At 52.1% G+C, this 72089-nt stretch overlaps 1 protein-coding gene and 1 pseudogene across 1 annotated transcript; both read left to right on the top strand.

Annotated features, from left to right (window-relative positions):
• The first annotated feature begins 19245 nt into the window (after window positions 1-19245).
• Window positions 19246-20850, top strand: LOC149359535 (uncharacterized; annotated as a pseudogene).
• Window positions 20851-22692: 1842 nt separating this feature from the next.
• On the top strand, window positions 22693-23640 carry LOC149359536 (uncharacterized). The gene has a single exon (XM_089567698.1). It carries the CDS (start codon window positions 22789-22791, stop codon window positions 23638-23640), a length of 852 nt encoding a protein of 283 aa, XP_089423824.1. The 5' UTR covers window positions 22693-22788.
• The last annotated feature ends 48449 nt before the right edge of the window (window positions 23641-72089 follow it).

Genomic DNA, 72089 nt, shown 5'->3' on the forward strand with positions numbered 1-72089 from the left:
CTTCCACATGCGTACTCAGGAACACCGAAATAAAGCACTCAAATAATTTTGTATGTCTGTTTTAGCGAGCGCTATTGTTACATAACACAAGGTTTTTACGTTTCACCCTCACTGAAATGCGACCGCTGATATGTTTTGCCGGGCTAGTAGCGTGTTCCACCAGGCATCGGGTCCAGGAGCACTGCCGCTGTGCCAACGGAGGAAGGAACGTGGGCCGGAGACGGGGAGTAGAAGAAGCAAAGGAAAAACTGGATTCACATATTTACAAAGTTGTAAATATTTACAAGCAAACAAGGTAAAACCTGAGAAGTTTAAGGAAAAGCTGAAGGAATCGCTCCTCGATGAACGTGTCGAGCGCTTTAAATAGACCCTCCCGAGATCTTCCCGCCTTTTTCGACCAATCGTAGGACTTCGTCCAGGTGCTCCTTAAGGGCGTTCACCGCTCCATCGTCTTCCTCGGCTGAGCCACTTGGATAAAGTTTCTTGGAAGTGTCCCTTCCGGCCAGGGGAATCCCATATCTTGTTTCAAGGAAATGCCCCAAAGGCGAACACCTGCAGCGGCGTCACCCCGCTTCATCGTCTTCCTCGGCTGAGTCACTTGGATACCGGGAAGTGTCCTTTCCATCCAGGTGGATCCCATATCTTGTTTCAAGGAAGCGCCCAAAGGCGAACACCTGCAGCGGCGTCACCCGCACAGTTGACAAAAGAGCGAGGCGCGGTTGAATGGCAGACGCTCGTCTCCGCACGTGGCAGCAGGCGTTTGAGTCATGTCACCCTGGCAGATGCACACACAAGGTCGCAGGGTCAATACTGCTGTGTTGGGTGCTGTTTAAGGGGAAGTCGGGAAAAACACGTCGTGGCAGTTAGGCAAAAGTGGAGGTACGTGGAATCCAGGAGTCGTATACGTCCCTCGTGTTCGGTTCCACCTTTCTTTTCAGGAGGTCGCATGGGAGCGCGTGCACGGAGAAGGACCACATTAGCAGAACCACGCATGGCCTAAGTGGATACAGATGTGACGGGAACACACAAAAAGAGTTAGGGGGGGGGGGGGGGGGGGGGGGGGAGTCACAACAGCACGTCCGCCGCCCGAAGAGGTCTCGCAGCGGTTGCAGCTAACGCTGCTCCGCGCAGAGACCTGGAGTTGTGTCCGTTCTGCTTTTGTTCACAGCTGGGCCCAATGGTTCTTCTTGCTTTGTTGACTGCTGTAACGGTCTCAGCCAGCAAGGTACAAAGCCCAACGAACAGAAAGCGCCAAACCGACTTTAAGACCTGCCAAGCTGTTTTCGGTCAACAAAGACTCTTTCGAATAAATGAGCTGTCGCGTGAAATTTACGTCTTCCTCCGAAAGTTTCCAAATTTGACCAAACTAGAATACAGAGAGCTTGTTTAGCCAGAAGGGAAAAATTTCCGAAGATTTTGATGGGTGCCGTAGCACGGTTTATGTCACAGAAAGCCACCTCCCGTGTGAGCATAAAGAGAAGATGGAGCTGCGGAACACACATCCCGAAAGACAAAAAAAAAATGATTCACGCTAAACAAAAAAAGGAAATGCAAATTGGCCCCGTGGATTAACGTCTGGGGAGTCAGGGAAGGGCATTACACGGGAAAGCTTCGGCTGAGGCCATCAGCGTTGTCATTACCTCGCAATTTTCTGCAACGCATGTAAACTGAGTCCCGCAATGCCAAGCTCCAAAATTTCGCTCCGAGTTAAATGAACAAAAGGCAAAAAAAAAAATCATTAAACTCAATATGAGATGATGCCTCGTATCCGCCCACCAAGAGCGCTGCGACTCAAGGAATGTACTGATTCCTATTCTTCAGCCGCCCCTTGCGCGGCCGCGGTCCGAAAGCTGCTCTAGCAGGTGCAAAATGGCACAAGGCTAGGAACTTCAGCTTGGGACCCTCAACTGTTCCTCGTCCAAGTCTCGCGGTTCTGAAGTTTGGCTGACGCTTAGAAAGCAGAATGCGAGAAGGGAACAAACGAGTGCGAATGCCTTGCCAGCGTATCCCCCTCTCTAGGATTTGGTTCGCGCGTTGCGTCCTCTTAGCTTGTGTTCATTTAATGCGGCGCGTGCGAACTCTTGAGCGCTGAGGTGCCAAATTGTGGCTGTTACGCGGTTGTTCGGTTTTCTGTGCAGCAGTCAACATGAGGCGCACTTTCCTCTCCATTAACATTTCCCGTTTTGTTACCTCTGTACGCTGCCGCTCAGTGGAAACCCTCGCTGTTGATTTGGCTTGCGCGTCACTAGCTATCAGGGAGCCATCACGGGATAAGTCGCCGGCATTCGCCTCATCGTCAGTTTTTAATACAGCCTGCTCTAGCTCACCACCGTGAGAATTTATCAGGCTTACAGGGTCATGTTTCCCCTCTTCAACTACGTGCTCTGTTGGCGCTGCGAATTCTCGAGCCTTCGAACTGGTGAGGACCTGTGCAGCATTATCTTCAAAACTAACGCCTTTTTCTTTGAGCAGCACATCCAAGCGATTTGAGAAAATGGAGGGATGCTGCTTAGGCAGGTTTTGTAGTGTTTGGTCTTTCTCTTGCTCAGCGGCGAACGTTTCTCTGTCCACACGAAGGAGTTCGAGAAAGCCATCCGAGTGGGGCAACACAACATTGGTATTCAATTCCTCTCCTAGCCCCAGCTCATCACTTGCGCCTGATTCGGAAGACTCACTATATAGCCTGCACTACTATCGGTACTATTTACCCCTGTGCTAGAAGTGCGTAAGTCCTGGGCTGGCTCGTCATTGTGGACATGCTCTTGTATTAAAGGTTCATTCCTGCCCTCTTCCTCCAGGCGCTTTGCTTGCGCTGCGATTTCTCGAGCCTTTGCACGAGTGAGAGCCTGGACAGCGTGATCCCCAAAACTAAGGCCCTTTTCCCTGAGCAGCATATCCGAGCGATTAGAAAAACTGAAGGGATGCTGCTTAGGCAGGTTTTGATAGACGGCTGCCTCGGTTGCTGTTGATTTGTCTTGCGCGCCACTATCAATCGCGGATCCGTCGCGGTTTAAGTCGCCGGCTTTCGTCTCATCGTCAGTTTGTAACAAAGCCTGCTCCAGCTCATCACCGTGAGAAACTACAGGCTTCGGGCTTAGAGGTTCAGGTTTGCCCTCTTCAACAACGTGCTCTGCTGGCGCTGCGAATTCACGAGCATTCGAAATGGTGAGGACCAGCGCAGCGTTATTTCCAAAACTAAGGCCCTTGTCTTTGGGCAGCATATCCGAGCGATTTGAGAAAATCGAGGGATGCTGCTTAAGCAGGTTTTGAGAGAAGGCTGCCTCGGTCAGAAGCACCCCGAGCGGGTTCTCGATCGCGACGCGGGCAATGGCCAAAACCACGCAATTTTCATTCACGATTTTAATTTCTTTTCGCGCCGAAACCTCCTGATTTAATAACGAATTCCTCTCGGCGCGCGTCGCCCCTAAAATTTGCAACTCCAAACGCTTTAGAGCAAGTTGTCTTTCATCGGCTTCCTTCAGACAAAGGCGTTCTTTTTCTATCCTGTCAGCCTCCTCCTTAGCGGCTTCCTTGCTGTAAAGGCGTTCTTTTTCTATCCTGTCAGCCTCCTCCTTAACGGCTTCCTTGCGGTAAAGGCGTTCTTTTTCTATCCTGTCAGCCTCCTCCTTAGCGGCTTCCTTGCGGTAAAGGCGTTCTTTTTCAACCCTGTCCGCCTCCTCCTTGCGCTCTTTTTCAACCCTGCCGGCCTCCTCCTTAGCCCTCCTGATCCCCTCTTGAATGACTTCCCAGGTCTCCGAAATTGCGTCATCCTCAGCTCCACATTCCTTCATAGCCTCAATCAGCTGCGGCTTTCGGTGACATTTCCTGACCTCAATACCCAGTTTTTCACACAGCAAAATCAACTCTGGTTTCTTTATAATTTCCAGAGTTATCAGCCTGGCAGATTCTTAAAGAAAGTCAAGCGCTCACCACTGCTGAAGCCAGGTCCAGGCGTGGACGATCCCGCCGCTGCCAACCAGTTTATATGTTTTGCCGGGCTAGTAGCGTGTTCCACCAGGCATCGGGTCCAGGAGCACTGCCGCTGTGCCAACGGAGGAAGGAACGTGGGCCGGAGACGGGGAGTAGAAGAAGCAAAGGAAAAACCGTATTCACATATTTACAAAGTTATTTACAAGCAAACAAGGTAAAAGCTGAGAAGTCTCAGGGAAACGCTGGAGGAATCGCTCCTCGATGAACGTGTCGAGCGCTTTAAATAGACCCTCCTGAGATCTTCCCGCCTTTTTCGACCAATCATAGGACTTCGTCCGGGTGCTCGTTAAGGGCTTTCCCCGCTCCATCGTCTTCCTCGGCTGAGCCACTTGGAAGTTTCCTGGAAGTGTCCCTTCCGGCCAGGGGGCTCCCATATCTTGTTTCAAGGAAATGCCCCAAAGGCGAACACCTGCAGCGGCGTCACCCCGCTTCATCATCTTCCTCGGCTGAGTCACTTGGATACCGGGAAGTGTCCTTTCCGGCCAGGTGAATCCCATATCTTGTTTCAAGGAAGCGCCCAAAGGCGAACACCTGCAGCGGCGTCACCCGTGCAGTTGAGAAAAGAGCGAGGCGCGGTTGAATGGCAGACGCTCGTCTCCGCACGTGGCAGCAGGCGTTTGAGTCATGTCACCCTGGCAGATGCACACACAAGGTCGCAGGGTCAATACTGCTGTGTTGGGTGCTGTTTAAGGGGAAGTCGGGAAAAACACGTCGTGGCAGTTAGGCAGAAGTGGAGGTACGTGGAATCCAGGAGTCGTATACGTCCCTCGTGTTCGGTTCCACCTTTCTTTTCAGGAGGTCGCATGGGAGCGCGTGCAGGAGAAGGACCACATTAGCAGAACCACGCACTGCCTCTTTAATCTCATGTGACTGCCTCTTTAAACTCATGCCTCTTTAATCTCATGCTTTAATCCCATGCGACTGCTGCCTTCTTTTGTGATCTTATGCTGGTTCGACGTCTAGCAGTATTGTCCCCTCCGGCTAGATACTGCGGTCATGGCCAGTCTCCTGTGACGCACCGGAGTGTGCGTTTCCTTTCTCTTGCTCGCATTGGTTTCGCGCATAGAGTGTTTCTTCTTGCGACTGTCCCGTTTGGGAACACGAGATCAAGGGCCCTGCGTTACGAAGAGCGGTCTTGCCTCTTCTTTCGGACCGGTGTCGACAACAAGCCTGCCTGGCGCCAGAGGACGCCTTCTTCTCAATAACCGCCTTCCCGACTGTCACGCTGATGTCGCTTCGTTATTTTCTCCAACTTGCTCCTAGAAGTTGCCAACCACAAAAACCACTACAGAAACCAACAGTGGCCCAACCAAAACTACCCTCAATCATGAGAAGCTGCAATTAAGAAAACACAAGAGGAGCCTATTTGGATTGATATTGATTCGTGAATGGTACTCTATGCAATAAGGTGCCTATGTGTGATTTTTTTACATGAATGGGAAATTATAGAAAGCCAGGCGCATGCTTTCCAGAAGCTTTGGAGAAAATCAAGTCTCATAAATGTGTCCTGAACCAAAAGTGTATGCGTAGTATTAATCTGTTCGCGCATTAGTACTTCAGCTCGCAGTTAGAGGCACTCTTCTATATTTAATGGTGACTATTAAACCTCTGCCACCGAATTCGCCCCTTTGTGCACATCTATTCAGATTATATATGGGGCATACGTCTGCAAAACGAAATAGTCAGATGGAAATTCTGCAAAGGTGTAGGCTGGCCGGGACATGGATGTTGCCGAACATATAAAGAGAACATAGCGTTTTTTTTAACCACAAAACTCTGATTTTTAAGCCCGTATAATCTCTATGCCTTCAAAACTACCCTGAGATAGTTCGGAATGTGCTAATCAAATGCATTCCACCTGCAAAAAAATTCGCTGCGAGCACCGAAGCGACGTTTGGGACCTGTACGCAAGATACATCATTTATCTTTCTATACCAGGTGGTTGAGCGAATTCTAAGTAATTTTCAAAAGTAGGTTTTTTGGGGCAAAACTAATGCTTTTGCGGCACGGTATCACCAGTGTTGGTGGACACCGCAAAGCAGGTGAATTGGTTTTAATAGTAATCTGGTTAATTGTTTTCTGATAACTAACATTTGAACCATCACAGCTAGGCAACTAGTTGCAATTAGAGAGTTGAGTATCTTGTTTTAGAGAAAGTTTTCATAATTTCGAAAACGCGGCTATCCTCGCCGCTGTGGCTCTAGAAAATTTGGCTGTATCGTGCTAAAATACATACGCTTTCGAAAAACATGTAAGCAAAGCAACCTTTCCAATGCACATAACTAATCAAAAAACCAAATTTTGTCGAGCTGCAGCGCAAAAGGTAGTAGTAGTAGTGAAAGACCCTTGTTCGGCCATAATATACAGGCCGAGCATGTCGACCGCCTGGGCGACCAGGAGTCGCTGTTCTTTCTCCCCTTCAGCGCCAAGCCAGTCGAGCCAAGTGGTGATGAATAAAGAAGGTGGGGGGTAGGAACCCGACTGCTGGGCAGCCGGGCAATAGAAGAGGCAATGGGCCAGGTCCGCATAGATAAAGGGGCAGTTGGGGCAGGAAGGGTCCGATCGATAGCGATAGAGGAAGAGGCGAGACGGGGTGATGACTGCATTCATTTTAATGTGCCGAAGAAGGCGAGCCTCCGGCACCGGGAGTGATGGATGAGGGGAGGGTAAAGCCGTTTGTCGAGGCGGAGCTCGAGGTAGACCTCTTTTGCGGTGCGGCGAAGGGTGAGTCTCCCACCGTCCTCCGAGGGCTTGGACCAGGGTATCAACTGTACCCGGAAAAGTGTGTCGTGGGCGAGCTGATGGGCCAGCTCATTGCCGTCAATCCCTGGATGCCCAGGGACCCAGCGGAGGAAAACGATGGAAGGCTGAAATGCGAAGACCGCTCGTTCTACCTCCTGTTGAAGAGAAGGGGTTAGGGTGCGTTTCTGTATGTGGTGTATAGCGGCTTGTGAGTCCGAATAGACTGTGTATGCTTGAAGAGAGGGAAGGAGGGCAAATGACTGGAGGGCATGTGCAATGGCGAGGACCTCGAGGGAGAATGCATTTGGAGGACGTAGAATCGGCCCGCTGGTGTGGGTTTCAGGAGCGTGGCATAGCCGCAGGAACCTCGAGGAGCCACGAAGGAGGCATCCGTGTAAGCTACACCCCGGGTTTCAAAGAGAGGGGAACGGTGCTGCGCGGCCGCATGACGACGGCCGGCGTGCAGGACAGGGGACATGTTGGACGGGAGGGGGAGGATACGAAGATGGGGAGCCGGGGTGGGAATAGAAGAGGTAAACGGGGCGATTGGAATGGGCGAGATACCCGCTTCAGTCAGTAACCACTGACCCTGACGGGTAAAGGAAAGCCGGGTAAGTTGCGTGTCATGATAGAGAGAGAGAGCAGAGAACGGAGAGGATGAAAGAGGCCTGTGGCAAAGATCTTGGCGGTAGAGGTAGTGATAGGGAGGTTTAGAGCTGCCTTGTAGAGGCCCACAAGGGCAGTCTCGAGAGCGTTAAGTTGAGTCTGATTGAAGGAAACGTAGGGTGCAAAGTACAAGACCTTGTTTAGGGCCAGCGCATGGGCAACTCGGCACGCATGAGCCTCGTGGAGACCTGAGCGCCGAGTGACCACGCGCTGCAGGAGGTGAGTTAAGGAGTGGCAGGTGGTGACAGGGTGGTGGAGGGCTTGAACGTTCTTGGCTGCATGCAAAGAACAGCCAAGAACATTGCACTGCTTGACGACAGGAATGGGAGAGCCAGAAAGGTGGATAAAGACGAAGTTGTTGTGTGAGCGCTAGTATGAGGAATTTTTGAGAAGGAAGATCTCGGATTTTTCAGGAGCAGGAGAGAGGCCAGCGGTGGTGAGAAAGGAGTCGATGTGATCTAGGCCACGTTGCAGGGGGTCCTGTACGTGACCGGGAGAGCCAAATGAACACCAGAGAGCGATGTCATCGGCGTAAAATATATGATGCAGGTCGGGAATTTCAGCTAGCTGGGAGGCGAGAGGGGCCATAGCAAGATTGAAAAGGCTAGGATAAAGAACGGCACCTTGAGGAGTGCCACGGGTGAGGTTGTGGGGGTCGGATAGATAGGTGTCTACTCGAAAGCGAGCCACACGTTTAGAGAGGAATGAGCGGATATAAGAGTACATGCGGGAACCACAGTCTAGGGAGGCGAGTTGGAAAAGGATGTGGTCGTGGCAAACACCGTCGAAGGCCTTGCGAACATCGACTGTCACAAGTGCGTGAATTTGAGTGGGGGTAGGTGACAGAAAGGTGTGCTGGAGAATCAGAAACATGTCCTGTGCACAGACGCGGCGTCGGAAGCCGATGAGAGAATGCGGGAAGAACTTCCTCGCCTCGAGAAAATTAGAGAGGCGAGTGAGGGCCATCGCTCAAAGGTCTTACCAACACACGATGCCAGGGAGATTGGATGGAGGTTAGAGAGAGAGGGAGGTTTTCCCGGCTTTGGAATCAAAGAAATGAGGAAGGAGGTCCAGGAGCTCGGCAGGCAGCCGCTGTTCCATGCCTCATTGTAGGTTTGAAGGAGGAATTCTTTGGCGCAGTCAGGAAGGTTGCGAAGTGTGGTGTATGTAAAGGCATCCTTACCGGGAGCCGACTGTTTAGCATTAGCAGCCAGAGCCGATTCGAGCTCTGGGAGAGTGAAGGAGTGGTCCAAATCGGGATTAGGTCCGCCCGAGTACTCCGGGTAGGAGGGTGCCAGAGGGGGCGGAAGATAGAGGCGAGCTGATCAAAAACATCAACAAGTCCTTCAACTCGGTACCTGAGTCGCAAATTGCGGCTCAGGCTGAGGACTCAGCAGACATGGACCTTACGGCGTCCCCGGTCAACGACCATCTCATTCCAACGCCTGAAATCAGCTGGACCACCATTGGCGCCAGCCGTAAGCCTGCCTCCGCCACCCAACCCCGCACCGAGCTCATCACAGTTGCCATCCAGCTTCCCCCTGGCACCCTCACCCCCAAGCTACCACTCTACGACGTACTTGCCGCAGTCGTCTCCGCTGCACAACTTTCCTACAAGAGCAGTGCAGAGATCACCCTTCAGGCCAAGCCAGCCCAAAGCCTTGTGTTTTTAAAAACTCAATCTCCTCTCACCGCCCACCTCCCACTTTCTATCACGCATCTTCAGCTTCACGGTAAGCCTATCACCATCAAAACATATTCACCTAATCCTCCCATCTCATGCCTCGGCGTCATCCATAACGTCAGTGGCCACTTCACCCCTGTTGACCCCATGCATGATACCTAATCATTCAAAACCGATATTCTTGCTGCTCGCGTGATGGGCACTATTCAATCAGTGCTCATAACTTTCTCTGGAACCATAATCCCCCACTTTATGTATTTTAAGCGCGATTTGCCTTCCGGTGCCGTCCCCATAAGCCTAAGCCTCTCACCTCCACCCGTTGTCTCACTCTTGGACACCGCGCCCACCAGTGCCCCCAGCACAGTCCAAAATTGAGAACGGCTATCACAGACTCTCGCCGAGCCTGTGAACATTATTTTTCAGGCGAAATATCACCTATTGCCTCCCAAATTCTAAGACGCGCTCCCGCCGATCCAACTGGCACAAAAGTGATCTCGGCTCCTGGCCACCAGGGTCTACCAGGCAATGAGGCCGCTGATGCGGCCGCTCGAGCGCTTACACCCAGGGTAGAGTGTACTAGAATTTTTGAGTGGCGCGACCGGCTGCCGTGGAGTGGGCCTTTTCGTGTAGAAAAGTAGCGGCGGCGCTGTAGTCGACCACTCTTGAAAGCGTCGCCCGGCCACCCCGGCCTCGCAGGCGGCTGCTCGCCGGTGCGTTTGCAGAAACAGCGAGTTTTCACAAAAGGAACGTAAAAAATGGATGTTTCATCACAACTGAACTACATTACCGTCTCGGTTACAACTAACCTGCGCTGGGCGAGCACCTGGTAGGCTCGGAGAGATTTTGTTATGATGCGCAAAATGGTTGTAACATGACTGGCTGTGGTGAAGCACGAGAAAAGGTTATTCTAGAAAACCATATTATTAACCTGCTGCTTGTACGCAGGATCAAACGTCACTATATGAGCGATCAGTGCCCTTCATTCATTTTATTGCCTGTTTATGATCAAGTTTTCTGTACAAAACGCATTCTAATGAGCTTAATGGAGCGTGTGAGCAGTATGACGGTGACTGCTTAATAATTTTTGCAGATGCAATTCTGCCGAAGGCAATTGGTGCATATTGTCAGTTGCTGCGTTTATATGGATCCTACAGGGGCGCATAGAATTTCTAGCGCATTGCATTCATGTAAACAGCGTTAATGCGCTAGGAAGGCGCATCGCATTAATGCGCCAGATGAGCGTTGAGTTACGGGAGCGAGTCGACTCATGCATGTGGCGCTGCGTTCTCGCGATAGTTAATGCGCTACATGTAAATAGGGTATTTTATCACAATCTTTATTCGAACTGTAAGATGCAGACCTAAATGCAGGCGAAAAGAACGACCAATTTTCTCAGCATCCAGTGCACCGTTCTTGATGCGGTTTGTTGCATTTTGGAAGAAAACTTTCAAATTATCAAACTGTACGAAGCAGAGTTTATATTAACGTCGTCAGTCTTCTTCGTACAAATCTCGAGAAACCAAAAAAAGGCAAGCATCAAATTTAACTCAGTAGTATAGACAAAAATGTCACAAATTCTTATACTGCAATAATCGACTGGGACATCCACAGTGCACCAAATTGATGTATGATACACTACTCACAAATATACCCGTAATTTCAGAGAGAGAATTTTGCAAAATCTTCGTAAACATCGTAAATATTTGTTCCAAGCTCTACACTTATATTTCTCATTTGTCCACTTGAGAGGCTCCAGCAGACGCAGTTTACAAGCAGATTCACAGGTTTATAAGCTTTGTTCCATTTTTTCTTTAACGGGCTCAATTTCGTGGGTTTCTGTAGAGAGTACAGGGCCTGAAATTGAAATTCTGCAGCACACATTTGCTTTAATTTAACATACTCTCTCTAATGAAACAATTTTCATTCTAATTAGTCCAGCAGTTGCCTCAATAGAGCACCTATGTGCTTCATGTCTTCATGTCCGCACGAACACTTCACAATCCACGCTGCCTTCGCCTGTCTACTTGAAAAACACTGATCTCTCGATGGCGAGTACGCCTGTGCGAAAGTTCAACTTGCACTCAACGTATGACACAACATTGAAGTCGGGGAATTCATGTAGTGCCCACGATCTCGATGGCGCGGCGAGCTTGCGAAGGTCGTCAAGGGAGGCGGCTGGCTCAGAAGCAAAGTCGACGACTGCGTGATCCGCTTCTTCGGCTTCGTTATTCTCAGTAGCGGCTGTTGCACGTTCGTCTGATGACGCCACTTTACCTCGGTCAATGCGAAGTCGTTTTCTTTCGCCGTCGTTATCAGACGCGAACTGACGCCGTTTTGTCAGGAGGAATAATTTTATTGAACCAGAGCCGAGAAATCGAGCATTAACCTTTTGGGGCTTTCCATGAGACGCACAACTTTTTGGACATTGCTAGTTGTGGGGACGTTTTTTAGATGTGTTTGGGAAAAGATAGCACCTCCTGAGGAGATTCCAAATGTCCCGATGGGTCATTTTTGGGAGATTTTGAGGAGGTTTTGTGTTTGTTGGGTAGTTAGGTATGAAGGCACATTCGGCAAAATAGTCGGCACAGCGTCAGGCCGAAGAGTTGGCTCGCCTCTTGGCACTCGAACTTCTGTTCCGTTAATTATGTGCACATAATCTCTCACGATTAAATAAGGCTCAAAGTGAAGCTCGCACACAGCGCAATCGGCGTCGAGGGGCTTACCAAGCCTACACAGATTTCTCTCCCAGACAATTCGTCGCTCTTCATCTCTTGGGGCTTTAAAAAGCGATACCTTGCGGCTTTGGACCGTGCGAGCGTGCCCAGTCTTGCACCCGGGCGCATAACAGTGATTTAAACGCTGTTTTCTTTCCATTTGAGTCACAAATCTGCGATAGAGCTCCCATGCCCGCACGCACGGTTTGAGCGCGGAGTGATCGGACGCGTGGTGCATCGGCTCCGTCGATTTCTCGGCTGGAACCGCGGCAACCTGATGTAACGCCTATCAAACCTGTGCGACTGCAACCGCGAAGTCAGGAGGATCCTGGAAAACCCGATCACACCCAGGTACGCCGAATTTTCGGCCATTTCGAGCAACCCTCCGCATCACCACGTAGCGGTCGAGCCAGGCCTAACGGCTCCGGCTACTCCGCCGCTGGCTGCGGAGACGCCTGCCGGCCAACCTCTCAACATGGCTCTGCCTGAACAACGCGGATACGACCCCACGACTCTGTCGTGGTCATCTGTCCCTGTAAGCCAGCCAGAGGACGGCCCATCCACCATTTCGGCGCAGCAAGCTGCCCTTTTCCAAGTCGTTGAGAGCCGGCGCCGCCGCCGGCAGAACGCACGAGGAGCGGCAATGCCCAAGACTCCTCTCAACAATTCAACAACGGGAGACGCTCGCGCTCCGTCTTCTACACCTCCACAGAAGACTTCTTCACCAGTCTCGAAGTGGACTCCCAAGCCAACGGTCAGGATGAACCCTGACGACTACGTGGTCGTGCTGCGGCCACGCAGTACGGTCTCCCTCAAGACGGCCTTCCAGCAAGGTGAGCTCGGCGCTGCCATTTCGCAACTCATCGGTAGGCAGCACATGAACACCATCACCATTTCACCAAATTGGGAACAGAACATCATCGTCTGTGGCACGCAGAACCAAGAGGTGGTTAAAAAGCTGCTCACGGACCTTCAACTCAACACCAGCAGAGGATCGCTCGCATTTCACGGCCACCTCAAGCTCACCGGTGATGTGTGTCGCGGTGTGAAATCTGTTCACAACTTAGAAACCAGTGAGTCACTAAAACATAATGTGCAGTGGCGCGGTGGTGAACTAGTTCATGTGCGCAAGCTGGGACAATCAAACGTAGTTGTGCTGACTTTCTCGAGGGTCGCACCGTTCCGCGTTACGTTCACTATAACGCAGAACTGACTCCCGTCAAGGAGTACAAAAAAACAGTGCCAGCGTGCTACCGTTGCGGCACACTGGGGCACCGGGTGGACAACTGCCCCACCCCGGTCAAGGAAAGATGCGGCATTTGTGGCCAAAACGTGGGGCTTGGTACTGAGGGGATGGCCCCCCACGTATGCAATCCTATGTGCTTAATCTGCGGGGGCCCGCACCTCACCAGCTCCCGCGAATGCACCGCCAAATTCATTAAGTTGCCGCAGCCAGGGCCCAGGACGCCATCCAAGGGAGCCAATGCCGGCGCTACACGGAGAGGGCGGCAGCAAAACAACCAGAAGACGCCACGGCGTGGCGTGATGCCTCCCCCTGCCAAGACAGCAGCGGTAACGCCACCACCCGGAGCAGCGGAGTTCCCAGCTCTCAGCGCTTCATCTGGCGGCGCCGCCTGCAACCAACCCAAGGTAGGCAGCTGGGCGAGGGTCGCCTCCTCTCCGTCCCCTCCTCCCCCACCAGCACCGCCGAGACGCAGGAACTCAAGCGCGAGCTCGCCCTCTTGCGAGCTCAAAACGAAAAACTAGCCAGCGAGCTTAACTCGCTCAAATACCAATTCCATACTCCGCCCGCGTCGAGCGACGAGGCAGAAAACATAACAGAGAGGGAGATCCCTCCTCCTGTGGAGAGCCGCGCCGCGGCCATGGAGACCCGGGTGACCGCAATTGAAACACAATTGGCTGACCTCCCCAAAATTATCCATGATATACCATCGCGCGTCAGGTGGAGAGTGTCATCGCACAGGTGACACAAGCCGTAACGCACATTATCCAAAAATGGATAAAAGACAATCCGCGCGTCCTCAAACGCGTAGGACCCATCAGGGACGCTAACCGCTCCTCAAAATTCAATAGAGTTATTCCCGAAGACTTTCACTTTTCGGAAGACTCCTGCACGTCTGCGCCGGGCACTAGCGGACTGGGGAGTCTTAACAACGTGACCCCACCCTCCGCCTCCGACCATGGCCCCCAACCCTAAGTCGCGAGCAAGAACAACTCAGCCGCTTACACTAACGCAGTGGAACTGCCGGGGTCTCAAGAACCACAAGAAGCGGACTCATCTCCGCCTCTTTCTTGAGAACCTTGAGTTCCTCGTCGCCGTGGTTGCCCTTCAGGAACCCGGCGCCGGTACCAAACTCACAAACTACACTACATTTCAACACAACCCGCAGACATGTATACTTGTTCACAAGCGATACACTGCGCAGGAGGTCACACTTCCCACAACACCGTCTTTCCCATACACGATGGTTTCAGTGCTGCCCCTAAAGCGGTATGACCCACCTGTACACATTCTAAATATTTACTGCCCACCGAAACTTAAGAACGTCACGTTCAATGAAATTTTCACTCAAGCTATGCAGGTGGAGGGTACGGATCCCCTCCTAATCGTCGGCGATTTCAACGCCCCGAGCAGGCTATGGGGATACCCCCGGGAGGACAGGCGTGGGAGGAAGCTTGCGGAACTTCCTTCCACACTTGGACTCACCCTGCACACTGACCCCGCATACCCAACACGTGTCGGCAATTCCATTCAACGAGATACTTGCCCGGTCCTCACATTTACACGCAACATACGCCATGCCGACTGGCTGAATACAGAGGACACTCTAGGTAGTGATCACTGTATAATCAACACAACCATTTACATGCGTCCCCTGAAACGCCCACTAAAACAAGCTCGTATCCCTGACTGGACGACTTTCCGCACCTCTCTACCTATCGTAGACCCCCTCCAGTCGGGATACGACGCCTGGTCCAGATCGCTCACGTCTACACTCACACAACACGATAAGCAGATACAGCTCACAGACACCTCACAGGACAACCACCTTCTCCACCTTTGGGAGGCCCGTCGCAGCCTCACAAAGCGATGGAAGAAACAGAAACATAACAGACGCCTAAAGAACCGCATCCTCGAACTCACACAACAGGCAGCGGAATATGCTACTCAGCTAGCCGACACTAACTGGGTGGACCGGTGCAACGCGGCTGCTCGCCAGATGTCTGGCCGCAACACGTGGCGCCTGTTCCGCGCTCTCATCGATCCAACACAAACATGCACGGAAACCCAACGCCAATTACATAGGGCCTTGCACAACTTTACAGGAACGACAAAACAGCTAGCGCACACGCTCAGGGATCGATACCTGTGCACTACTAAGGACCCCCGGCAGGCGGCGTTCTCGTATGCAGGCGAAGAGAACACGGAGCTGGACAAGCCTTTCCAACTCCACGACCTCCGGGCAGCCTTAAGCAAAATGAAGCGGGGCACTGCACCCGGGCGCGACAAGGTTACGGTCAAGCTCTTGGCCAACCTTCCCGACGCAGCCTACGCCGCGCTCCTCAAATACATCAATAGCATTTGGGACGGGAGACTTCTCTCCCTCTCGATTGGAAATCGGCTCTCGTGACCTTTATTCCGAAGGCCGGAAAACCTATTGATGTGGAGAACATTCGCCCCATCTCCCTCACATCTTGTGTCGGCAAGCTGATGGAGACGATGGTGCGCGACAGACTCTCCGATTTTCTCGAAACACAGCACACTTTCGCACACACCATGTTCGGTTTTCGCCCTCACAAGTTAGCACACGATATACTTCTGCAACTTCACCACGACATCTTAGATCCTGTCGAATGTCCCCACAACGACAAGGTGGTCCTGGCCTTGGATCTTAAAGGCGCATTCGACAACGTTAAACACGAAGTAATCCTGGACCACCTCAGTAACACGAACTGTGGCCACAAAACATTCAACTACATAAAAGAATTTCTTACAGACCGTCAAGCCTACATACGCATACAAGATGCGGAACACGGGCCATACACCATCGGCTCGAGGGAAACACCTCAAGGCGCGGTCCTGCTCTCCCCTCCTCTTCAATTTGGCAATGCTTCATCTTCCCTCCAAATTGTCTTCTCTGCCCGGGATACATCACGCTCTTTATGCGGATGACATTACAATCTGGGCCACGCAAGGTAATCTGGGCCACATGGAGTCCTGCCTGCAAGCAGCGGCGACCCTAGTCGACGACTACGCGGCCTACTGCGGACACCAGTGCGCCCCAGCTAAATCAGAATTTGTGCACTTACGTCCCTCCCCTCGGGACACAACACCGCTTCGCATCAGTCTCCCCTCGGGACCGATCCGGGAGGCCAAGGAGATCCGCGTCCTTGGCCTCTTCATACACCACCAACGCAGAGTCGACACCACCCTAGCCAAACTTCGCACGGTGGGAGACCAGGTGGGCCGAATGGTCCGCCGGGTCTCCAACAAGCGGGGCGGATTACGAAGCAAGGATGCACTGCGGCTTGCCCATGCTTTCGTAACGAGTAGAATCCTCTACTCAACTCCCTACTTGCACCTGCGCAAACACAATGATGACCAACTGGAGGTCATCCTGCGGAAAGTCATCAAGCGGGCTCTCGATCTCCCGGTCACCACATCCAACCAGAGACTTCTGGCCTTGGGCGTGGTGAACACATTCCGGGAGCTTCGAGAAGCCCACTTAGTCAACCAATACACGCGTCTTGCACAGACCACGTCCGGTCGCCGCCTCTTGGACCGGCTACACATCAAACACGACTGCCACATTGAGGAAAGGGAGAGAGTGCCAGAACCCTGGAGACGCGCCCTCCGGGTCCGACCCCTTCCCAGCAACATGTCCAGAGAAGACCATAGCGGTCGTCGCCAGGCGCGCGCGGAAGCGTTGGCGCGATACTATGGTAACCAAGAACTTGTGTATTACGTAGACGTTGCCGGCCCACACCACGGGGGTGGTACACGGCCGCAGTCGTACACAACACAAACACAGTTAACGGGCTCACTTTCAAAGCCTACAGCGCAACACACGCGGAGGAGATTGCCATTGCTCTGGCTCTCACGAATCCCAAGTCAAAACACATCATCACCGACTCGCGAGGGGCCTGTCGGAACTACGAGTTGGGCTGGGCTCCCCCGCTTGGCTGGCGCATACTGGAATATAGCTGTCGATCTGAAGATCCAACTCCACGCAACCTGATTTGGGCCCCCGGTCACCAGGGACTCCAGGGAAACGAACAGGCCGATCAGGCCGCCCGCGCACTCTCTCCCCGGGCTATCTCCCTGTCCTTGGAAGGGTACTCCCAATCAGACAATCTGGCCATTACATTCAAACAAATCACCGATTACTACAAGGAGGAGCACCGGCGCTACCCGGCCCCTTGTAAGGGTCTGGATCGCGCTGACGAGCGCCTCCTCATCAAAATTCTCACTAACACTGTACTGTGCCCGGCGGTGCTTAAACATTTCAATACATTCTTTGATGGCGCGTGCCAGTTCTGTGGGAAGGTGTCTGACACCTTCCACATTGTTTGGGCGTGTCAATCTAACCCATCTATCCCCCCCAACCCCGACCCCACCAGAGAGGACTGGGAGGCGGCCCTGCTCGGCTGTCAAGATCTAAAGAGCCAAAAGGCCTTGGTTCAACGGACGCGGGCGGCGTTGCTTGCCAATGGGGCCCCTGAATAGGGGCTCCACCTAGTACTGTGTGGGGAAAGGGCCAATAGGGTCCTACCCCAATCACCTTTCTGTAAAATATTCAATTGCCCATAAATGTTTTTCACCACCACCGCACGCACACACATGCCTACAGGTCGGAACACGCCAGCTTGCTTCAAGAGTGTACGACGCCAGCGCCACCGCTACTTTCTTCAAGAAAGGGGACGCTCGTATGCAAGGCGCGCCGGCTTCGGTCGCGCCACTCAAAAATTCTAGTACACTCTACCCAGGGCTCCTCATCCTAGCTCTCCTGGCTCAGAAGCTCATAAACCGCTTCGGCGGTTCCGCGAAATCCTAATTCGTTATTGCGAAAGCCACCGTCTCTACCCGGCACCTGGGAAGGGGCTGAGTAAGGCGGAGGAGCGAACTATGCGGCGCCTGCAGATTGGAGCTCTTCTGTGTCCTGCCATAGCAAAACACTTCGATCCGAACACAGATGGGCGCTGCCCGCACTGTGGAGAGATGTGCGATATCTTTAACATGGTGTGGGCATGTACTCACAATCCTCACCTTTCCCCTTCCCCCACCCCAACCCGAGAGGCATGGGAGACTGCCCTCCTCAACTGCTCTACAATGAAGTCCCAAAGGGCTCTAGTAAAGCGGGCGCGAGACGGGGCCTCGTCGTGTGGTGCCCCGGACTAAGGATACCGACCATGCAGCAGGGTTTTTTGACCCTCAAACTCTCTTTGAATATTAACCCTTTGAAGGTTTTTGCCGTATATGTATTGCGGCGGTTTTCTGTCCCGCAAGGTCTTTGCCGTACGGGTACGGTTTCGATCTTCCGTTCGAAATTTTGCGCCAAAAGAACAATGCGTGCTCACTGAGGTGTGCTGCCACCTCTTAGCACTTACAAGAAGTGTTTGAATTTTGTGCTGCCTTCTTGCGGAGATAAGCAGAACTTATGCCTAGTTTTAGCGCGGCGGCACAGACTGCGGCAACGCCCCTTTTGTAGTGTGGGTTTCGCCGCGTGATCGCAACGGAGTCGCGCAAAATTTGAGTTTTCTTTTTGTCAGCACTATCTTTCAGGGGCTGCCGAAGTTGATTTCTATCTTTATTGGCGCTGCTCTTAGCTTGCTTATCACCGTTGCTCGCGAGGTATTCTCGCCCTCTGTGGCAACGCGCCTACGCGGTTTCGATTCCGCCGCGGGATCGCAACGGAGTCGCGCGAAACGTGTTTTCTCTTTGTGGGCACTGTTTTGCAGAGGCGGCGAAAGTTGATTTCTATCTTTATTGGCGCTGCTCTTAGCTTGCTTATCACCGTTGCTCTTCTATTCTATTGAACATTTTCCAGTTGTGAGTGATGCTGTCACCAAAGTACTGTTCGTAATTTTTTTTTACTATTTATTCTCGATTATATACATTTTGTAGATTCAAGATCCGCAATAAAGTAATTTGACCACCTGGGAAAGTTTTCTTCAAAATAATTCGATCCTCAAAGGGTTAAAGTTTTTCACCACCACCACCCAGCACTGCGTTCAGGCCAAGTGCCGTCGCTTTGCTGCTCCTCTACCCGCCGACCCTTCCGCTCATGTATGTTCCCAGCCCTGGTGCGTTCATTGCCAGGTAAACACCCACCCCTCCCTCGACCCCACTTGCCCCTTCCTCCTCGCTAAACAACGCGAGTGTGCCAAAGCTGCACACTGTCGTGCCGGCGCCCACATTTCGCTGGCGGGCCTGTCTAAACAAGCGCTGCGCGCCCGCCGACGCTCAAAGCAGGCCCAGACTTTCTCGGACAAGTCGCGACATGCAGCGTGACTCATCCCGACACCGCGGCGCCGACACGGACCCTTCCTCCTCTCCTCCTCTCCGTCGGTGCGAACTCCTCCGCCGCTCGCTGGCTCTCGACCATTGGTCTAATTTGAACGGTGGCCAGTGATTGGAGGATTTGAACGGCTGGCTGCCGTAACCGTTTCCAGTGGCTTTAAAAGCGGAGCCGCGCTGAACCCGAGCAGCAGACGGGCAGCAGAAGAGCCATCACGCCGGAGCTACGCTCGTCGCCGGGGCCGCCCTTCTTCTGTGTGCCTGCCCGTGGTGCTCTTGACCCTTGTATCATGTAAAAGCCCTTGTACATACTGTACATAAAAGTTATTTGACTCACCGTCGCCTCGACCGTTTCCTGGCTCGGACACCCAGTCCCAACAGTGGTGACAACGGTGGGATGCCCCAGTCCCAACAGTGGATGGCAGCTGCGGGATCGACCGGCGTCAGCTACCTCGGCGCGGTGAGTGCCTGATGTTTTCCCCTCAATTCGCCAGACTGCTCTAGCACACGTGATTGTAGTCTAGAGTAGGGCTGTGTGTGTGTTGCACTGTAGAGAGCTTTGCTGTTTCGAGCCAAGTCGGAGCGCTTTGAAACGAAAGCTGGTGCAGAGGGAGTTAACGAGGCGTGTTTGGAAAGAATTACTTGCGCGTGTCATACTAGTAGCGCTATAGTAGTGACCGGCAAGGGAATTCTAAGAAAAGGGCAAACTACAAGAGGCTATTGTGCACGATGGAGAACTTCAAAGTGAAGGAACTCATCGAAATTTGTGAAGAGTTGGGCATTGATTTGGGCCCCGCAAAACGAAAGCATGCGATTCTTGAGATCATGCGAAAGGAGAACGTAACGGCTGAGGAAGCCAATGAGGCCTGGGAAGAGATCACAGAACGCCGTGAGCGCGAGGAGGCCGAAAGACGCCGTGAGCGCGAGGAGGAAGAAAAACGCCGTGAGCGCGAGGAGGAAGAAAAACGCCGTGAGCGCGAGGAGGCAGAAAAACAGAAGCAGCTTGAGCGCGAACGGGCAGAACGTGAGCGCGAGGAGGCCGAAAAACGCCGTGAGCGCGAGGAGGCCGAAAAACGCCGTGAGCGCGAGGAGGCCGAAAAACGCCGTGAGCGCGAGGAGGCAGAAAAACAGAAGCAGCGTGAGCGCGAAGACGCAGAGCGAGAGCGACAAGAACGCCTCCGAGAGGCAGAGCGACAAGAACGCCTCCAAGAGGCAGAGCGACAGGAACGCCGAGAGATTAGAAAATTAAGAGAGTTGGAGTTGCTGCGAAGCTCGCCGGCGCCTAGTGTAGCTTCAATGACAGTACAGGCTAACGGCCAAAGAATCCGAGACCAACTGCCGCCGTTCGTAATAGGCGAGGACATGGCAAAGTATCTCGTGAAATTTGAGCATGTCTGTGAAAGGAATGTCATTGAGCGAGAACTGTGGGCACAGAATTTGCTAGCTCTGCTTCCCGGGGAAGCATCTGACGTGATAACGTGTTTGTCGAAGGAGGCGTTCGAGAGTTACGATGAGGTCAAAGAGGCCCTGTTGAGGAAATATAAGCTGTCACCTGAGGCATTCCGGCAAAGGTTCCGGTACGCAAAAAAAGGCAGTGAGTCGCACATCGACTTCGCGTTTAAGCTGAAAGCCGACCTAGTGGAATGGCTCAAGGGCGAGGAAGTTTATGACGATCGTGATAAGGTGGTAGAGTGCATTGCGCTGGAGCAATTCTACCGCTGCATCCAGGACGATGTAAGGCTCTGGCTGCAGGATAGGCTTACTGAGGTTAAGCTCAACAAGGCAGCAGAGCTGGCTGAGGAATACTACACTCGCCGAAACTTGCACAGCAGAGCATTACGCATCGAAAAGGCGGAAACAAAGGATGCTTCTCTAAGGAAGCCTGATGGAAGGAAACCGTTCGCGCGTCGCGATTTTCGAAAAGATGCGTCCTCTTTAAAGGAGGCTGTAGGCGAAGAACAAAAGGAGTTAAGGAAATCTGACGATGCTCCTAAGCAGCGCGCTGATGCCGCACGTGCGTTTGAGTCACGGAGGCCTTTGACATGCTACCACTGCAAAAAGGAAGGGCATATCGCGGCAAACTGTAGACAAAATGTTGCTTTCGCAACGATTCGGGAGACAGACAAGAATATGCGGTTGTTGGAACCATATATGCAGGAGATAAGTGTGAACGGTAAGAGATGCAAAGCCCTTCGTGACTCGGCGGCAACTATGGACGTTGTCCACCCGTCCTTAGTTTCTCCGAATGATTTTACAGGAGAATGCGCGTGGATAAGGCAAGTAGCCGAGGAGCAATGTGCTTGCTTACCGATCGCTACAGTGATCATTGAGGGTCCTTTTGGTCAGCTTAACACCGAGGCGGCCGTGTCTGCCGCCCTCCCTGAGCATTTTCCTTACCTCTTTTCGAACAGCTCAGAGCAGCTTCTGAGGGATAAAGGCAAATCGTTCTTTGCCGGCATGGCATGCATGGCCCTTACGCGATCTCAAGCGCGGAAGCTTTCGCAGAAACTTGTCCTTGCACCGGAGAGGGAAACACCGCTTAGGGAAGCGGATGAGCATTGTAGCCTAGATACGGTGTCGGTGGAACCTCAGATCGAGGACTCTCCGGGAAGCGGAGAACTCGCTGCTAACGAAACTGAAAACAGTTTCAACGATAGTGGCAACGAGAAGCTAACGGCGACGCTACTGAGCGAGGCGAATTCCACATTGAGCCCAGTTTCCGACACTTGGCACGAGCTAACTCAGGTTGACAGAGCGACGCTCGTTCGGGAACAGCAGGAAGATAGCTCGATAATAGCTTTGCTGGATAAAACTAAAGGAGGAACAAAGAAAAAGAATGTTTCATTTCATCAGAAATCCGGCTTGTGGTACCGAAATTACGCTGACGCCCGTGGTCGCAAGTACGAACAGCTTTGATCCCACAAAAGTATCGCCGTCAGCTATTGAACCTGGCGCACGAAAACGCGTGGGCAGGGCACCTCGGCGTGAAAAAGACCAAAGCTAGGCTCGCCCAAGAGTATTACTGGCCCCATTGCTGGAAGGACATTGAAGGCTTTGTGCGCTCTTGCGACACTTGCCAGAGAGTAGGCAAGTCTACCGACAAGTGGAAGGCGCCCATGAAACTGGTGCCAATCATAACCGAACCCTTCCGCCGGTTGGTAATTGACATTGTAGGGCCACTGCCCGAGTCCAAGAACGGTTGTCGGTATATTCTGACTGCTCTGTGTGTCGCGACAAAGTTTCCTGAAGCGATACCTCTCAAGGAGCTCAATTCTCCTCAGGTCGTAGACGCCCTTCTCTCAATTTTCGCTCGTGTCGGATTTCCCTCGGAAATTCAGTGTGTCAATGGCAGTGTCTTTACCAGCTGCCTAACCTCTACCTTTTTCGAAAGGTGCGGTATCAAGGTCGTACACAGCTCGATCCATCACCCGCAGTCGAACCCAGTAGAGCGTATGCACTCGGTGCTCAAAAGAATATTGCGAGCTCTTTGCTTTGAGCGCAAACGCGATTGGGAAGCCTGCGTGCCTGCAGCTATGTTCGCTTTACGATCCGCTCCCCACGAGAGCACAGGCTTCAGCCCTGCGGAGCTTGTGTACGGCCGAAGCTTAAGAACACCGCTGCGAATGCTGCGAGAGTCGTGGGAAGGCGAGGAGGAAGACCCAAACGTGGTCACGTACGTCCTTAACCTGCTTCAAAGGATCGGAAAAACGAAAGATCTTGTCGAGAGCCACATGAAGGCAGCGCAACAATTGTCAAAAGAGTACTACGACAAGTCAGCAAAGAAGCGTACATTCGAAGTGGGCAGCCAAGTAATGATACTGCGACCGTCTAAGAAAAATAAGCTTGAGGTCCAGTGGGAGGGACCAGCAAACGTGGTATCGAAAATTTCTGATACCAACTACGAAGTTAAACTAGGTAGAAGGCCCAACAAAATCTATCATAGTAACCTGATGAAACCGTACATTCAGCGTCACGCTGTCGTGAATGTGATTTTGAATGGTTCGGACGAGGAAGGTGCAGAAATCCTGACCTCTGCGGACATGAAGGAATGCGGTTCGGCTGCATTGTTAGAACAGGTTAACTTAGAACCACGTCTAAGCCAAGCCCAGAAGGAAGACTTGAGAACGATTGTTTCTGAGTTCGAAAAAGTGTTTTCGGATCGTCCCGGAAAGACGACGCTAATTGAGCACGATATCGAGCTAACGTGTGAAGAACCGATCCGTAGTAAGCCGTATCGCTGTTCTCCCGTGCAGAAAGAAATCATGGCAGGTGAGATCAAGCGAATGTGCGATGTTGTGCCATAGAGGTGGTCCCGTTGCGCTCGCCACCCGTTTCGTGACTGAGCGTTGCCAACTCTCTTAGCGGTAGCGAAGACTCCGAGTCAGGCGTCGGTGAGACTAAGAAAATGCTTTATACATTATGTACAGGGCATAATATAGTTCAACATCGGCACGGGGGCCGAGAGCTATACAACGCGACTGTTCTCGCACAGCGACGATCAGCGAGACACCAGCACGTCACACCATCCGACTCCACTCGTGAGCAGCACTCGACTCACGGTGGGTCGGACTCTCGGTCACTCGGTCACACACCTCCAAGCTGCAGCGTTGGGGCTTTTATAGCCTGAGGAACGGTGGCCCCTCAGAACTGGCCAATCCAAAGGCAGCACTCGACGGCAGTCCGAAAGGACCAATCAGCGATCGCGCGGGCCAACCGCTTCAAATTTTGCCGCGCGCGGTGGCGTCCGGGAGAGAAGGAATCTGGCGCCTCGCTGTCTGGCCTCTTGCGACAGGTCCAGGCGTGTTGCTTGCAGATGCTTCTCCTAGGACTCCGCTGCCGTACGGCGCAGCATCGTGGCTTGTCAGGGAGCGTTAGGGCGCGTGCCTTGCGGCGCAGCACCAGGGCTTGTCAAAAGGGACGCTCGCAGGAGAAAGTTAGCGGCCGGCAGAATTGGAATCCGGGCGGGTTTCCCGGCATGACAGCATCCCCGCCATCAGATAAGGCGCCGGGAAGACGAGCTGCTTCCACGCGGCTCGGATGCCAGGCGCGCATCTTCGTCAGGCTCTTCCAAGTTCACGTCCAGTCCAGGTAACTTCACGAGCACCAGGTCCCACTCGCAGGCCAGGAGCTCTGTTGACCTCGTTGTCGCCAAGGCACCTCGACCAGCTTCGCTGAGGTCGTTCCGATCCCCTTGCTTCTCGCTACTGGTCATGGTTGGTCGTTCTGCAGACTACAAAACCGACCGGCAAAAGGCAACACCCAACACAAGCAAGTGCCCTCTGTCTCCCATCAAACACCAGACGAAGCCATAATCCAAATTAACCTAACTAAATTGATGTCCCCGTTTATTCCCGCTGCAACAAAAGGCATGTGTACGATCTGGTACACAAGGTTCAAACAACCATTTTGCAAAGTATCAACACATCAAAATAGCAGGAGCACTTAATAATCAACAATAATAATGAAAATAAGATTGGTCCCCTTGAAATCATTTGGACCGAAATCACACTACTGAGGAAGCAAATGAGGTCATTCATTTTTGCCCCTTTCTTCCTTCGAACATGATAGTTTGCCGCAAAGCGAGAGAATGTAAGTAACGAGGAGGTCACTGAAAGAAGCGAGGCCTAGAATGCACGACTTAGAGCATCGGCGTTCGCGTTCAACCTTCCCTTCTTATAGCGGTCAACCAGATTGTGCTGCTGGAGGGTCATGCTCCACCTCAGCAAACGGCCGCTTTTAGACGACATGTTACTTAACCAGGTTAGAGGGCAATGGTCCGTTTCCACAACAAACTTAGAACCGGAGACATAACAAGCCAGCTTCTGAACTGCCCACACAAGGCAGGCGCACTCTTTTTCAGAGGTGCTGTATGCCTCTTCCCTACAACTTAGTTTTCGACTCAAATACAAAATTGGTCGTTCATGACCACTAGCCTCTTCTTGGCATAGCACCGCTCCCATTCCGCGATCACTCGCGTCACATTGAATGATGAAACCTTTCGAAAAGTCTGGCGCCGTTAGAACCGGCTTATGGCTCAATACTTGTTTCAACATTTGGAACGCATTTTCTTTCTTCGAGTCCCACGTCACCTTAACGGGCTCCGATTTTCGAAGCGCGTCTGTTAGCGGGCTGGCAAGGTCAGAGTAGTCTCTCACATAGTGTTGGTAATATCCAGCTAAACCTAAAAAAGCCCTTATATCCGTCTTAGTGGTTGGCCGGGGATAGTTTACAATAGCGGCTACCTTGATGTCGGAAGGTCTACGCCGGCCGCGCCCCACCACATGGCCCAAATAAGTCACCTCACCGCAACCTAGGTGACATTTAGCTGGTTTCACAGTGAGGCCTGCCTCTTTCAACCTGCACAATACAACTCGCAAGTGCTCGAGATGTTCTTCCCAAGTGTCCGAAAAGATGGCAACATCGTCGAGGTATGGCAATGCAAACTCGCCCAAACCATGAAGCACTCTGTCCATCAGGCTAGAGAAACAATACGGCGCGTTTTTAAGTCCGAAGCTCAGCATGAGTGGGCGGAAGGTTCCGAACGGGGAAACGAACGCGGCGCAACGGCTAGCCCGTTCCGTAAGGGGTACTTGCCAATAGCCTCGCACGAGGTCTAGCGTAGATATATAATTTGACTTCGACACCGTCTCCACTCTTTCTTCTAGGTTCGGTATCAGATATGTCTGATCTCGGGTGATCGCGTTCAGACGCCGATAATCGACGCATGGCCTCGGATCCTTTCCCGGAACCTGGACAAATATCAGGGGCGATGTGTAGTCGCTCTCACTTGGCACTATAACCCCCAAGTCACGCATGCGCTGAATCTCCTCAGCCATGATTTTTTTCTGCACGGGTGAACAACGATACGGTTTACTGCGGATCGGTTGCTCAGATGTTAGCTCCATGTCGTGCTCTAAGACCGTGGTCTTTCCGGGACGGTTCGAAAAAACCTCCTTAAACTCGGAAACTATTCCCTTTAAATCCTCCTTTTGGGTGGTACTTAGACGCGCGTCCAAAGTCAGCTGTTCCAACATTAGCTCTAAACCACAATCTTTCATGTCAGCTGTCGTCAGGATTTCCGCCCCTTCCTCATCGGCAGCATTTATCGTCATGCTTACAATCGCGTGACGCTGAATGTAGGGCTTCATCAAGTTGCTGTGATAAATTTTGTTGGGCCGTCTCCCTAATTTCACTTCGTAGTTGGTATCGGAAAGCTTCGATACAACCTTCGCGGGTCCTTCCCAGTGAACCTCGAGCTTGTTTTTCTTCGACGGACGCAGCAACATCACTTGACTACCCACTTCGAAGGTGCGTTTTTTTGCTGACTTGTCGTAATATCCCTTTGACAAGATTTGCGCCGCCTTCATGTGCCTCTCTACAATATCTTTTGTTTTCCCGAGCCTCTGAAGAAGGTCGAGGACGTAGGAGACTACATTTGGGTCGTCATCACTGCCTTCCCAAGACTCTCGCAGCATGCGCAGCGGAGTTCTAAGGCTTCGGCCATACACGAGCTCCGCGGGGCTAAAGCCTGTGCTCTCATGGGGAGCAGACCTCAAGGCGAACATAGCTGCGGGAATGCAGGCCTCCCAGTCACAGTGACGCTCAAAGCACAGGGCTCTCAATATGCGCTTCAGCACCGAATGCATTCGCTCTACTGGATTAGATTGCGGGTGATGGATAGAACTGTGCACCACTTTAATGCCGCATCTTTCCAAAAGGGTAGAAGTTAGGCAGCTGGTGAAGACGCTGCCATTGTCGCACTGGATCTCAGAAGGGAACCCGACGCGTGCGAACATTGAGAGCAGAGCGTCCACGACCTGGGAAGAATTTAGCTCCTTAAGTGGTACCGCCTCCGGGAACTTGGTCGCGACGCACAGGGCCGTCAGAACATACCTACACCCGTTCGTTGATTCTGGCAGAGGACCTACAATATCAATTACCAGTCGCCGAAAAGGTTCTGTTATGACTGGCACTAACTTCATCGGCGCCTTCCACTTGTCAGTGGATTTGCCCACTCTCTGGCAGGTCTCGCAAGATCGCACGAATTGTTCGACATCCTTCCAACAATACGGCCAATAAAACTCCTGAGCCAATCTAGCCTTGGTCTTTTTTAAGCCAAGATGCCCTGCCCACGCATTTTCGTGCGCGAGTTCCAATAACTGACAGCGATATTTTCGAGGGATCAAAATCTGCTCATATTTGCGTCCCTGCTTATCGGTGTAGCAGCGATACAATAAGCCAGATCTCTCGTAAAATGAAACCCTCTTTTTCTCCACTCCCAGTTTGACGCTCTTCATCAGATCGGCTATTGAGCAATCTTGCTGCTGCTCGCGAATGAGCGTTTCCTTTTCAACTGCGGCCAGCTCCTGCCAGCTGGCGGAAACCGGAGCGAGTATGGAGCCCGCGTCGCCTAACTGCGGCGTCGTGTCTAGATCGCGGCTAGCGGTGCACGTATCACTCTCAGTCTCGTCCAAACCGCGCTCTCCCAAGCCAGTCTCCGAGCTCTGCATCTCCCGTGTCTGCCCGCCACTCAAGTTACCTTGATCGCTCCGCGTGCCGCACCGCTGTTCGTTCACCGACTCAAAGTCCAGTTCCCTCGACAGTTGGCGCGCTTTGGATCGCGTGAGGGCCATGTACGCCACGTCGGCAAAAAATGATTTGTCCTGATCCTTCAGCATCTGCTCCGAGCTATTTGAGAACAGGTAGGGAAAGTGCTCCAGAAGGGCGGCAGACACAGCGGCTTCTGTGTTAAGTTTTCCAAACTCTCCTTCAATGATGACCGCTGCGATCGGTAAGCAGACACTCTCATCCTCGGCCACTTGCCGTATCCAAGCGCATTCTCCTGTAAAGTCACTAGAGGAGACGAAAGACGGGTGGACGACGTCCATAGTTGCTGCCGAGTCCCGAAGTGCTCTGCACTTCTTGCCGTTTACTTTAATTTCCTGCATGTATGGCTCCAACAGTCGCATGTTTTTGTTTGTTTCCCGTATCGCTGCAAAAGCAACTTTCTCTTGGCAGTTCGCCGCGATGTGCCCTTGCTTTTTGCAGTTGTAGCAGATTAACGGCTTCCGTTTTTCAAAAGAACGCGTCGCATCGTTTCGCTGCTTGGGACCATCGCTAGCATTCTGAGATGCATTCTGCCCTTCCTTCGCAGTTTCTTTGGTAAGGGACTCGTCTTTCCGAAACTCGCGACGCTTGATTTGCTTCCGTTCGTCGGGCTTCCTTGAAAACCCGTCTCTCTTATCTGCTTTTTCTACACCCACTGCCCTGCTGTGCAAGCTGCGGCGGAGGTAATACTCTCCAGCTAATTCTGCTGCCTTGTCTAGCTTAACCTCCTTTAGCCTATCTTGCAGCCAGAGCTTGACATCCTCATCAATGCAACGGTAGAACTGTTCTAACGCGATGCATTCGACGACTTTATCGCGGTCGTCGTAAACCTCTTCGCCTTTCAGCCATTCAACCAGGTCGGCTTTTAGACGAAACGCGAAGTCAACATGTGACTCCCTGCCCTTCTGTGCATACCGGAACCTCTGCCGGAAAGCTTCGGGCGACAGTTCGTACTTTCGCAATAGCGCCTCCTTCACATCACTGTAGCTCTCAAACGCCTCTTTCGATAAGCAAGTTATCACGTCAGATGCCTCCCCGGGAAGCAAGGCTAACAGATTCTGTGCCCAGAGGGATCGCTCAATGTCATTCCGTTCGCACACATGCTCAAATTTAACGAGGTATTTAGCCATATCCTCGCCGACTACAAAGGGCGGCAGTTGGTCGCGTATTTTTGGAGCGTTAGAGGGAACCGTCGTAGAAGCAAGACTGGGCGCTGGCGAGGTTTTTCGGAGCTGCAGCTCTTTCATTTTAACCTCGTGCTCTCTAAGCGCCTGGCGCTCCCGCATCTCCTCCTCGCGACGTTCAATTTCTCTCTTTTCCTCCCGTTCACGCCTTTCATTGATATCAGCCCAGGCCTCTTCGGCCTCCTCAGCCGTCACGTCCGCAGTCCTCATGACCTCAAGGATCGCTTTCTTTCTTTTTGTTGAGCCCAAATCAATGCCCAACTCCTCACAAATTTGGAGAAGTTCTTTAACCTTGTAACTCTCCATCGTTCACACGGCCTCTTGCTGTTTGCCCTTTTAGAAACTACTTGCCGTACACTACTATATCGCTACTAGTTCGGTACGCGCAAGAATTTCACACACTGCCTTGTTTACCCCTTCAGCATCCCTTGGTTTTCAAAACACTCTTCCTAGGCTTGAAACACACAAGGTTAACGCAATGCTACACCAATTCTTTCTCTAAGCTACTATAACCTGTGTTAGAGAAAGTCTGGCGTTTGAGGAAAACTTCAGGCACTCACCGCGCCGAGGTAGCTGATGTCGGTCGATCCCATAGCTGCCATCCAATGTTGTGCCATAGAGGTGGTCCCGTTGCGCTCGCCACCCGTTTCGTGACTGAGCGTTGCCAACTCTCTTAGCGGTAGCGAAGACTCCGAGTCAGGCGTCGGTGAGACTAAGAAAATGCTTTATACATTATGTACAGGGCATAATATAGTTCAACATCGGCACGGGGGCCGAGAGCTATACAACGCGACTGTTCTCGCACAGCGACGATCAGCGAGACACCAGCACGTCACACCATCCGACTCCACTCGTGAGCAGCACTCGACTCACGGTGGGTCGGACTCTCGGTCACTCGGTCACACACCTCCAAGCTGCAGCGTTGGGGCTTTTATAGCCTGAGGAACGGTGGCCCCTCAGAACTGGGCAATCCAAAGGCAGCACTCGACGGCAGTCCGAAAGGACCAATCAGCGATCGCGCGGGCCAACCGCTTCAAATTTTGCCGCGCGCGGTGGCGTCCGGGAGAGAAGGAATCTGGCGCCTCGCTGTCTGGCCTCTTGCGACAGGTCCAGGCGTGTTGCTTGCAGATGCTTCTCCTAGGACTCCGCTGCCGTACGGCGCAGCATCGTGGCTTGTCAGGGAGCGTCAGGGCGCGTGCCTTGCGGCGCAGCACCAGGGCTTGTCAAAAGGGACGCTCGCAGGAGAAAGTTAGCGGCCGGCAGAATTGGAATCCGGGCGGGTTTCCCGGCATGACAGCGACCTGGGAGTCATAGTACCGGGTGAGAGCGATTACACATCGCCCTTGATACTAGTGCAAGTACCGGGAAAAGATCCCAGACCGTGTATTGATTACCGGCGACTAAACGCGATAACCCGGGATCAGACCTATCCAATACCAAACCTTGAGGAAAGGGTGGACACAGTGTCAAGGTCGAATTACATATCCACGCTAGACCTCGTGCGAGGCTATTGGCAAGTCCCCCTTACAGAGCGCGCCAGCCGCTACGCCGCGTTCGTTTCCCCATTCGGAACGTTCCGCCCAGTCATGTTGAGTTTCGGACTCAAAAACGCGCCATATTGCTTCTCGAATCTAATGGACCACGTGCTCCATGGTCTGTCCGAGTACGCGCTCCCGTACCTGGACGATGTCGCCATCTTTTCTAACACATGGGAAGAACATGTAGATCACTTACGGGTCGTGCTGAGCAGGCTGAAGGATGCCGGCCTCACAGTCAAACCTGCTAAATGCCAGCTAGGTTGCGCCGAAGTGACTTACCTAGGGCATGTGGTGGGGCGCGGCCGGCGTAGACCGTCAGAAATCAAAGTAGCCGCTGTCGTAAACTACCCCCGGCCAACCACTAAGACCGAGATAAGGGCCTTTTTAGGCTTGGCTGGATATTACCAGCATTATGTAAAAGACTACTCGACGCTTGCCAGTCCTCTCACAGACGCGCTTCGAAAGTCGGAACCCGTGAAGGTGACATGGGACCAAAAAAAAGAGAACGCGTTTCAAATGCTGAAACAGGCCTTGAGTGAGGAGCCAGTACTAATGGCGCCTGATTTTTCAAAAGGCTTCATAATTCAGTGTGATGCCAGTGATCGGGGCATGGGAGCTGTGCTATGCCAAGAGGATGATGAGGGCAATGAAAGGCCAGTTTTGTACCTAAGCCGTAAGTTGACTTGCCGTGAAGAGGCGTACAGCACTTCTGAAAAAGAATGCGCCTGCCTGGTGTGGGCAGTTCAGAAGCTCGCCTGCTACGTCGCTGGTTCCAAGTTCGTAGTCGAAACCGACCACTGCCCACTAACTTGGTTAAGGAATATGTCATCTAAGAGCGGCCGGTTGCTGAGGTGGAGTATGATACTCCAACAGCACAATCTTGTCGTTCGTTACAAGAAAGGCAAGTTAAACGCGAACGCAGACGCACTAAGCCGAGCGCTCTGAGCAAGGCTACCTTCGACCTCCTCGTGATTTACATTTTGTGGCTTCGCGTTAAGTTCGCTTGTAAATCGGGGCAAAACTGATGTCCTCATTCGCGGCCTCAGCCGATTGTTTTCCTGCCCAAATGATCTCGAGGGACCCAATTTACAATCGTTTCATTCCTTGTGTTGTTTGCGTTTGACACTTTGTTTGAGTTAATTACTTTCAAGTTCTCGTATCCCACATGCTTCTCTTGTTGGAGAGGGAACAAAAAGGGGACAGAAATGTAGCCAACAGAGATTTGAGACTTTAAGTCTGGTGTATTGACGGGTGACAGAAGGCACTCGCTCGTGTTGGGTGTTGCCTGTTGTCGGTCGGTTCTTGGCAACATGCAGAACGATCAACGACCGATGCTGAGAAGCAAGCTCTTCCGAAGGACCGAGCGAAGCTGATCCAGTCACCTGGGCGACTAAGCTGCGGAGCAGTGATCCTGTCCTGACGAGCGGGACCCGTTCTCGGAAAGGAGCCTGGAGCTACCTGCGGCTGAACACCGGACGAGAACTTGGAGGAGCCTGGCGTACGAGCGCGCCCCGCATCCGAGCCACGAGGAAGTAGCTCGTCTTCGTGGCGCATTGTCTGGCGGCGGTGGTGCTGTCGTGCCGGCGCCCACATTTCGCTGGCGGGCCTGTCTAAACAAGCGCTGCGCGCCCGCCGACGCTCAAAGCAGGCCCAGACTTTCTCGGACAAGTCGCGACATGCAGCGTGACTCATCCCGACACCGCGGCGCCGACACGGACCCTTCCTCCTCTCCTCCTCTCCGTCGGTGCGAACTCCTCCGCCGCTCGCTGGCTCTCGACAATTGGTCTAATTTGAACGGTGGCCAGTGATTGGAGGATTTGAACGGCTGGCTGCCGTAACCGTTTCCAGTGGCTTTAAAAGCGGAGCCGCGCTGAACCCGAGCAGCAGACGGGCAGCAGAAGAGCCATCACGCCGGAGCTACGCTCGTCGCCGGGGCCGCCCTTCTTCTGTGTGCCTGCCCGTGGTGCTCTTGACCCTTGTATCATGTAAAAGCCCTTGTACATACTGTACATAAAAGTTATTTGACTCACCGTCGCCTCGACCGTTTCCTGGCTCGGACACCCAGTCCCAACAGTGGTGACAACGGTGGGATGCCCCAGTCCCAACAACACCTCCGACGCCTAGCTTTGCGCCGGGCCACGCAACCCACCCCCTCCTCCTCCTCAAATCATGAACCTCCATCAGCTCCGATCACGTCACCACCAGGCTCCTACGCCGCCAAAGTTAAAGGATCCTCGGTTCCAGCGTCCCTCTCTCCCACTACACCATCCTCTCCATCCCTGACTGACGAGAGCCGCTCCTTCGACCTCCGGCTCGCTATGCTGGAACGCCAGCAGCGAGAGCAGCAGCGCATTTCCCATGACCTAGAACAGCAGATCCACGCCTTGACCCAAAACCTACAGACAACCACCTCCTCTCTGGATGCAGCGGGTGGATGCAGCGGGTCCAACCGAGGAGGGAATCTGCGCCATTGCGGTGGTGCAGGAGGGAAAGCAGGTGAAAGGGCTCTCGGCAAAAAGTAGCGACGCGCTAATGTTGGAGGAAGTGGCGATTGCACTGGCCGCCACCCACTCCGACGCAGCGTACATAATATCGGACTCGCAGCAGGCCTGCCGAAATTAAGTGCGGGGTAGGATAGCGCCACTCGCCCGCAGAATACTATTGACATTTGCGAACAATTCGAATTCGGCTATGAGTAAAAAAAATGGCTGAGGCTTAACTTGGTTAAGCCTGGAGAATGCGAAGCATCATCGTGTCGCGTAATTTGGAGGCGCACAACCACAGCGACGGCGCGAGGTGGGCCCCCGTTTGGATGGAGGGATGGAAAAAACTTTATTGTCAATAAATTGGTGTTCGTGATCCTTACGGGTAACTGGGCGCCGTGGTCGATCCTTGGTCCAGGATGCCGCACTTGACTGCTGCCATCGTGGCTCGGCGCACAAGGAATCGTTGCGCTTCCTCGTCCTCGCTGGCCAGCAAGTGCTCCCACTGCAGTTGATTCGTTGCGTCTGCCCCTTGTTTTTCTCTGGATCTGCTCGTTCGTGTAGCAGCGTCCCCGGTGTCTTGCGTTCGCTGTCCCGGCGATCCAGCGTCCCCGTTGTCTTGCGTTCGTTGACCTGGCGGGGTCTTGGCTTTCGGTTGCCCCGTTTGGTACTTGGCTTTTTTATACCGCATCTCGCAGTCCTTGTCTCCAGTAGCGTGGTCACGACCGCAGAGCGCACATTTTCTTTCTTCGCACTGATGGTTTTCCTGGGGGTCCCGGGTTCCACATGACTTGCATACCTTCACCTGTGGAGTGGGGCACACGTCTGTTCTGTGTCCAGGCTGCATGCATGTGTGGCACACCTGCCTTCGGACTCAGTACGGGTAGCATTGTACTCAGCCCCTGCAAAAATCACTTGCTTGGGAAAGAATTTGCCGTCGAAGAGTAGCATTGCTGAGGAGGATTTACCCAGCATTCTCGCCCCGACGATTTCGACTCCATGCGTTCGGACTCTAAGTTCCGCCAGTAGGTCTTCGGTCTTGAGGCCCGGCTCGACTCCGTGGATGACTCCTCGGATCACATCATCCGGCGCCGCAATGTACGTGTTGACTTCGTAATTGACGCCCTTGATGCTGAGTTGTCTTATTTGCTTCATTTGTCTTGCCGTCTCTTCAGATGGCGAGCTTGCGATGATTATGTTGGATCCAGGTCGGATTCTGGTAATGAAGTTCTCTCCTCCGCATGCTGAGTGGTGGCCGGTAGCCGCCTGGATTGCTTTCGAGATGAGAAACTGTGGAAACTGTTTCAGATGCAGCCCTTGCTTAGGTCTTATAATGACTTTCACGTCGGTCTTAGGTAGCGGTGGTATCCTCCGCGATGGCGCCTTGCCGCCTGTCTTCTCCAAATTGGTCGCTGCGTCCCGTCCGACTGGCGTCTGTAGCCTCCTGGCTTCCGCTCTGGCTTTCTTTTCTTCTTTTGCTTGTTTGAGCTTTTCTCGTCGTCGCGCCCTGGCCCGCATAACTGGCGTCCAGTTATCCGCGCAATCGTCGTTTTCCTCCGCGTCCGTGTTGGCGTCGCTCGCGCGTTCCCGGCACGTTTCGGTAGAACTTTCGTCCTCAGAAACTTCGTCTTCCATGTGAGAATCCTCGCACTGTGAATCCTCGCTTTGCACGCCCTTGGGAGCGTTTCCGCTCCCGCTGGGGCTAGCGAGCATCCCTCCGTCGGCTTCTGTCTCTGCGCAAGCGCCGAGGTCTAGCGGAGGCCTTCGTCTCGTTAGGCTTAGCTGCGGCGGTTCGCTGGCGAACTTTACAACTCGATAAAAAGTCGCAAAATTGGCCTACCGTTTTGAAGTTGGTATCCAGATGCGTCGGATATCTTGCTTTCCTCGCACACCAAAAATGGTTGGGCCACGTCCGTTTTAACCTGGTAAAATTAGCCCACAATGCGGGAGGCGGTCCGACATGCGTCCGATCCCGCCACCAGGCTCTGGGCCCCCGCTTCTCGACTGTCGTGACGTCATCGTGTCACGTGGTGTGACGTCATGTATCACGTGATTTGGAGGCGCACAACCACAGCGACGGCGCGAGGTGGGCCCCCGTTTCTCCACTGCCGTGACGTCATCGTGTAACGTGGTGTGCCGTCATGTATCACGTGATTTGGAGGCGCACAACCACAGCGACGGGGCGCGAGGTGGGCCCCCGTTTCTCTACTATCGTGACGTCATCGTGTCACGTGGTGTGACGTCATGTATCACGTGATTTGGAGGCGCATAACCACGGTGAAGGGCTCAAGTGGTAGCTAAAGTAGTATGCTTCGCATAAAAACAGATAGTATGGGTGCCCGGTCACCAGGGTGTTGAGAGAAACGAGGCCCTCACGAGGCTGCCCGAGCGTTACTTCCCCTGGGTTCCACTCAATTCCCCGGTTCTGCCGCAGCAATCATACCGATTCCGCTATTCTCTTACGCGGATATTACAAACCATTTACGCCTGCAGGAGGGTACTCCCGGGACCCGCCAAGGGTCTCGGCAGAACCGAGGAGTGCCACCTCTGACGGCTCCAAACCGGGTCTTTTAAATCCCGCTGTACTAAAACACGTGGACCCGACTTTCACGGGCAGGTGCAAATTCTGCGGGACAGTATGCTGACCTATACCACATGGTATGGGCTTGCCAGTTAAATACAGATATAGCAGTTATAAACCAACCAACTAGGGAGGGCTGGGAGGCGGCCCAGTTCACCTCGGACCTGGAGGCCCAGCGGACCCTGGTCCAGAGAGCACGGGCAGCGGTGGCAGCCAATGGCGTCCCGGAATAGGGACGGCCACCCAGGTCAACGTCCATGCATAGTTTCCCTTCCCAAATCAATAGGGAACCCAAGCTCAAGTTTGGGAGCGCGACGCCAGCGCCGCAGCGGCGAGCAGCGGAAACTCGGGGCGGCGCCGTAGCAGACGCCCTGCTAGCTTTGTGTGCACGCGTGACGGGAGAGTCGCGCGAGGCGCAATCTTCGCGTTGACAGACGCGGTCTCGGCGAAGCAAAAAGGAGGTAGTACGAAGGCCGTAATGTAAAAACCAAAGCGTATGTACACGGTGATCCACTCTTACCGCGAACACGCGAGTATGCGGCCGCGCTCTTCGGAGAGCCAGTGAGTCTGTCCCTACCATCCACGAAAAAAGTGGCAGACGACGCGCAGGCAAGTCGCTCGCTGCTCGATTTTCCAGCCTTGCGACTGCGAGTTGCAAGCCGCTTAACTAATCGGCGAGACAGTCGAGCTTTTGGCAACGACGTCGCCCGCGGCCACGCCGGGCGACGAGCTGCGCTGCTCCCTCGCTGCCGCAGTCGTCGCTAAGCCTAACCATTTCGCATCGATGCTGCAGCTGAGGGCACTTCGGAACTGGCCAGCGCTGTAATAAAGGTGCTACTCGCGTCACTGTTTTACTATGTTCACCGTCACATAATAAAACAAAGACGTGATCGATTTCCATGATGCCTTTAACTGCGGAGCCAGGTGACAACAGGCGAGCAGCACTGGGCATCAGCAAAGCGGCTTTGGAAAAGAAATATGCTTGTATCGAAGTTATCACTTCTACCAGCAGCTCGGTATTGGCCAACGATCCTCAAAAATGATTCATTTTTGACGTTGCTCTATTCCAGGGTTTGGTATGAACGCGAACAAACAATATTAGCGTATATTTCTGACGGCGGCGGCAGGCCGGCCCTGAGAAGAGCGCCGCTGTCGCTGTCATCATGACGCTTATACGACTGCGGTGCACATCAATACCGTCACGACATCCTCCTGGTCGCCGTAGTGCATTGCGAATCGCACCGAGCGCGAGTGCAGGAGACGCGGTCAAAGCAGACGAAATTCTCTAAAGCGCGCAAGCAATGTTATTCCAGAGATTTTTCGTTTCAAGCGAGAAGGCGACCCGCAGGTCGCACTTGCAAGTGTGAACAATGGTGGTCAAATGTTTAGGGGGTTCCCCCAAGGTGGAGTAGAATGTTGACGAACTGTTGCCTGGTCGCATGTCCTTTCGACTCGCACGTAAGTGGATCGCCCTGCGCATCGCATGCAACAACTGACAACTACGATCAACAAGTGTCTCGCTTTATTTCGCAGAGCTGATAGTACTTCGCATATTTCGAGCACATAATTATACAGGGGACTTACCTCTAGTTACATGTCATACAGTACGACGTTAATACTCACTCGAGAAACGCATTTTACAGTCAAATGGGCCTCCTCATCGTCGATCGTCTGCTCCACACAGTAGACGCGACTAATCAGTTTCCCTCCTTTAATTAAGTTTGCATTGCAGTACTGCGCGTCAGTCTGAACGATCGTATTGTGGCTCATGCAGGCGACACATCGCGACAGCGCTGGCGCGCGCACGTGCAAGAAAGCGCGCGTGCAAAGAAGCGTGGTGAAAGCAGCGCGAGCAGCGAGCAGCGCCCCAGTTTTTACTTTTCTTCCATAGATGGCGCTGCCCATCAGGCGCAGCAGCGTCACCCGGCGATGCTTTGGGAGCCTATACAGTGCTACAATAAATGTTTTCTCCCTCTCCTCAGCCGATTTGAGTGCACGATGGAAAATTTCGCTGAAAGTAACGCACGGCTTATGCAGGAGGCAGTATAGTTTGAGTACATGTATTGATGGGTCGCACTACGCACCTCTTTCCCACTTTCTTCTTTCACTTCCTCCTTTATCTCTTCCTTACAGCGTGGTTCGGGTGTCCACGTGAGACAGTTACTGTGTCATTTACTTTCCTCAAAGCCAATTTTCAAACCAATTTTTGTATTACTAACGACCGGCTACAGACTCTCTATTCCCAACTTGGCGCATAACTCTAACAGTTGAAAACTCGCCGAGATTAGTGGTTATGGCGCTCAACTGCTGATCCAAACGGCGCCTATTCGACCGCGGCGGTCGAATTTCTACGAGGGCAAAATTCTAGAGGCCCGTGTACAGTGCGATGTCAGTGCACGTTAAAAAGCCCAGGTGGTTGAAATTTCCGGAGCCCTCCACTACGGCGTCCCTCGTAGCCTGAGTCACTTTGGGATGTTAAGCCCCCGTACACCATCTAATACTCAAAAAGTTATTATTAAAAATTTGTTAACCAGCTTACTCTCAGAAGAACGGTTCACTGGTCTTCTGGTGTCCGCGAAAACTTATCACGCTGTGCTGATAAAGCCATATTTTAACCTCAGAAAGCCTATTTTAGAGAATTGCTTAGTCTTCCCAGAAACACCTGGTACAATGCGCCATTTGTGGACACATAGTCAAGATAAGGCTTCGAAATAAGTGGTATCCAAGCTTCACCACAGGAATCTGCGAAAAGTGCAGGAGGTTTTTAATGTTTATTTTTGTGTTACTACTGCTCAGTAACGTTGTTTGCGGTTTTGCATGTGGAAATTAAATCTCCAACATAGAACTGCTGACAAAGTTTATGTTAACTTTAAAAGCATGTATTACTACGTGATGGATCTCAGGGCAGTGATCAGGACCAGGGAGGAAAGGTTTGCTGGTCAGTAGCTTCGGGCACTAACACGAATATATTATCACAACCACAACACACTGAAGTTGATATCATTTATTTTCAAAACGAAGTTCATCATAAACCCATTTCAAGCCCCAATTTCTCCAGTGAGGCTTTCATGGGCTATGTTCGCACAATTTTTGAACACGTCATATTTTTCTGCCTCAGGGCAAGCTTCACTCTATTTTTCTTCACACTTGCGAGTGTTTATCGCAGTCGGGGTGTCGAATGCATGTAGTTCACACTCAGGGGGTCCTGTAGTAGATGTAAGCAATGCGTAAACGTCAATATTTGCTCTATAAGGCATTCAAACAGTTTAAATTGTGATGGTATAGCTAATGTGTGGCAAATCTTTACCTTACTGAAACGTGTTAACATGAATAAATTAAAAATGCACGCACAGAAAGCGTTCGAGGTCTTCTTGTTGGACTTTAAAGACGGCTGTGAGCCTAGCCATCATGAAGATGAGCTCAAAACACCAGTGCGCTGCGTCCATAAATATTTACAAACAATTTTGCAGCTGCAGTTTTGACCTCGGTCGGCGCCAGCGCCGACGTGCACCTCGACATCCAGTCGACCGGCCAACCTGGATTCTCACATTTCTGATGTCAACTTTCGAGCTCGGTTCGATGGCGTAACAATATTTGGGACAAGTGCACCTTTATATCACTCTATGCGGAAAGAAAGGCCAAGCGGCTTTTCGGACGTCATTGAGAACCGTATTAAACTGAGCTCCACTCATCGCCTACGACTGAACCTTGCTAGAAGGTTATCTCCTCACGCACATGAAACAAATGTTGTTTGTTTGCGTTCGAAATTTTGTCTCCGTACCCTATTAACGACCATTTTAGGCCGCAAGAGTATCTAGTGTTTTTTCACCTAGATTTAGTGGTTAGTTTTGTGCAAGTCAGTGCGATTGCATTAGAAGCAAACCCATAACTCAAGCCTGGGTATATTCAAAGCTTCCTCTACTAATGTCTTCCACAGCACAAAATTAGCACTGCCAACACTTAGTCTTTCGAGCACCCGCATATGCGAGAGTTCGGGGATCTACCATGAGTATCTCCGGCTGCCCACTTGTTCATAACGCTTTCCTCTGTCCTGGTGGACAGCTTCTCTGGATTGAGAAGTTAGGGAAATAGGCCTTTGGTCGTACATCGCGCAGACCGAAAAACATTAGCCGTAGCGTTCAGTGGTCGCAGTGCCTTGGCCAGAAATAATCAACACACGCTTCTGAGAACAATGCATACAATAGCCATTAATCATGAACAGGCATGTTGCTTCCAGGGCAGCCAGTCAGTAAGAAACCGAGTCTTTAACAATCTGCTACACCCTGCACTGCGACACCGCGAACGGAGTGGGGTCTCAATCCCTCTCCTTTTATCGGCATTCCTCTGATTCGTGTTAGCTGACATGGTGCGAGATGGGCATCAGCCTACCAAAAATGTGCTTTTAATTTTCTTGAAATATCAATGAACTCGTCCATGCCTAGGAATTAATTTGATGTTAATAAGTGCGGACACTGCAGTGTCCGCAAGGCTCATGAACTATAATAGACACCCGAGAGAGTTTATATGGCTGCGCCGGGCGTGATCAAACACTGCCAAGCTGCGCCATACCAGCCTTTTGCAGACCTTGTTTGTTTTGGTGAAGTTACAGTGCATCTGCATATAAATAAAGCCTTTGATTTTATGGCACGCACAAACCTGCAGACGCGACACAGCGGCAAGCCTTTTCCAATTCCTAGTATTGCATTCGACGGCGATTGCCTTCAGTGAGGAGTCCGTAGTCTTAGTTTAGGTGCTTTTGACCATCGTGGACACCATATTCAGCCATTTTAACAAACACGTCAGCTTTTTGGACTAGTTTTACCGATAGAGATTGAAATATTATTATTGCTGACATCACAGAACCGATATACAATGGCGGGGAAACGCCGATTCCCCACGGTGTAAAACTGCATGCTTAGCATTGCTGAATCCGACTCATGTGCTCGTCGGTCTCACTTCTGGACACCAAATTACGCTATTTTAGATAATGTAAATATGCGCCAACCACACTTCTGGTCAAAGTGATTTAAAATCAGTTATTTGTAACTACCGCAATCACCTATAACGAGCGAGATTAGCTGGTGCTACGCGGCGTCAACTGCCAGGCTTAGATTTCGCGGGTAGGTGAACCCACTCAGAAGGGGTTCTTCCAGGCTTTCGTACTGCGACATCAAGTAAATTTCCAAAAGTCAGAACATAGTTTAACATATGTAGAGCGAAGCTTGCGTCTTATGCCGATCAAACAAACAATTACGCAGCGCTGATGCTATATCGCGTATTGCGCTGAGATGAGCCAGAGCTTTGCGGTATGCGCACACTGTATACACTTTTTTGTGACTTTTTTTGTGCGCTGCTTTGAATGCGTATCCCCATATTTATAAATGCTTAAGGGCGACAATGTTTTGGGCACCGTCGTTATCGCGTCAAGGTTCGTGTGGTTGGTATACCAACGTACTTTGCTGGCATGTCACCCGCAGCGCCTATATGGGAGTAAAAAGGGAGTAAGCTGTCCTCTGGAGTACTCTCTTCTATAAAAAGAAGTAGTGCACTACAGCACTGACTACTCCCTTTTTATTCCTTTATGTTTTAGAGAGCAGAGTGTGAATAAATATTTCGGCTAGAGCATTTCTATGCAGATGGTAGGCTGTACAAGTCAGATGAATTATATTGCACTCGGCGAGCAGAGCTTTAACGACGTCAGACATGAAGATGCATCCTCTGTGCCTGAGGAGTTCACAAGAAGCACCATATCGAAGTTAGAGAGCACCACAAGACAAGCTGCAGCAGCCGGGATCGTGACGGCTCCAGCATACATGGCCAGATGATCAACGGCAATATTGACCAAGTGGTTGCAAGCAGCGGTGCACCGCAGAGGGCCGTATAAATCGATGTCAACAAAGTCTAAAGGTCGAATCCGACAATGTAGCGGCTGCATCTCGCCACCAGCGTGATGAGGCAGGTCCTTACGGCGTTGGCAGGCCGGGCTGGAGCGGACGTACTTGTGGATAAAGTTCTGCATGCCACTCTGGCAGTAACGGCGACGAATGCAAATGAAAGTCTTGGACACTCCCGCTGCGCCCACTAAAACCGCTCCCTTCACCTCTTTCTCCTCGCAATGTCCGCCATTGCCCCAAAAGATAGCGCGCGACGGCAGCGCCTCCCGCTTGTCTCGTTCGGGCGCAGTGGGGCCGTGGGGGGCCGCAGGAATCACGCGGTGAGCGACGAACATCATACTCACTAACCTAAGCCAGACCGACTGTAGCCTCAACACATTCCGATACATATGCAAATTTTTAATGGATCGTCAATCCTTCATCCGTATCCAAGGTAGACAGCATGGTCCTTACCTACTCGGCACGCGGGGAACGCCCCAAGGGGCGGTACCTTCCCCGCTGCTCTTCAATCCGGCTATGATGCACCTGCCGGCACAGCTGGATGACGTCGCCGGCGCGTAGCACGCCCTGTACGCCGATGACATCACCCTATGGGCCACGCAGGGCAGCACAGGAGACATTGAAACCAGCCTGCAAACAGTGGCGACGATAGTAGACCGCTACGCCCGCCGCTGCGGTCTTCAATGTTCCCCTCAAAAATCGGAGTTTGTCCACCTCCACCCCTCACAGAAGTGCGCAACTAAAATCTCTCGTTCTCTTGAGAGTGGTCCCATGCGCGAAAGTGACGAGATACGAGTACTAGGACTCTACATCCACAAACACAGACGGCCAGGCACTACATTGGCCAAACACCGTAAGGTTGGGGACCAGGTGGGCCGCATGGTCCGCTGGGTTTCCAACAAACGCGGGGGGTTACGAAGTAAGGATGCCTTGCGGCTGGCAAACGCCTTTGTAACCAGTCGAACTCTCTATTTGACTCCTTATCTCCACCTACGGAAACAAGAGGAGGATGCGCTTGAGGTCATCCTTCGCAAAATTATTAAGCGTGCCCTTAACCTCCCCATCACTACTTCAAACAGCCGGCTTATGGCTTTTGGGGTGGTGCATACTTTCCGGGAGCTCCGGGAGGCGCACCTTACAAACCAGTACACGAGCTTGTCGCTAACGGAGTCGGATCTTCGCCTTCTTGCTCAACTTCATATCTAACACACCACTCCCATGGAGTTTCACATCCCAGAACTGTGGAGACGTGCCCTACACGTGCGACCTCTTCCAGCAAACATGGCACACGAAGACCATAATGGTCGGCGCCTGGCAAGAGCGGAAGCGCTAGCCCGACATTATGGCAACAAAACAGGTGTATACTACGTGGACGCCTCCGGTCCTCACCACGGGGGATGGTGCACAGTCGCGGTAGTTCCCAACAGGAACACAGTTAATGGCCTCACCTTCAGAGCCAGAAGTTCAACACAAGCAGAAGAGGTCGCGGTTGCTCTCGCGGCCTCATATTCCGATTCAAAATACATAGTCACCGACTCGCGAGGGGCCTCTCGGAACGTCGAAAAAGGCTGCACTACCTTCCTAGCCTATCGAATCTACCAAAATTGCATACGGGATACGGACCCCGCACACCGTAACCTTATATGGGCCCCTGCTCATCAGGGGATGGCAGGAAACGAGGCAGCAGACGCAGCCGCCCGCGTGCTCTCTCACCGGGCTGTTTTCTCCTCCCCACCCGATCAGGAACCCGATTTTAATCAGGTTTATACATTCAAAGAAATTACAACCTACTATCAAAATAGTCATCGCCTTTATCCTAGTCAGGTAAAGGCCTGAAAAAGGCGGATGAGCGGCACCTTCTCCGCCTTCTCGCCAATACATTACTCTGCCCGGCAGCACAAAAACATTTTGACCGCTCCTTTAACGGCAGCTGCCCGCACTGTAGTGCGGTGTCTTCTGCCACCTATCACATGGTGTGGGCCTGCCCCTCCAACCCCGCCATTCCCCCCATCCCCAACCCGGGAGGACTGGGAGGCGACCCTGCTCGGCTGCCACGACTTACAGGCCCAACAAGCCTTAGTCGGGTGCGCCCAGGCGACGGCCACCGCCACTGGGGTCCCGTAATAGGGACCTTCATCTAGTGCTTGTAAGGATCGGTCCCTTACGGGCTGATCCAAACATACCTCCTGTCCCTTCCTAAGAAATGTTTTTCACCACCAGCGCACATCCAAGGGGCGTTCACCATGAAGCTTACGGCTTGCTGCCCGTTCGTTCGGTGCAGAAGCTATGCTGGCGTTCGTGGCACCGGGTTTGTCGAGAACGATGTGGCGACGAACTAGGACCTCACGTGAGTCCCGCGCGTTTCAGCAAGGCAGCGCTTCTGCATGGTTCGCCCCTCCGTGCGTCCGTTTCACCTTCTGCATACATAGGAATTAACCCATTACGCTATCGCGCCATACCCTCAAGGCGGAGCTTGAGTGTCGCCTCCAATTTTCGTAGCGGCAGCTACACTACGCCAGCAGCTTCGCGTGGTCAGCGTGGCTGCGCGCTGAGCCCTGGCACCACGCTCCGGCAGCTGTGCGCATGCACGGAGTAATGTCAGAGCATGCAGCTGGTGCGCACGCCGCTGCGTTGACGGCGGAGCAGACGCAGCCTGCCTCGTCAGTTGTGCGCAAGCCTCACTAATTTACTGACCCCCAGAGCATCTTCATTGGTATAAGCAATAAAGTTCAAGCCGTTACGTAAACTGCGTGTCTTACTTTCAAGCAGGACCTAAGTGTAGCCAGGGGTATGTACCTCTCTCTGCTCTACCATGTTTAACGAGAGCTAAACCCCAGCCAATTTTTTCCTCTTGATTTCGAATAGGATGTCATTAATCCGCGTTTGTTCCCTCACCCACTCTGCCTGCTTCCGGTCTCTTAGCGTTGCACCTATCATTTTTCTTTCCATAGCTGGCTGTGTTGTACTTATTTTTTCGGCTGCTGACCCGAAAGACGCGGGTTCGATCCCGGCCGCGGCGGTTGAATTTCTTTGGAGGAGAAATTCTAGAGACTGTAGTGCCGGAGCCCACATTTCGCTGGCTGGCCTCTCTGGAAACAAGCGCTGCGCACCCGCCGGCGCTCAAAGCAGGCCCAGACTCTCTCGGACATGTCGCGACGTGCAGCGTGACTCATCCCGCCACACCGGCGTCGACACGGACCCTTCGTGCTCCCCTCCTCTCCGTCGGTGCGGGCTCCTCCGACGCGTCGCCGGCCATCGGCTCTCGACCATTGGTATAATTTGAACGGTGGCCAGTGCCGTGACCTGATTGGAGGATTTGAACTGCTGCCTGCCGCAACCGACAGCGGTGGGCGCGCGCAGCAGACAGGCAGCAGAAGAGCCATCACGCCGCAGCTACGCTCGCCGCCGGGGCCGCCCTTCTTCTTTGTGCTAGCCCGTGGTGCTCTTGTCCCTTGTATCATGTAAAAGCCCTTGTACATACTTACCATTCGTTGCAGCGACCACAGAATGGTAAGGTCTCGTATTAGCTTAGATTTGAAGAGGGAGCGGAGGAAACTGGTGAATCGAAAGGCTATTAACGAGTTAGCATTAAGAGGGAATGTAGAGGAATTCAGAATGTCGCTGCAAAACAGATTTTCCGCTTTAACTGAAGAAGACGACCGTAGTGTTGAAAAATGAATGATAATCTTACAGCTATCGTTACAGAGTGCGCCGCAGAAGTAGGTGGTAGGATGGTTCGACAGGATACCAACAAGCTATCTCAGGAGACTAAAGATCTGATTAAGAAACGTCAAAGCATGAGGACGTCTAACTCCACAGACAGGATAGAACTAGCAGAGCTATTTTAAGTTAATAAATAAGCGCAAGGTAGCCGACATAAGAAAGTTTAACATGGAGAAAATCGAGCATGCTCTAAGGAATGGAGGTAGCCTAAAATCAGTGAGGAGAAAACTGGGCATAGGTAAAAACCAGATGTATGCGCTAAAAGACAAACAGGGCAATGTCATCAGCAATATGGATAAGATAGTTGAATTAGCCGAAGAGTTCTACACAAATCTATACAGTAGCGAATGTAATCATCAAGTTACTGAGGGAGGCAGTCGAGCACAGCAATGGGACATCCCGCCAGTAACGAAGGAGGAAGTAAAGAAAGCCTTAGGAGCAATGCAAAGAGGGAAAGCAGCTTGTGGGGATCAGGTAACAGCAGATTTGCTGAAGGGCGGAGCAGAGATTGTGCTACAAAAACTAGCCACCCTGTATACGCAATGCCTTGTGACCTCGACAGTACCAGAAGCTTGGAGGAACGCTAACATTATCTTAATTCATAAGAAAGGAGACGTCAAGGACTTGAAGAATTACAGACCGATCAGCTTATTGTCCGTTGCCTACAAGGTATTTACTAAGGTAATCGCTAATAGAAAAAGGACAAGCTTGGACTTTAGTCAACCAAATGATCAGGCAGGATTTCGTAAAGGATACTCGACAATAGACCAGATTCACACTATCAATCAGGTGATAGAGAAATGCGCAGAATATAACCAACCCCTATATATAGCCTTCATTGATTACGAGAAAGCATTTGACTCAGTGGAAACCTCAGCTGTCATGCAGGCATTGCGTAATCAGGGTGTGGAAGAGTTCTATGTGAAAATATTGGAAGATATTTATAACGATTGCACAGCTACTATAGTTCTCCATAAAATCAGCAATAAAATTCCAATACGGAAAGGTGTCAGGCAGGGAGACACGATCTCGCCAATGCTCTTCACTGCCTGCTTACAGGAGGTATTCCGGGGACTGGAATGGGAAGAGTTGGGGATAAGAGTTAATGGAGAATACCTGAGTAATTTGCGATTCACTGATGACATTGCCTTGCTAAGCCACTCAGGACAATAACTGCAAAGCATGATCAATCAGCTAGACAGGCAGAGCAGAACGGTGGGGCGAAGAATTAACATGCAGAAAACCAAAGTAATGTTCAATAGCCTTGCAAGGGAACAGCAGTTCGCAATTGGTAGCGAGGGGCTAGAAGTAGTAAGAGAATATATCTACTTAGGACAGGTAGTGACCGCAGATCCGGGTCATGAGAGGGAAATAACTAGAAGAATAAGAATGGGGTGGAGCGCGTATGGCAGGTTCTCTCAGGTCATGAATGGCAGCTTACCAATATCCATGAAGAGAAAAGTATATAACAGCTGTATCCTACCGGTACTCACCTATGGGGCAGAAACGTGGAGGTTAACAAAGAGGGTTCAGCTTAAGTTAAGAACAACGCAGCCAGCTATGGAAAGGAAAATGATAGGTGTAACGTTAAGAGATCGGAAGAGGGCGGTGTGGGTGAGAGAACAAACGCGGGTTAATGACATCCTAGTTGAAATCAAGAGGAAGAAGTGGGCTTGGGCAGCGCATGTAATGCGAAGACAAGATAACCGCTGGTCCTTAAGGGTAACGGAGTGGATTCCAAGAGAAAGCAAACGTAGCAGGGGACGGCAGAAAGTTAGGTGGGCGGATGAGATTAAGAAGTTTGCGGGGATACAGTGGCGGCAACTAGCAAAGGACAGGGTTAATTGGAGAGACATGGGTGAGGCCTTTGCCCTGCAGTGGGTGTAGTCAGGCTGATGATGATGATGATGATGACATACTGTACATAAAAGTCATTTGACTCACCGTCTCCTGGACCGTTTCCTGGCTCGGACTCCCAGTCCCAACAGTGGTGGCAGCGGTGGGATGCCCCCCAAGTCCCAACAAGACCCGTGTGCTGTGCGTTGTCAGTGCACGTTAAAGAACCCCAGGTGGTCGAAATTTCCGGAGCCCTCCACTACGGTGTCTCTCATAGCCTTAGTCGCTTTGGGACGTTAAACCCCATAAACCAAACCAAACCTGAACCCTTTTCGTTAGCTTCGACGTTTCTGCCTATTAGGTGAGTGCCGGTAAGACCGCTGTTGTATAGTTTTCTCTTGAATGGGTTTAGTTTGGTTTTGTTCATATTGGTAAACTGCCATTCATGATATGAAAGAACCTGCCATATGCACTCTATCCCATTCTAGTTATTCTAGTTATTTCCCTCTCAAGATGCGGATCAACGGCCACTACCTGCCATAAGTAAGTTGTTGGAAAGGCAGTCGGAGCACGAACTTTGGAGCTGAAGGACGGGCACCCTCCTTTCACACAACGTGGCCTAAAATTAGCAGTTCACGTGCAGCAAAGCAGTACTTATTAAAGTTGAGCTGAGGGCCGGCATCCGTAAGGCTGGTTAAGATGTGCGTCAGCCGGGACAGATGAATCTCAAAGTCAGGTGAAAAGATCACTACGTCGTCCAGATAACAGATGGGCGACTTACACTTCAGGCCGCTCAGAATGGTGTCCATTATGCGCTCGCAAGTCACGGGAGCATTACAGAGGCCGATAGGGCTGACGTTAAATTCATACAGGCCGTCAGGTGTCACAAATGCCGTTTTCCGGCCGTCTTCAGCTTTCATGAGGACTTTCCAGTATCCAGCGCGTAAATCAAGAGAAGAGAAAAATTTCGCTCCCTGGAAGCTGTCCACAGCATCAGCAGTAGGGCGGAGAGGGTACGGTTATTTAGCGTGATTTTATTCAGGTGGCAATCACCGCAAAAAAGAGTAGATGAATAGTACGGCATATGGTAGGGCCAAGTACTTGCGGCGCAAAAAGAGGGGCAAAGTCAGTGTGGCTAGGCTAATGCCCTTCTTTTTCAGCAAAAGATAAAATATCCCCCCGCATAAATCCATAACCAAGTCGGAACAAGTTACATGCATGCAATTACAAACACATACCTTTCCGAACCCTTTATACATTCCCTCATGTACAGCGAGGTATATCAGTCCTACTGCATTTCATGCGATCATTCCAGAGCTAATCTAAATCATAACCTACACGAGTGCTATGAGGACTTACCCGCCAGGGACTTTAGATCCTAAGAAAAATCTGTGGGAGACCGCGTTGATCAGCTCGGATCTATAGCCACAACTCCGGGCTCTGATATGTGCCCTAGGGGCACCTGGAGCACGCACTCCCCTCACCTGACGCCGTCGTGAGGGCTCACGCAAGATACTTCAAGACGACCACCTCTAACCCTTCAATCTCCTTGTCACTGAGACAAAGTTTTCTGACCACCAATTGGTTTTGAGGAAAGGGCGAGTCCCGGCCGCGGCGGTCGAATTTCTTTGGAGGAGAAATTCTAGAGGCCCGTGTACTGTGCGATGTCAGTGCACGTTAAAGAACCCCAGGTGGTCGAAATTTCCGGAGCCCTCCACTACGGCGTCTCTCATAGCCTTAGTCGCTTTGGGACATTAAACTCCATAAACCATCACTTCACGGTGGAAAAATTGTTTTGAGGGAAGGTAAGGGTGAAACCTCGCCCTAATGGAAGGCATAAAAGAGGGAGCGAAAGAAGAAGGAAAGAAGGGATGTAGTGCATGATTCCGAACATTGATATTGAACATGCACTGACATCGCACGGTAGCTGCCGCGCCCTAAAGGAACCTCGACTACTGAGCGGGGGTATCAGGGTTGGAACCCAGCCGTTCGGGTCGCGCTTGGTTGTAGGCAAAACGGACAAGGCGACCGTGTGGTGTGCAACGTCAGTACACGTTAATAATTGCCAGGGGTTTGCAATCATTCTGGCACATCGTACTGCGGCATTCTTTCTTCTCTTTCAGTGCGAAGGCAATACTAAAACATGGTCCCAACCAAGAACCTTGTGTGCAGCCTCGTGGTAAATAGGGTAAGCTCGGGTTAGTTCGGAGGAGCGTCGCGCAAGCTGCAGCCAATGGAAGGGTGACTTTGAGGGTGGCCTTCGACAAACCTCAACCGATCGAAACAACGGATCGAAAAAACTGGCAGTGGCTTAGCTCGGCTATGCCAGGATATACGTGACGAAAGTGGAGGCGAGGGCGACAACGAGGCAAGCGATGTGACTTCATACCAGACGGCGGCGGCGGCTCCACGGCGAGGCACCAGGTGTGGCGTCATGCCAGATGGCGCGGCGAGCGCGTGGCGTCCGCCAGTTGCGGCGGTTGCTAGGCAACGGCTTAAGGTCGGTCTCTGTGCCTCCTTGGAGCACCGCCACAGCGAAATCGCAAGTTCGTGGCCAATGTAGCGTTTGCTACAAAATAAAATAAATATTGCCGCGACTAGGTTTCGAACCCGCGGCCGCGTGAAGAGACCAGCTTCACTAGCCACTGCACGAGAGCACTGTGCAATCTCTGCAGCCGATCACTGCTCGAACCCAACCGCGGCTGCTGCGTTTCTATGGAGAGAAAACGCAAAGGCGGCTATATGCTATGCGATGTCAGTGCACGTTAAAGATCCCCAGTTGGTCGAAATTATTCTGAAGCCCCCCCAGTGCGGCACCTCTTTCCCTCTTTCTTCTTTCACTCCCGCCTTCCTCCCTTCCCTTATAGCACGTCTCGGGTGTTCATCGAAATCTGAGACAATGCACCTTCCTTACCTAATAAAGGAATTTAAGCTCTACTCAATTGAGACAATTACTGCGCCAATTCCTCGGTAAATTGGTAAATTGGTTTTTGAGTAAAGGAAATGGCGCAGAATCTGTCTCACATATATTGGCGGACACCTGAACCGCTCCGTAAGGGAAGAGAGGAAGGTGGTAGTGAAAGAAGAAAGAGAGAAAGAGGTGCCGTAGTGGAAGTTGGTTGGTTGGTAACAACTTTATTCATAGTCCTGCAGAGCTTTCGCCGACGGGGCCTTAGGTCTCCCACGTGGGGACGTCGAGGCGAGTCTCCGGAATAATTTTGGCCACCTGGGGATCTTTAACGTGCATTGACATCGCACAGCACACGGGTGCCTCTTGCGTTTCGCCTCCATCGAAACGCGGCCTTGCCCCAAAACTAATTTCAAGGCGAAAGCCTTTAATAGCTCATGCTCGCGGTGTCCGTCCATGCTCGCGGTGTCCATCCGTGCGTGCCAACCGTGACCTCTCCTCCGCGCAGCGGCGCAACCTCCTCCGTAATTTCCTTTCCTCAAATTCATTTTCTTCATTACGGCCACTCTTTCTGTTTCTTCTTTCATCCCACTTCCTCCCAGTCCCATTCCTTCCCAGTACTCCAGCAACCACTCAGCACCACCTGGCTCACGCTCTTCAAGCAAAGGACCTGGGGCTACCGATAAGGTGTCGCACCACAACGGCAGCCGTTCAGCCGAGAAGACAACAGGACCCCCCCCTCCCCCCCCCACACACACACACACCACAGTAACGAGCAGCGCAACGGCGGCAACGTGAGCTGGGCAGATGTAGCTGCCTCTTCCCCCGAAGCGTTGGCTTACAAAAGACTAAAAGCAGAGATTAAACAATTAAAATCAGAAAATAGCACATTAAAACAGCAATTAGGTATCGTATTCAATCCAAAAAATACATTACCTCCATTGACGCAACAGGCATGTCCGATGGAAGAAGATAAGGCAGAGCTACCCCCTACGTTTCCACACCAGTTAGACACTATAGCACCCCCGAGAGGCAAGCAACTCCACCAGATGCACCACACCAGGCACCAACTCCGCAGGCACCACCACCGCAGGCACCAAAGCCGCTATATACAGAGCACCCCCAAACCGAGTAACGCATAACTCGCTTGGAAAACACAATTCAAGATCTCATTGAAAATAAATTACAAATTATGATCGAGACGACAATCAAAAGCATGTTCAAATCAGTTATTAAACCCATGATGGAAAACCTAGAACCCGTTCTAATCAGAATGCAAGCGCAGGAGATTAGACTTGACCACAAACTTCAGGAATTATCAGTTGTTTCTCACAACAAGGGCACAAACGCCCAGAGCTCCCAGCAAACCAGCGACCTGGCAAGCAGCCAAGCCATCCGAATTGAGGTGCAGGTGGCAGAATGCCGCGCGGTGCTCACGGCACCGACCACAACAAAATTCAAGGGGGCACTTTGGCTCTCTAAAGTGCTGCAAGGCGAAAGCGTTTCCTGGCGCACTGTTTGTTTTTATTTACTTTTTATTTTTCATATTTTGCTTTTTTTGCTGTTTTTGTTATTTTTATTGTTTTTATTTTTATTTCCATATCTTATTCTTATTTTGTTTTTAGTCTTGTTTACTTTTTTATTTTTATTTTTATTTTTCTTGACTTCACTCCTTTTATTTTATTTATGAAACCCACGCATTCACTAGATGCGCTTTTATTCATGCTCGAACCTTGAGCCTTCGTGGCGGAGTGGTAGTTTCTCCGCTTCATATGCCAAAGGCCCTGGTTCGATTCCCACCCTCGGCGCAGTTTCTTTTATGCGTAGCATATTGCGGTCACTCAGTTCAGCCCGTGGGCGCGGCCGGACAGCACCGAACCACGTGACGTCACCAACACCCCAACACAGCAAACAGGTGAGCAGCTGGGCTGAGGTCACCTCCTCCTCGTTCCTTTCCCACTCCTCCCCACTAACCGTCTCTGCGCTCGACGCGGAATACAAAAAAAAAACAGATCGAAGTGCTCCGGGCAAAATTTGCTGAACAAAATTCGAAATTTAGAATAGAAATTGGCGTCCGCCGCTCCGAGCACGCAGAACTCGGACGCAATGGAGAGCGACGCGGAGATCTCGCCTGCCCTCGTGACAGCCATCTCCGCGATGGAGGAGCGCTTAACCTCTAAATTACGATCTATGATCGAGACCGCCATGGGCCATATATTCACCAAGGTTATAACTGCCGTCCTCGCGGTGGTCTCAAAACAAATCTCGAACAACCCCCGCCTCTTCCGTCGGACGGAGCCCATTAGGGATGTATCCCGTCCTTCAAAATTCAACCGTCTGATCATTAATTCGGACAATGAGGACAGCTGCGTCGTTCCTTCCGTCATCACCTCCTTGATGGCGCAAGTAGCTGGCTCTGGGGCAGCCACTCCCTCCTCCTGCCCCCTAAAAGTTTTCAATCATGGCGACACACTTGAATCAAAGGAGTTCCGCCACCTCTAATTCGGCCATGTCAACTTCAATAACACAGTGCAACTGTAGAGGCTTTAAGGACCGCACTAAGCGGGCCAATTTCCGCCTCTACCTTGAAACTTTCGAGTCCTTACCAGCCGCGGTTGCCCTCCAGGAGCCAGGCCTAGGCGCCACAATTTCAAATTACACGACGTTCCAACAGAATCCCGCGCCTTGTCTTCTCGTTCTCAAAGACTACATCGCCAACTTAGTGGATCTCGATCTCCAGCTCGAGTATTCTTATGTGATGGTGACTCTTCTACCACTCCGCCGCAGGGATCCACCGTTGCATGTACTCAACGTGTACTGCTCTGCCATACTTAAGCGAGTGATTTTTGCGGACCTTTTTAGCCGCGCGCCACAAGTAGCGGGTCACGATCCCCTGCTGATTGTGGGCGATTTTTACGCTCCCAGTCAGGTGAGGCGGTATCGCAAGGAGGAGTCGCGCGGGCGTAAGGTGGCGGAGCTTGTGTCCACGTTGGGCCTCACCCTCCACACGGACCCTGTCCGCCCAACCCGGCTAGGAAATTCCGTGACACGAGATACGTGTCCGGACTTAAACTTCACTAGCAACATACGACACGCTGACACGCAGGATGCAGTGGTCGCTACCGAGGAGACCCTCGGTAGCGACCACTGCATCCTTAACACTACACTACACACTCGCCCCCTCAAGCGTCCCAGAACACAAGCCCGTTTCCCAGATTGGACGAAATTCAGGCAAGATTTTGACTCACTTGATAATACACCCGTTTCCGAGCAAGGCTACTCAGCATGGTCCCAACAGCTGCTGACACACCTATGATCGCTTGAAACGCAGATCCAGCTCTCAGAGGCGGTCACTGACATGGACAACCACCTTATACACCTCTAGGAAGCCCGTCGCAGTCTAGTTCGCCGTTGTCGACGCCAGAAACACACCAGAAAGCTTAAAGCTCCAATTACTGAGCTTGCCCAGAAAGCGGGAGAGTACGCGGCCCAACTCGCCGATTCCAACTGGGTGGATAGATGTAACACGGCCGCGCGACAAATGTCCAGCCGCAACACGTGGCGTCTCTTTCGTGCCCTAATCTGCCCAACCCAAACACGCACTGAAACACAAAAACATTTGCAGCGAGCCATGCACGCTTTCCCTGGCAACACGAATCAACTGGCAGAAACTTCGGGACCAGTTTCTGTGTACGGCCGAAGACCGGCGTGGATCTGCGTACTCTTATGCAGGCAGAGAGAACACGGAGCTGGATCAACCTTTCCAGCTCCATGATCTGCGGGCGGCTCTCGCCAAAGTGAAACGGGGCACTGCGCCAGGAAAGGATCAGGTCATCGTCAAGCTTTTGACGAACCTGCCCGACTTAGCGTACAAGTCCCTCCTCGAATAAGTCAATGCAATTTGGCGCGGGGACACCCACCTGCCAATGGACTGGAAAATGGCTCTCGTCACTTTTATTCCTAAAGCAGGCAAACTAATTGACACAGTGTTGTGTCCCCTTATTGCTTTTGTGTGTGTGCGCCCCCGCGTCCTCCTCCTAACGACAGTTCGCATCCTCCTCCTAACGACCACTCAATCCTCCTCCTAACGACCACTCGCATCCTCCTCCTAACGACCGCTTGCCCCTCGTCGCACGCTGTCGCCGGATGCCCCCCCACGGTGCGCCCCCGCACCCTCCTCCTGTTCTGGGAAGCCACTCCCTGCCGTGGACGCTTCTCCACTCCCTCCTTTCTTCGGGCGGCCAGTTCGGCTGCTGCCTCGGTCGACGCTGGTCGCACCCTCATCAGCTTTAAATAAACGAAGTCTAAAAGTACCGTGTGCGTCTTTCGCTGCATTCAACACAGCGACTGGACACGACAGTGGCGACGAGAAAGTGGATTCGACCCGCGCTACGCAACGCTATTGACAAGCCATGGCTACGCGAGGGTTTCCCAATCAGATACCAGAGTTCAACGGCTCATCGTGGTCATCGTGGGTTGGACGCCTTCAGTTCTACTTTGAAGCTAACAACATCACAGACCCAGCCTTGAAGAGGGCCAACCTGCTGACGCTGTGCGGGGAGCAGACCTACGATACTGTCTGCGCCCTTATTCAGCCAAGCACACCAGCGGCAGTGTCTTACGACGACATCGTAAAAGCGCTGCAAAAGCACTACGACCCAAGGCCATCCGAGGTCTACAGCCGGGCTCGCTTCCAACGACGAGATCAACTGGGAGGAGAAACTGTGAGCGCCTACGTAGCCGCGCTCAAGAAGCTCGCTGCCGACTGCAATTTTGGAACGCTGTCGACAACAGCTACCGGGCAGGAGGGAGACGCAGCTTCTTCTGCTAACACCACCATGCTTCCCTTGGACGTGATGTTACGCGACAGATTTGTGTGCGGACTGAGTGACGAGTCACTGCAGCAGCGCCTGTTCGCTGAGAAGGACCTCACATTCAGCAAAGCTTACGACATCGCCGTTCGAGCGGAGAGCGCCGGTCACCAGCAGAGAGGGATTCGCCGGAACACCGAGCCGGTACACCAGACAAGCAACCAGGTGCGCAAGCCTTCTGTTGTTGTTAAATCGGTCAAAAAGGCACAACGCTGCTGGCGGTGTGACGACCAACACAACCCCCAGGGATGTCGATTCCAGTCAGCCACGTGTAATTTTTGCCACACGCGAGGGCATATCGAAAGAACATGCATTACGAAACGGAGACTTGCCAAGATAAAGTCACCTTCCCAGCCTAATCACAGCGTCAACGCCTCAGAGAATACGCCGCTATCTGATCTCCATGGAACAACATCAGCAACACCATCTGTGTTGTACGACCTGAACACCATGAATCTCGGCACGCGACCGAAGATTTTTACAGAAGTAAGCGTACATCACCAGCTGATTAAGTTCGAGGTGGACTCCGGCGCAGCCTGTACTCTGATCAGTGAGGACACGTTCCGAACTTCATGGCCATCTGACGCACCCGCCCTGCAACAAGACGACACGCACCTGCGAACGTGGTCAGGACAGAATCTGCCACTATTGGGCTCTGCCAACGTGCAGGTTAACTACAACGGCCAGACCCATACGCTACCTCTGCTTGTTGTGAAGGGCACAGGATCAAGCCTTCTAGGGAGAAACTGGTTTTCTCCACTAGGCGTGATGATATGCGGCAAACATCAAAACGCCGATGCGCTAAGCCGTCTGCCACTAGACGCAACTGTTGACGAACCATTTCCACCAGGAGACGTTCTGATGTTCGAAGCACTGCCAGAACCTCCGCTTACAGCAGGCACAGTTGCAGCATCTACGCAGAAGTGCGCAGCTCTCCGGCTAGTTTACACAGCTGTTCAACAAGGCAACGTGCATAAACTCAAAGGGGACAACTTCGACGCTTACCGCAGGCGAGCTACAGAGTTGAGCACCCATCGCGGCTGCATCATATTTGGGTCCCGAGTTGTGATGCCGAGAGAACTACGCGCACAAGCTATGTCTCTCATCCACGCCGGACATCGGGGCATCGTTGCAATGAAAAAGTGTGCCAGAAGCTACATGTGGTGGCCTGGCATTGACAACGACATCGAAACAGTGGTGCGAGAATGCAAGCCTTGCCAGAGCAGCCGGAGCGCCCCGCCGAAAGCTCCTGTCCCAGAATGGGAAAAGCCAGACACACCATGGCACACACTGCACATTGATTTTGCAGGACCAATTGAGGGCTGCACTTTCCTTGTGGTCGTAGATGCCTACACAAAGTGGCTTGAGATAAGGCAAATGGGACAGACGACTTCGGCAGCAGTCATTGACAACCTCCGATCACTATTTGCAACGTTCGGCCTGCCGCGCAAGGTAGTGTCGGACAACGGAACACCGTTTGTGTCTGCGGAGATCCTCAAGTTTTATCGCGACAACGGGATCTCATCAGTTACATCGGCCCCCTACCACCCAGCGACAAACGGACAAGCCGAGCGCTACGTAGCCGAGCTAAAACGCGCCCTTGAAAGAGATCAGACAGGCTCGCTGCAGCGCCGCCTTGCGCGCTTTCTCTTCAAGCAGCACACGACGGTTCAGAGCACAACAGGCGAGACCCCCTCGAAAATGATGTTCGAGCGTGAAATGCGAACCCAGCTCACAGCCATCCTCCCCGAGCCAAAGGCAGAGACGTTCCGGGAAGAAAAAGCAATTCCGCGCTGCGGCACGCTTAATGAGGGGCAGCGCGTCCTCGCCCGACAGTTTCTGAAAAAGCCACGCTGGGAGGAAGCTACAATTGTCAGACGCATAGGCCTGCGCTCTTGGCTCGTCAACATACATGGCACAGTAGCACGCCGACATCTCAACCAGCTGCGTAGATTTACGACGCCGTCTGAGAGCTGTCCGCCAGCGGAGAGAACACGTGCACCATCTTCTCACATAGCCTGGCACCTCTTCCCGGAAGAAGAGACTTCGCCCAGGACAGACCTAGGAGACACAGCGAACAACAGCCAGCCTACAAGTGTTTCTCCCCCGAGCGCACAAAGCCAGCGCGCCTCCACGCGTGAGCGCCGACCCCCTGCACGATACCAGGCAACTTTCTAAGGGGGAAGGAAGTGTTGTGTCCCCTTATTGCTTTTGTGTGTGTGCGCCCCCGCGTCCTCCTCCTAACGACAGTTCGCATCCTCCTCCTAACGACCACTCAATCCTCCTCCTAACGACCACTCGCATCCTCCTCCTAACGACCGCTTGCCCCTCGTCGCACGCTGTCGCCGGATGCCCCCCCACGGTGCGCCCCCGCACCCTCCTCCTGTTCTGGGAAGCCACTCCCTGCCGTGGACGCTTCTCCACTCCCTCCTTTCTTCGGGCGGCCAGTTCGGCTCCTGCCTCGGTCGACGCTGGTCGCACCCTCATCAGCTTTAAATAAACGAAGTCTAAAAGTACCGTGTGCGTCTTTCGCTGCATTCAACACAGCGACCGGACACGACACACAGATAACCTCCGCCTCATCTCTCTCACCTCCTGTGTGGGCCAGATACTGGAGACAATGGTGCGAGATCGGTTATCTGCGTATCTTGAACACAAACATGTCTTTGTGAGTACCATGTTCGGATTTCACCCACACAGATCCGAACAGGATGTCCTCCGGGAACTCAATGGGGAAGCCCTTGACCCAGTCGAATGCCCCCGTAATGACCGGGTAATACTCGCCTTGGATTTTGAAGAGGCATTTGACAATGTAACACACGAGATCATACTCACTGATCTAAGCCAGACAGACTGTGGCCTCAACACATTTCGATACATATGCCATTTTCTAATGGATCGACAATCCTGCATCCACATCCAAGATAGAGAGCATGGACCTTATCTACTCGGCACACGGGGAATCCCCCAAGGGACGGTACTGCCCCTGCTGCTCTTCAATCTGGCTATGATGCACCTGCCGGCCCAGCTGAGTGGTGTCGCCGGCATGCAGCACGCTCTGTACGCCGATGACATCACCCTATGGGCCACGCGGTGCAGCACAGGGGACATTGAAACCAGCCTGCAAACAGCGGCGACGATAGTAGACCTTAACGCCGGCCGCTGCGGTCTTCAATGTTCTCCTCAAAAATCGGAATTTGTGCACCTCCACCCCTCACAAAAGTGCACAACTAAAATATCTCTTTCTCTTGAGGGCGGTCCCATACGCGAAAGTGGTGAGATACGGGTACTCGGACTCTATATCCACAAGCCCCGCCGCGGTGGCTCAGTGGTTACGGCACTCGGCTGGTGACCCGAAAGACGCGGGTGCGATCCCGGCTGCGGCGGCTGGATTTCGATGAAGACAAAATTCTAGAGGCCCGTGTACTGTGCGATGTCCTTGCACGTTAAAGAACCCCAGGTGGTCGAAATTTCCGGAGCCCTTCACTACGGCGTCCCTCATAGCCTGAGTTGCTTCGGGACGTTAAACCCCAACAACAAATCAAACAAACACAGACGGCCCGGCACTACATTGGCCAAACTCCGTAAGGTGGGGGACCAGATGGGCCGCATGTTCCGCTGGGTTTCCAACAAACGCGGGGGGTTACGAAGTCAGGATGCCTTGCGGCTGTCAAACGCCTTTGTAAACAGTCGAATTCTCTGATCGACTCCTTATCTCCACCAACAGAAACAATAGGAGAATGCGCTTGAGGTCTTCCTTCGCAAAATTATTAAGCGTGCCCTTGACCTTCCCATCACTACTTCAAACAGCCGGCTTATGGCTCTTGAGGTGGTGCCTACTTTCCGGGAGCTCCGGAAGGCGCACCTTACAAACCAGTACAGGCGCTTGTCGCTAACGGAGTCGGGTCGCCGCCTTCTTGCTCAACTCCATATCTAACACACCACTGCCATGGAATTTCACATCCCAGAACTGTGGAGACGTGCCCTACACGTGCGACCTCTTCCAGCAAACATGGCACACGAAGACCATAATGGTCGGCGCCTGGCACGAGCGGAAGCCCTAGCCCGACATTGCGGCAACAAATCAGGTGTATACTACGTGGACGCCTCTGGTCCTCACCATTGGGGGTGGTACACGGTCGCGGTAGTTCACAGCAGCAACACAGTTAGCAGCCTCCCCTTCAGAGCCCGTAGTGCAACACAAGCAGAACAGGTTGCGATTGCTCTCGCGGCCTCACATTCCGATTCAAAATACATAATCACCGACTCGCGAGGGGCTTGTAGGAACGTCGAACAAGGCTGCACTCCCAACCTAACCTATAGAATCTAACCAAGATTGCATACGGGATACGGACCCCGCACACCGTTACCTTATATGGGCCCCTGCTCATCAGGGGTTGGCAGGAAACGAGCCAGCAGACGCAGCCGCCTGCGCGCTCTCTCACCGGGATGTTTTCTCCTCCCCACCCGATCAGGAACCCGATCCTAATCCGATCTATACCTTCAAATATATTATAAATATTATAACCTGCTATGAAGATAGTGATCGCCTTTACTCTCGCCCATGTAAAGGCCTGAAGCAGGCGGATGAGCGGCTCCTTCTCCTTTTCGCAAATACGTTGCTGTACCCGGCAGCACTAAAACATTAAAACATACCCCTCCTTTAACGGCAGCTGCCCGCACTGTAACGCGGTGTCTTCTGACACCTATCACATGGTGTGGGCCTGCCCCTCCAATCTGGCTATTCCTCCCATACCCAACCCCACTCGGGAGGACTGAATGGCGACCCTGCTAGCTGCCACGACTTACAGGCCCAACAAGCCTTAGTCGGGCGCGCCCGGGCGGCGGCCACCGCCACTGGGGTCCCAAACTAGGGACCTCCACCTTGTGCTTGTAAGGATCGGTCCCTTACGGGCTGATCCAAACATACCTCCTGTTCCTTCGAAATAAATGTTTGCACCACCACCAGCACCAACCACGGCGATAGAAGAGGAATGTACTATCGCGCTCAATATGAGTTGCAACGCGCGGTCATCGACCGGGGCTCGTTCCGTGGTGTGCCTCCTCCAAACAGTCGCTCGGAATTCTGGGAGAAACTTTTTCTTGAGCGGGGGGTGCTGTTGTTTCTTGGAACAGCAGTTTCTCCCAGAATTGCGAGCGACTGTTTGGAGGAGGCACACCACGGAACGAGCCCCGGTCGATGACCGCGCGTTGCAACTCATATTGAGCGCGATAGTACACCTGAATGGTGGCTCCAAGGGTAGATCCCCAAAGTTGGCTAGCAGTATAACACGCCACCCGTCCGCCGTAGCTGTTGAAGATGCCGAAGGTTGGCAACATATATAGAAACATATCTGTATAAACTTCTTTGCCTCAGCATATCGCAAAACTCAAATACGTGAAGAGCTGCGCTCAAAATTCCCGTTACTGACTATCGTAATCGTCTGTGAATTTTTTCGTTGCCCAAGCGTTATTTATGTTTACAATTAGTTCTCCTACCCTATTACTTTAAAACGTGGACAATAGATTGGTACTGCTGACTTGCTCGAAGAAGCCGCAGCTTGCCCACTTGTCGGTAACGCTGTTTTTTTTTCACATCAGCGGCATTACACCTGTTCGTTTCGCCGATCCGTCTTCTCTCAATGCTTTCCAGCGGCGCCTCGACGCTGTCCTGACGCCTGCACAACGCGCCCAACATTTCACCATCCTTTAACATTTCCATGCTGCATTTAACTACCACCAACCTTCCTATGGCAGCGAAACCACCGTTACTCACTGTGTTCTCAATGCCACTCATCCACCTTTGAACTAGCGCCCGGATTGCGTCTCAGCCGCTTAACGCTACATCACTGACCACCAGGTGGCGACATGCTCCAACGTCGGAAGTTAGGAGGGAGGGGCAGAGTACGCTAGTGCTTATCGGTGGTGACTCAAACATGAGGCGCTGCAAAAGAGCTATTCTGAACCGGGTGAAAGTGATAGGCGTGTAGCAGTCGGGGTGTTTTCAGGAAGGACAATGGACGATGTTCTGAGAGCGACTAAAAGTGAACTTTCCGAGAAGGCTGCAAGGCGTAACTTGGTAGTGGTAGCGGCGGGGCTAAATGATGTCCTGAATGGTAACGCCGCACAAGTAGGGAAAAGATTAGCTGAGGGAGTTGACGGTATAAGGGCGATAGCACAGCAAGCGCAGATCGTGGTGTGTACAGTGCCGGAGGTACAAGGAAGGAATGTAGAGGTTGCTAAAGACGTTGTGAATCTTAATCGAGATAAGGCAGTTAGGCCTCGAGAAAGGCTTTGAGGTGGTAGACATAAACAAGGAAGTGCACAGAGCAGATCCGGGCAGAGACTTTGGACGAGATAGCATCCATTTCAGTGGAAGGGTAGGAGAAGAGATAGGCGGGCGCCTGGGAGGCCGAGCGGTAGCTTTTTTAGGGGGTCCACGGTGGCTCAGGGCGTAGGGGTAGGTAGAAGCGATGTAGTAAATGTAACAATGGCGGCTGAGCCCAACAAATTGGCCACTAGGAGGCCCAGAAAGAAAACTATTAAAAAGAAATTTAACGCCAGGATCAGTTACATAAACATGCAAGGGGGTAGAAAGAGAGCGAAATGGCTAGAAATAGAACAGCAGTTAAAGGACGAAGCAATAGGTGTGTACGCTCTATGCGAGACACATCTGAGGGATCTAGAAGATCCACCTTTAATCGATGGCTATATCTGGGAAGGGTGCAACAGAACAACAACGGAGAAGAAGGGAGGAGGAGTAGGTATGCTGATACATCAAGGAACAAATTGGAAAAGAATAAAATCAACTTGCAAAGAACATGTCTGGGTATCAGGTACAATTGCTGGCAAAAGGACATGGCTAGGGGTGGTTTATTTAGGGACCGGGGACAAATGCAGGCAAGAAAACAAGGATCTAGTTAATTGCCTCAATGACGATATAAAGCAGATTGGAGACGGTGTCGATATTATTTTGCTTGGAGACATGAACGGCCACATCGAGGATCTGGATGGATACACAGATTATAACGGGAAGTTAATGCTAGACTTGTGTGAGCCGGCAAAACCTAGTTATTGTCCACAGAGAAACTAAATGTGAGGGACAAATCACGTGGGAATCCCGTAACAGGCAAACAACCATTTGTAAAGACAAAGACGAACATTCTGTGCAGCGGCGGCAGTGCCATCGCTGCGCGTGCTTTGGGCTCGCTTTGGCTGACCGCAGACTGTTGCCGCCCTGCTCCTTTAATAAGGTCCCAGTGCCTTCAATAAACCCCCGTCTTACATTTGGTGGAGTCGCCGGGTAACGATATCGGCTCTAGAGCTCCGTAACCGCACTCTTCCAACACCTGCTATGCCTGTGGACACCCAAAATCAAGCCGTGCAAGCAGGCCCACCGACTGTCATCTGTGCCGGCTCCCTTCGCCAGCGGGACCCGGCTGTCTTCAGCGGAACAGATGAGCAGGACGTGGAAGATTGGATCGCGTCTTACGAACGTGTGAGTCTCTATAACAAATGGGACGACGAGACTAAGCTAAACAATGTCATTGTCATTTTTTATCTTACCGGTGTCGCCAATTTATGGTACCGCAACCATGAAGGGGACGTTGGAACTTGGTCGGCCTTCAAGACGAAGTTCCCCGAAGTGTTTGGTCGCCCAGCCGTCAGACAACTCCGCGCCGAACAGCGCTTGCGTGAACGGTCGCAGCAGGTCGGCGAAAGCTTCACTAGCTACATAGAAGATGTAATCGCCCTCTGCAACCGAGTGAACGTCAGCATGCCGGAAGCTGACAAGATAAAGCAGATCCTGAAAGGTATTGATGATGACACCTTTCAAATGCTGCTAGCGCGGGATTTGCGCACCGTTTCAGAAGTCATCACGCTGTGCCAGAGCTTCGAGGAGCTGCGGAAGCAGCGGGTCCTGACTCGTCAGCATTCAGCTCATGTAGAGTCACTTGCTGGACTGACACCCGCAGCTGATAACTCCTCTCTGCTGCAGCAAGTCAAAGACTTTGTGCGTGAGGAGGTGGCCCGTCAGCTTTCTCTTTTGCCTAGCCCTCAGGGGTCGCCACCATATATGGCCCCGGCTCTCCAACATGCTATTCGCGAGCAGGTTGCTGAGGCGCTTCCGTCCGCCCATTCACCATCACATGTCGCTGCTCCACTGACGTACGCTGACGCAGCTCCCAGACCTGTCGCCAGGCCTCTGAGTTATGCCAACGTCGTCCCAAGACCTGCCGCCCGTCCTCTGACTTACGCCGAGGCCGTTGCTCAAACTCAGCCGCCTACGTACCCTACAGTGTCAGTGCCCGTACCAGCGCCGGCACCTTATATGCGACCCTCTCCACGAGGCCGAGATCCCTGGCGCACGGCGGATAACCGGCCTATTTGTTACACCTGCGGATTGCCTGGGCACGTAGCCCGCTATTGTCGTCGCCGTCTCCCAGTCTCGGCACCGCCGGCCGGGTACTGGCCTCCAGCGCGTCAGTACTCTGCGTCTGCTGAGCCGCGTCCGTCGACTCGTCCGTTCTCCCCCGAACGCTCACAACTTGCCGATCGCCGTTCCCCTTCGCCGCGACGCCGCTTCATCTCTCCGATGCGTCGTCGACCTAATAGTTCTCAAGAGGAAAACTAGATGCCGCAGTTCCTGAGGCAAGAACTGCGTTCCCGTCGAACTACCAAAGACCTCAGCTGTCACCTGCGAACCTGATTGACGTTTCGGTCGAGGGAATTTCTGTCATGGTCCTTGTCGACACTGGCGCCGCAATTTCAGTAATAGACGCACAACTTTGTCGCCGCTTGAAGAAAGTTAAGACGACAATTGCCGGTCTCTCGCTGCGCACGGCCAGCGCTCAGTACATCAAGCCGTCAGCAGCTTGCACAGCACGAGTTTTGATTCAGGACGTCCTATATACAATCGAGTTCGTCGTCCTGCCGTTTTGTTCCCACGATGTTATTTTGGGCTGGGATTTCCTGTCTCGTCATGCTGCGGTCATAGATTGCGCTCGCGCTGAAGTCGGATTCTCTGCCTTGCCCCAATCGCTGCCGGACGCTGCTCTCTCGTCGCCAGGTATTAAAGCCCTCGTCGCCGATGACATCGACCTGCCTCCGTGCTCTTCCGTCCTTGTGCGCCTCTGTTGTGACCCTCTCCGTGATGACACTGTATTTTCACGCCCGCTCATACTTTTCTCCGCCGAAAGTGTCTTCCCCTGCACTACGCCGTTCTGACTATTTCTGCTGGCCTATCCGTACTGTGGGTCTGTAACCCGTTCTCCTGCCCTAGTGCTTTGCGCCGTGGCGAATGTGTCGGCAGTGTCCAACCCATCGCGTCTATTATAACCCGTGAGGAGACTGACGAAACATCGCACATCAATCTCACTGCGCTCAGCCCACCGTCTTCTACGCCCACTCCTTCCTCTACAAAACTGTTTCTCTGCTCCATCGACGCAGATCTTCCTCCGCCGCAGCGCAAGCAGCTTCTCCACTTGCTCCACCAGTTCAGCGCCTCCTTCGACTGCCATCACAGCTCCCTTGGCCAAACCTCGACTGTCACACATCGCATCGACACAGGTGCCCACGCTCCTCTACGGCAGCGCCCCTATCGTGTGTCGACAACCGAGCGACAAGTCATTGAAGATCAAGTCGACCAAATGCTCAAGAGCGGCGTCATTCAGCCCTCAAGCAGTCCTTGGGCTTCGCCAGTTGTGCTTGTCAAAAATAAAGACGGCTCCATCCGTTTCTGTGTAGACTACCGCCGCCTTAACAAGATCACGCGCAAGGACGTATATCCCCTGCCACGCATCGATGATGCGCTAGACTGCTTGCAAGGTGCCGAAATATTTTCTTCTTTGGATTTACGCTCCGGGTACTGGCAGGTACCCATGGAAGAGGCCGATCGCCCCAAAACAGCCTTTGTAACCCCTGACGGCCTATATGAATTTACTGTGATGCCTTTCGGCCTTTGTAATGCTCCTGCCACCTTTGAGCGGATGATGGATACCATTCTGCGTGGGCTGAAGTGGAAGACCTGCCTCTGTTACCTCGACGACATCGTCGTGTTTTCGCCTGACTTTGACACTCACCTCTCCCGACTGAAGCACGTTTTGGCCTGCCTCTCTGACGCCGGCCTTCAGCTCAACTTAATGAAGTGTCATTTTGCCGCCCGCCAACTTACCATTTTAGGCCATGTTGTCTCTAAGGACGGTGTCCGTCCGGACCCGGCTAAACTTCGTGCTGTGGCTGCGTTTCCTCGACCTACTTCTATCAAAGATCTGCGCAGCTTCCTGGGTCTGTGCTCCTACTTCCGTAGGTTTATACGCAACTTTGCCTCAATTGCTGCGCCTTTGACACAACTTCTCTCGGGCAGTTCCGATCTTTCTCAGTGGTCCCAAGTTTGTGACGACGCCTTCGATTCTTTGCGCCGTATCCTCACCTCACCGCCGATACTGCGCCATTTCGACCCAAACGCACCTACCGAGGTCCATACTGACGCAAGTGGGGTAGGCATCGGCGCCGTACTCGCACAACGCAAATCTGGCTTCATCGAATACGTCGTTGCCTATGCCAGCCGCACAATAACAAAGGCTGAATCTAATTACTCGGTCACTGAAAAAGAGTGTCTGGCGATAGTGTGGGCCCTTACCAAGTTCCGCCCTTACCTCTACGGACGCCCGTTTGAAGTCGTGACCGACCACCATGCGCTATGCTGGCTTTCCTCTCTGAAAGATCCATCCGGTCGCCTCGCGAGGTGGGCCCTTCGCCTCCAGGAGTACGATATCCACGTCGTGTATCGTACTGGCCGCAAACATCAAGACGCCGATGCTCTATCCCACTGCCCACTTCCAGCCAATATTTCCAGCCTTTCCGCCTTCGACGCCTCCTCACCGCTGCTTCACATCAGCGCCATGCCTTCCTCGCAGCGTGCCGACCCATGGATCTCTTCTCTTATTGACTTCCTCACCAACCCTACGGCTGGTTCGCCTTCGCGCGCTCTTCGCCGCCATGCTTCCCATTTCTCAATACGTGATAACACCTACACCGCAACTACACCTCAGACGGCCGCAAGTGGTTGCTAGTTATTCCCTGTCACCTTCGCTCGGAAGTCTGCGCCCATTTTCATGCTGACCCGGAGTGTGGTCATGTCGGAGTGTTCAAGACCTACGATCGCATCCGACTACGATATTATTGGCGTGGCATGTACACATTCATCCGCAAATACGTGCGGTCATGCCTTACCTGTCAACGTCGCAAGCCACCTCCTCATCGTTCTGCTGGAGAATTGCAGCCGCTACCTTGCCCGCCACGCCCATTTGACCGCGTCGGCATTGACTTATACGGTCCCCTCCCGTACACTTCGGCCGGCAACCGTTGGGCTATCGTCGCGGTTGACCATTTGACAAGGTAAGCCGAAACCGCAGCCCTTCCAGCCGCCACAGCCTCAGAGGTGGCCTCGTTTATTTTAAACCGATTCATCCTTCGTCACGGCGCCCCTCGCGAGCTGCTGAGCGACAGAGGCCGCGCCTTTCTGTCGGCTGTTGTGAAAGCACTGCTCACCAAGTGCAATATAATTCACCGAACCACCTCCGCATATCATCCGCAAACCAACGGTCTCACCGAGCGCTTTAATCGTACTCTCGGTGACATGTTGTCTATGTATGTCTCTTCAGATCAGTCAAACTGGGATCTTGTCCTTCCGTACGTAACCTAGGCGTACAATACCTCAACGCAGTCCACTACCGGATTTTCTCCTTTCTTTCTCCTTTACGGCCGTCACCCTTCTGCTACCATCGACACCATTCTCCCGTACCAACCCGATGCTTCCGAGTATACGCCTCTATCTGAAGCCGCCCAGCACGCCGAAGACTGTCGCCGCATCGCCCGTGCTCTCACGACTGACACCCAGTGCAGAGAGAAATCCCGCCACGACCTCAGCCAAACAACACCACACTTCGCCAACGGCTCCCTTGTGTGGCTCTGGATTCCGACGAATACTCCGGGTTTGTCATCAAAATTTCTTGCCAAGTACCATGGCCCATACCGCGTACTGGAGCGCACATCTCCAGTTAATTACACTGTCGAACCTCTCAACCCCTCTTCTGATCGCCGCCGCCGTGGACGCGAGACTGTTCACGTCCAGCGCCTCAAGCCATTCTACGACCCAGCCCCCCTGCCCGCGCCCTGAGTCGCCAGGTTGGCTCCTTTTCTCCTCGGGGGCAATTGTAAAGACGAAGACGAACATTCTGTGCAGCGGTGGCAGTGCCATCGCTGCGCGTGCTTTGGGCTCGCTTTGGCTGACCGCAGACTGTTGCCGCCCTGCTCCTTTAATAAGGTCCCAGTGCCTTTAATAAACCCCCGTCTTACAAATTGACTACTGTCTAATGTCGCAGAGCATCTATAGCAAGCTCGTAATAATGGAAATAGACGAAGAGGGGAAGTACAGCCTAGGAAGTGATCATAAACGTATTAGTCTACAGTTGGGAGCCCTAGTCAAAACAGAAATGCAGCGAAGTCAAAAAGACAACGCAAAATTAAACGATGAACAAATAGCGCTAATATCAGCCGAAATAGAAGAATTAATCGAGAAACGCCCCATGGAAAAGTGGGATTATAATCAGTTAGAACTGCTCATCGCTACAAAAATTAAACAAGTGAAAGGAGTAAACCGCTGGAGAGGAAAGAGGAAGCCACGAAGCTGGTGGAATATGGAAATTAAGGAGGCCATCGAACAACGACGGGTGGCTTCACGGGAAAACAGAGAAGCAAAGAAGGCGCAGTTATCTGAAGAGGAAATAGGCGAAAAATGGGAATCTTGTCGACAGAAGAAAAAGCAAGTTCAGGTCCTAGTCCGGGCTAAAATGCAGCAGTCCTCTGATAAATGGCTGGCTGAAGTTCGCGAGACAAATAAAGGGCGGCCAAGAAAATTCTGGTACCACATAAGCTGGTTGGGAAAAACAAATAAAAGAACGCAGGAACAGATTATAGATGCTGAGGGAAAATGTTTAGAGGGAGACGATGCTGTGAACTACATTACATCATTTATATCTGCGTCTTTTAGCAACGACCATGGGGTAATCTCCCCAAGTGAGGCGGCAACACAGGACAGCGCAATAGAGAACAGCTTAGAACTGACTAGTCTTAACTGGGAAAAGGCGGAAGCGAATATTCCTAAAGCCACATCCGCAGGGATAGACGAAATTCTAATTAAGCTGATTAATGAACTTGACCCAAGAAGCAAGGAAGCGCTGATAAAAGCATTGGAGACAGTCATAACAAATCAGCAAATTCCGCACAGCTGGAGACAGAGTAAAATGAATTTGATTTATAAAGGGAAAGGAGATAAGATGAACATCAAATCCTACCGTCCGATTACGATAACGTCTGTTATGTACAGGCTGGCAATACAGGCGGTGAAATTAAAAATGCAGGAATGGGTAGAAGGTAATCGGATACTCGGAGAACTTCAGAATGGGTTCAAAAGGGGTAGGCGTTTAGATGATAGCCTGTTCGTGCTTACCCAATGCATAAAAATAGCTAAGGCGGAAAACAGACCTCTGTTTTTAGCCTTTCTGGACATAAGCGGTGCATACGGTAACGTGAACAGCGAACTCCTGTGTAGCATATTGAAAGATTTAGGTATCGGTCATGAGGTAAGTGATTTTCTACAGGAAATCTACCGAGATAATGAAGTTGAAATTACATGGGAAGGGAAAAAAAGTACCACAACTGTGGGGGTGCACAAAGGACTAAGGGAAGATTGTCCTCTATCACCGCTGCTGTTCATGCTTTACGTGATAAATATGGAAAGAAGCCTAGAAGAAAGTAATCTAGGTTATAATCTGTCGTACAGATTAGGCGGAAATGTAATTGAGCAGCGAGTCCCGGGTTTAATGTATGCGGACGATATTGTACTGTTAGCAGATAGCCAGGAAGATTTACAAACTTTGGTTAACTGCTGTGGAGACGAAGGAGACGCTCTAGGATTCAGTTTTAGCGCAACTAAATCAGGTGTGATGATTTTTAACGATATAACGGACCAGGTGCTTACAATACAAGGCCACGAAATACCCAAAGTGGCCGAATACAAATACCTCGGGATATGGCTAAACGAAGGGAAGATATACACGGAAAAGCACGAACAGGCTCTTAGGGCAAAAGGACGAAGAGACACCGGGATGATGAAACATTGGGTATTATGGGGTACAACAAATATGAAGTACTAAGGGGTATTTGGAAAGGAATAATGGTGCCGGTACTTACTTTCGGCAATGCGGTTCTGTGCTTAAGGGCAGAAGTTCAGTCGAGATTAGACGTAAATCAGAGAGCTGTTGGAAGATTAGCACTAGGTGCCCACGGCAAAACCACAAACAAGGCAGTACAAGGGGATATGGGCTGAGCATCGTTCGAAGCACGGGAAGCTATGAGTAAAATACTATATGAAGAACGCCTGAGGAAATTGGACGATAACAGGTGGGCAGCTAAGGTATTTAAATATTTATACAGAAAGAGCGTTGACTCACAGTGGCGGAAAAAAGCTAGAAAACTAACCAGTAAGTATGCAGGTCATGAGGACGGAGAAAGAAAGAGCATTAAACGACAGGTTAAAAACGCGGAAGTTAAAAATATGATGAATTCAATGGAAAAGAAACATAGTGTAGAACTATATCGATACTGGAAAAGGCAGATCAGGAAATAATTTTTATATGATAACTCAAGAGGCAGTGCCCTACTTTTTGAAGCTAGGTCAGGGTGTCTTAGAACGCGCAGCTACAAAAAGAAATTTAACGAAGAAGATGACACATGTGCAGTGTGTGGTAGATCTGTGGAAACAACTGAACACCTCATAATCAAATGTGATGGTATCCATCCGGATGTCGATGCCGGCACAGTCACTCTTTCTGAGGCCCTAGGGTTTAAAGATAACAATGGTCATGTAAATAAATCTGCAGTGGTAGTCAGCAAAAAGCGATTGGAGGATTGGTGGCTGAAAAGCAGAGATGTGGCTTAAGGTTAGAATTGTAGGAAATCGTAGGTAAAAATGATGGCGATTCTTAATGAGAATTGCCAACACAGTAAACAAAAAAAATAAAAAAGAAAAGCTGAGGATGGTGGCAACTGCCACCACCCCGTTTCAAAGGGGGCGCTCCTATCCATCCATCCATGTGCTGCAGCCGTCGAACAGCGCAGTGGGCATCTCCTGTTGTTCCCGTCAAGAAAAAAGCGACTTCCATCCGGTTCTTCGTAGACTACTGCCGTCTGAACGCGATTACACGCAAGGACCTTTGCCCTCTCTCACTTATCGACGACGCCCTTGAGTGCCTGCAGATAGCTGAGTTTTTTCTCCATTAAACCTACGCTCTATTTACTGGCAGGTGCCAATGGCAGAGGCCGATCACCCGAAACTGCTTTCGTCGAATCCGATGGGCTGCATGAATTTAATGTCATGCCGTTCACCCTCTGCAATGCCCATCAACCTTTCATACGCAACTTCCGCAACCTTCTCTGGGGACTAAAGTGGTACAGATGCCTTTGATACGTGGACGTCGCTGCGATCTTTCATCCAGATTTTCATTTTCTTCTCCAGCGCCTTGAGACTGCTCTTCGACGTCTGGACGAAGCTAGCCTCCAACTCAATATATTACTTCGGCACTCAGCAGCTCACCATTCTACGCCATGTTACCTCAAAGGAAGGCGGTCTTCCGGACTCGCCAAAGCTGCACACTCTGGCGGAATTCCCTCAGCCCATTTCTATCCCAGCACTTCACAGCTGCAGTGTTCGCTGCCCATATTTCCGCTGCTTCGTCTGCAGTTTTGCAACTGCGATCACTCCCATGAGCAAGCTTCTCTCTAAAGACGACCTTTCGGCCTGGTCGCCAGCATGCAATGAAGCCTTTACGAGGCTTTGCCGCCTTCTGACAACTGCTCATCCTGAGTGAATGAGAGCGGCATTCTCCCAACGCGGAAAAAACGCATTGATTGCTTCACTCTTGGATCTCTTATCTTCCCGATCTTCACACCCTCCTTTCCGAGATCTATGCCGCCAATCCCAGCAGTTGGCCACCCGCTATGACCTTTTTTACGGTCGGAATTAGCACCCCAGACGATCGCAAGTGGCTATCATCCCTGGACTCCGTCATATTCTTCCACTTTTACGATTATCTCCGGTGCGCGTACAGCGGATTGTTGAAGGCTTTCCCTCACCTTCGAATACGGTACTAATGGCGTGGGGTGTACCGCTATGTCGGCGTGTACATCGAATCGTGCCCTGAGTATCAGCGGCACAGAAATCTACCTCACCACTCGCCGCCCCTCTGCAGCGGTGGCCTTGCCCTGCCCTGCCATTCGAGCGATCAACTTACGGGCTACACCGAAGCATCGCTCTTACCAGCTACTACAGCACACGCTTTGCTTCCCTCATCCTCCATCATATCATTTTTCTTCATTGTGCTCCCAAAGAGTAATTGAGTGATAGAGGCCGCATCTTCTTCTTTGAAGTCTTTGAAGTAGTAGAAGCTGCTCTTCCGCAATGCAGCATCGTTCACCGCAGCACTTCCGCGTACATCGCACAGATCTGGTATGGTTGAGCATTTTAACGGCAACCGTGGAGATATGATTCATTTATATTTTCTAGAACCACTACATTTAGGGCCATCTTCTACCATTTGTCACCTACGCTTAGAACTCTGCTACACAAGAATCCACCGGCTTCTCTCCGTACTTTCTTATGTACGGCTGTGAGCCTTCTTTCACGATGCACACTATTCTAAAGGTTCTAAATTTACGACTCATACCCAAGCCGCTACTTATGCTGAAAAATGCCGCCAACTTGCCCGTTCCTTCTTCCCGTCTCAAACTCAGCATGGCCAAAAAAGAAGCCGCGAATAGTCTGCACTTCCACCTTATCTTCCGGACTCCTTGGTGCGACTATCTTCGCCCTCCTCCAGCCCCAGACTGTACTACAAATTCTCAGTAAGTACAAGGATGCTTACCGCATTCTCAAGCAAACTTTCCTGATCAAATATCTCATTGAATCTGTTGCGCCTTCCACTGATCACCGCAGCCGAGACCGCGAAATGATTTACGCTGATCGCTTCAAAGCCTCCTTCGTGCCCGCCGTCCTCGCAGCCCCATA

Source organism: Amblyomma mixtum, chromosome 2, assembly GCF_055824585.1.
Source record: "Amblyomma mixtum isolate Tamu chromosome 2, ASM5582458v1, whole genome shotgun sequence".
In the NCBI taxonomy this organism is placed as follows: Eukaryota; Metazoa; Arthropoda; class Arachnida; order Ixodida; family Ixodidae; genus Amblyomma; species Amblyomma mixtum.

Bases quoted from the DNA above. Each gene is read 5' to 3' on its own strand.
- LOC149359536 (XM_089567698.1), top strand. From the start codon at position 22,789: ATGCACTCGGTGCTCAAAAGAATATTGCGAGCTCTTTGCTTTGAGCGC.